The sequence below is a fragment of the Camelus bactrianus genome, chromosome 4 (genome assembly GCF_048773025.1).
Source record: "Camelus bactrianus isolate YW-2024 breed Bactrian camel chromosome 4, ASM4877302v1, whole genome shotgun sequence".
Lineage (NCBI taxonomy): Eukaryota > Metazoa > Chordata > Mammalia > Artiodactyla > Camelidae > Camelus > Camelus bactrianus.
Window position 1 is genome coordinate 77,069,250 of NC_133542.1, and position 69,462 is coordinate 77,138,711.

General features: G+C 63.4%; 1 long non-coding RNA gene across 3 annotated transcripts; it reads right to left on the minus strand.

The window, feature by feature from the left end:
* Positions 1-32,799: 32,799 nt before the first annotated feature.
* LOC123616682 (uncharacterized) lies at positions 32,800-44,665 on the minus strand. Of its 3 annotated transcripts, none has more exons than XR_012506650.1 (3): positions 44,488-44,665; positions 35,348-38,655; positions 32,800-35,024 (listed from the first exon to the last, which is right to left on the minus strand). It is a non-coding gene; the product is annotated as an uncharacterized LOC123616682 (long non-coding RNA). The 3 variants fall into 3 exon arrangements; XR_012506649.1 differs by having other exon boundaries at positions 35,348-41,370; positions 41,857-44,665; XR_012506648.1 differs by having other exon boundaries at positions 35,348-44,665.
* Between the last annotated feature and the right edge of the window lie 24,797 nt (positions 44,666-69,462).

Below are 69,462 nucleotides of genomic sequence, written 5' to 3' on the forward strand. Positions count from 1 at the left end.
CCCCGGCCCCTCCCCCTCTCCAAAGGGACAGCCCTCCGGGAACTGGTGAGTCTCACCCCACGCCTGGCTTCCTGTCTCCACCTCACACGTGTCCATTAGCACCACGCAGGGCGGCCTTGGTGGCCTTGAGGCTGGCACAGACGGCCACAGGGAGGGTCCCTCGGGGTGGCCTGTCCACGCGGATGCCTGCGTGCAGCCCCTGCCCCGCCACCTGCGACCCTCCACACACACAGCCCTCTGTGACTTCACCCTCCCTCTGGTCCTGCCCCGCTCCTCACAGTCACCAACCCATCCGACCGAGCAGCGGGGGAGCCTCCAGAAACACCCTGCATCACCAGGCCTTCGGCGGGAGCTCCTCCTGCTTTACCCACATTCGCACAATTCTGGGGGGGCCACAACTTCGTGCGTCTCCGTGAGCCACTCTCAAGCCTCAGCTCCTGCCCAAGCGCACCAGACCGGGCCCAGCACCCTGGGCAGGGCTCCAGCAGGGAGGAGGGTGGGGCCCAGGCTGTCACCACTTCAAGGCCAGGGAACCTCGGCAGGAGAGTGACCTTGGAAGAGACGCACAGACTCACCTGCCTCCCTCTGCATTGTCTGCAGGGGTCCTCGCCGCCGCACAATCCACCCCAAGGCCAGAGAGCATGGGGAGCCCCTAAGGAGTGTTTCCTAGGGACTGGCACCCCCATGACAGGTGGAAAGAGACGGGCAGGAGGGTGCGTGGACGTGGGCACCTATCCCTGGCCTGTCCTAGGCAGAGGGCGTAGGCTGCAGCTCTGGGTCAGAGGGCAGGGGTCACAGGCTGCCCACACTGCTTACCCACGAGCTGTGGCCTTAGCCGGCCTGAGCCTCAGTTTCCTCATCTCTGAATTAGGAAAAACAACAGAACCTCCTGCCCGGTGGTGGGGTGGGAGGAGGCAGGGGGTGATGGGTACGAAGCCCTCACACAGCCTGGCACGCTCAGAAAGTGGGTGGGGGTCCAGGCTGAGTCTCCCCCGTGGGGACAGCCCCGGTGGCATCTGCAGAGTCAGGTAAAGCAGACCTCACAGCGACAGGTGTTACTGGAGACGGGAGGGACCAAACATGCAAGAGGTGAACGTCGTCAAGAAGCTGCAACAATTCCCAGCTCGTACGAGGCTACAACCCACAGAGAGAGAACCGACGGCCCCCGGAGGATGGGACAGCCCGCCTGGGAGCAGAGGCCGCCGGCACCCCGCTCTGCTCACGCGTGGGTCAAGCACGTCGAAAACCGGCGGGAACACGGCGGGGCTGGCGGGCGGTTCAAGACGGCGCCCCGAAACTGCAGAGTGCACGTTTATTTCCAGCACAAAAGGAAGTGTTTTTAAAATTTTATGACATACTGGGACGAAAACAAGCCTCAACACACACAGAAGCTTTAGGAACACAGAGGACATCCTCTGAACACAAAGCAATTGGGTGAGAGAGTCCTCAGTGACAAACAGAAAATTAGGAACACTGCATGCGGGGAAACCCCGCAGACTGATTCCGGGTAACTCGCGGTGCAAGGAGGGCGCTGAAGGCAGCACAGACTCAGTCCCGAGAGCAGTAAAACACTGTATGCGGCGCTCGAGGGGCCACAAGGACACCACGGTGCTGAACGGTCATTTTGGAGAACAGGGAAAGCTGACACTACGTCAGCACGGCTTCCTCAGCAAAGCAGCGAAAGAGCGAGGCCAAAACAGGAGGCCACAGAAATTAAATAACGAATAAAGTAGAAAAACATACCAGAAAGTGCTGAAAAAATAAAACCAGCTCATAGAATCTAAAAAAAAAAAAAAGGCACAAATGAACTTGTTTACAAAACAGAAACACTCGCACAGAGAACGAACATGGTGACGGGGGGGGGGGAGCGGCGGGGGGAGGGCTAAGCCTGGCGTTTCGGGTCTGCGGACACTGACTACCAGATGCAAGACACACACGACAGCGAGCCTGCCCCCCCACCACCAGGGGCCGCACTCGCTGCCCTGCGACAGCCTGCACCGGAAGCAAACTCGCGTCCGTGTGACTGGGACCCTACGCTGCGCGCCGGAAACTGGCGCTCCACGGTAAACTGGCTGGACTTCAATAATACTCTTTGAAAAGATTTAACTTGCCGCCTTTTGGGTGCACTCTTCCTAATTCCTTGGACTTAAATCAAAGTGTCGTTTCTGCACCAGATTTGCAAAGAACAGTTTTAGGCTTTCAGAAAGTAAAAATCACATTGATAAATTTAAAAAGGGAGAGCTATTTTTATAAAGCAGATCAACTTTTCTAGCTTAAAAGTCACTGAAGAGGCAGAAGCAAGTAAGTTGTGTGACCCTTCATTGAATTCTGATTCAAAACAAAAAAAAGCCAGGAGAGACAGTCAGGGATACTCCGGGCATTTTCACACAGAAGACTTTTAGGTGACTAATTTTTCAGTGCAATGTTTTATTACCAAATAAATTACTGTGCAAGACAACGTCCCTGTTAGGAGGGGCACCCGTCAGACCTCATGACACTTGTAACAATTTCAAATGGTTCTGTGGACAGAGGGGGAGATGGAGACGAGAAAGAAGAAGAGGGAGGGGCACTGTTTGACAGACTCAGCATAAACCACACTTGGGGGCTGTGTGACGGGGACTCTAGTGCACAGGGCGGCTGGGCGGGGCTCCTGCCGGGGGTCGGGAGGCCACCACCTGCCGGGGAGGAGGCCACACTCACAGAAGGCGCTTGGACCCGGGGGACGGGCCCTTCGCCTGCACTGCGTGAGCCTTGTGCTTCCTGCAAGCGGGGGGGGGGGGGGGGGGGGCGCCGCCCTGCCCGGAGGGAGGCCGGAAGCACCGTGGGATGGTGGCTGCGGAGGGGCCCTGGGCTCCCGGCGGCAGACGTCCTGCCCAAGGTCAGGAGCCCTCCCTGACCTGCCAGAGCCTGACGGTCACTACTGTGGCCACTTTGGTTAACTTCTCGCCCCATGTGTGGGAGTCACGCCGTTGGCCGGGCCAGCTCCACTCTGTCCCACAGAACTTCCTCTCCCGTGTGGTCCGAGGCAGTGCGGCCGCATCGGGACCCTTTGTGCCCCACCTGGAAGGCTGCGCCCCACGCACCGTGCCCCCGTGTCCCCCACTCCTGCTCCCGGGCCAGGCGTGTGCCCCTCCCCGTGGAAGGCACCACCTCTCCTGCCGGACGGCCTGGGGACAGTGCGTGGGCTCCAGCCCGCCCACCACACGCCCGCCTCCCTGGCGGTGCGTGGCCCCGGCCACAGGGCGCCCGGACGAGGGGAGGAGAGAGGCATGTGCCTGGGGCACGATACCTAGGGAGGCACCAAAAAACGCAGCAATCAGGATCGGTAAGATATTAACGCAGCACATTTTAGTCAGAATTAATGCCAAAAACATCCACGCTGACCAGATAACAAAAATTTTAGATAAAGACCCGATCGGTTGGTGACGGTCAGAACTGTGTCTGTGTGGAGCCCTCTGCGACACTGGGGCAAAAGGAAACGTGAAAACCACAGTGATCCAGCCCCCAGGCGCTCCACGGTCCCCAGGGCACCAGGCCCCCTGCCCGCAGTGAGCCCGCCTCTCACTCCTGGGGCCTCCGTGGCGGGTGCAGGCAGCAAGGGCCCGGAACCGCGGCCTCTGCACCTGCCGTGATGGGGCCAGGCCTGGTCCAGGAGGCGGCAGGGAAGAGGAGGCCGAGCGGGGGGCTGGATTATGGGGGCTTTAATTTATTAATCAGCTGAAAGCCACTCGAGGGGCAGGTTTCGTAGGAGCCGCGTGCGTTGTGTGGTCTGCCGGCTGAGCTGCTAACATAAATTTGCTCAGCTGTGACAGACACAGGGCTGTTCTGGCTGAGAGGAAAAATAAACTCTGGACCGTCATCTTCTTGCCGACAGAGCTAAAAGCTCTCCGGGGCCCGCCGGAGGCAACAGGCCTCGGGCTTCCTCCTCCAGGAAGATCAGCAGTGCGGTCTGGCCGCCACGTGACCTTGGCTGTGGCGGTCCCTCCCAGGCTGGGGAGACACTCCCGCCCCACTCAGGGATGGGGGCTGGGGTCTAAAGAGGGACAGCTTGCGGGGGTCCGTGTGGCCGGGGCGTGTTGCTGAAGTGGAGCCTGGACCCCTGGCGAGAGGGCCTCATTGGAAGGAGGGGAGCCCTGGGAGCCCGGGGCGCAGGGAGCCAGGGCGGGGTTCGTGGGCGGCAGAGGCGGGCGTCCAGGTGCGGTGGGGAAGGCGGAGGCAGGAGTGGAGGGCTTCCCAGGGTCGGCGGCGGGAGCCACGGGCCAGCTGGAAAGGACGCGGGGCTTGGCTGGGGCAGAGCCTGGTGGCGGAACACCCCCTCTCTTGCCCACATGTGACTTTACAAGGCAGTTAGGTGTGTATCTGAGCCGGGACTTGCATCTAAATCACATAAAGCACTTGGACAGCTCGACAGTAGAAAGACAATTGACCCAATTTTTAAATGGGCAAAGGACACGAATAGACATCTCTACAAAGAAGACAGACGAACGGCCCACAGGCGCGTGAAAAGGTGCTCCGCGTCGTGAGTCGTCGGGGAAAAGCAGGTCAGGACCAAGCGAGAGGCCATCAGGGTGGCGCTAATCAGAGACAGGCAACAACGAGCGTTGGCGGGGACGGGCGCCTTGGAGCCTCCCAAGCGGCCGGCGGGGACGTAAGATGGTGCAGCCACTTGGGAGGACCCTCTGGTGGCTCTTCCGAAGGTTAAGCCCAGAGTCCCTGTGTGCTCCAGCAGCTCCACCCTAGGCGCCGCCCCAAAGAGGTGAGAACACACATCTGCACGAAGGCTTACGCGTGAGCGTTCGTTGCAGCGTCCCTGTCATAACCAGCAGGCCAGGGGATGAGCAGATGAACAAGCGGTCCTTCCACGCGGTGGAGTGTTAGCCGGCCTTAAAGAAGAATGAAGTGCTGGTGCACACGGCACGCACTGTGCCGGCGGAAGCAGACACGGAAGACCACACGCCGCACGACTCCCTTCATGTGAAAGGCCTAGATTGGCCCATCCACAGAGACAGAACGCAGCCTGCTGGTGGCCGAGGGCGGGGGTGGGGAAGCAGGGAGTGGCTGCCAGAGGGCAGGGGGTTTTCTCTGCGAGGTGATAAAAGTGTCCTAAAATCGACGGGGGTGAGGGTTGCACAGCGCTGTGAATGCACTAAAACCCGTCAGATGGTGCACTGCCAGTGGGTACAGGGTGAATGTGGATTGTATCTCAAAACAGCTGTTGCAAAAAAAAAAAGAAACCTTTACAGCTCTTCCTGGTTTTGTTAGTGTTATTTTGGCGTTAGAGAATTCCATCAACACACACACACCCCAAAAATGTATGAAGGTGCAAATGACTGTTTAAATCAATTCCTGACTCATCTTCCAAGGGTGACCAGGCCACCCCCGCCTCTTCCGGGGTCTGGGGGACGGGGGTCAGGACTCCCGCGTTGGATCCCAGCATGGACAGCGACTGCAGGGGTCCTCTCCCAGCCTCCTCAGCCTCGCCCGTGGGTCGGGGCTGCTCCCCCCTCCCCAGGCTGCTGGGGAAATGAAGGCCAGCGTGATATGACCCCCAAACCAAGATGCTCCCTGGAGGCCCCCCACCGCTGAGCCCCCTCAGGGCCGCACACGGGGGCAGCCTGGATTCCTGTAATAGGAGCAGGGAGGTGTGTGGGGCCGCGTCACCTGTCCCTGGGAATCACCGGGCCACGTGCAGGTGAAGTGGGGCCTGCCCTGCACAGGCTGCGCGGTCCGGGGCTCCCTGCCCGCCCCCGCGGTCTCCCCGGGGACTACAGCCCCGGGCCCTCCAGGCCAGTGGGCCGGCAGGTGATAGGCGGCAAAGGATGCTGGGAGCATCTCGGTGTTGGCTGCGTGCTGGTGGCTGAGCTGTCCCTCCGCCCTCTCTTAAGCCTTTGCTCAGACACTTAAGAAGGAGACAAGGAGCAGTCAGGCCAGGGACACCACGACACTGGGGGTAGCCTGCAGAAGAACAGTAACAAAGACACTGCCAATAATAATAATAACAGCCTGCCGAGGGCGCCAGCCTGAGCTGTGCACCTGGCCTCAGTCCCCTACCCCGCAGGACCTGGCCCTGGCTCACCCACCCCAGGCCCACCCCCGCCCCCGCTGGACTCCTCGCCTACAGTGCACTCTCCACCGCGCCCCCAGCTCCGAGAAGCCCCCCCTGATGGGCCCGCCCCAGCTGTCCTGCCCCACGTGGGCCAGGGCAGCGGGCAAGCACACTGCCAGCTCTGGGCTGCCGCTCTGCTCGGCCTCGTCTGAGTCAGACTCAGGGCAGCGGGCTGCCTTAGGGATCCCGCAGGCCAGGGAGGGGACAGGACAGCAGGCAACCCCGGAGCGGCTCAGAGCAGGGAGGCTCCCCGGCAGGGCAGACCCCTCTGGGCATGGAATCTGAGACCTGGAGGGCGGACAGGCCCTAGGCGGACAGCTGGCCAAGGGGAGGGGAGGGAGGTGTGTCCCAGGCAGACGGACAGTGCACGCTGAGCCTAGAGGGAGCAATCCAGGTGCTGCAGGAGAGAGGACGGGGCTGGGGGAGGGGCCGAGACCACCTGGACGTGCCCAGGGTTCAGACCCCGTCTCGGACGCAGTAGGCAGCCACAGCAACAGCCCTCCAGTGTAGGTCACAGCGTCCGTCTCCACCCGAAGCCGGGGTCACTCTGGAGCAGCTGTCCTGGAGGCAGTGAGGCCCAGGCCTTGGGCGCCGTCAGCAGGAGTGGCCGGGCCGCAGCAGCCCACACTCATCCCTGGGCTGGGGCCCAGACGCCATCAGCCACTTGGGTCAGAGCGGTGGTGGGCCCCGGGGACCGCCCCGCGGTCTCTGGCGTGCGCAGCCGGGCGCAGCTTATCCCTGTATGCCTCCGCTTCCTGGGGTCTCCACCAGCACTGGTGGTGGATGGGTAAGTGCTGATGGAGTTTTCAATCTGCCCCCCATGAAAAGCCTGCGTTTTGACTGCTTTACCACGTTGTTGTGGAGGGTGCGATGCTGGTGTGACAGTTACCGAGGGAAGAGCTCAGCCCCGCGCGGGTGGGGGACGCGCCCGGGACCCTCCCGCCAGGAGCCCGGCCGGGAAGGGGGGCCTTCTGGGGCCGCGTCAGGGAGCCGTGGCCCCCTCATCTGCCCGTTTCTGGCTTTCCAGCCTTGGAGTGAGAAGGGAGCTGGGCTGGAGAGGGCAGAAGCCGGGGACACGCTCCCGGAGTGAGTCCTCAGAGCCGCTCGCTGGGGCCTGGGGTCTCACCACCTGTGACGGAGGCCCCACTTCTCAACACAGAGACGCACAGCCAGCGACACCGCGTGCGCACACACACACTCGTACACAGATAACAACACACACGCACACACAGACTGCACACGCGCACAGACGCACGGAGGCCAGGTGGCCCTCCTCTGGCTGGGCCCTCGGATGCAGGCACACGGGGCCAGGGCCTGGCTGGGAGCCGAGGATCTGGGGCCACACCGAGGACACCCTCGGGCTCAGGGGCTGCTCCGGGACTGTTCCCAAGCTGCTGACCCTGAAGGGCTGGATGGGGAAAAGCCCGGCTTGGCAGGGAGGCCAGGTCGTGGGCAGGTACCCAGGGGGCAGGACCGGACGAGCCCCAGTGGCCAGCAGAGTCCTGAGAGGGCGGAGCTGGGGGTGGGCTGGGGGATGGGACCACGTCTGTGCCGCCTGCGTGTGGCCCGGGCAGCGTGACGGGACCCAGCGGGTCCCTCCAGCATCTCACTCATCTGCCCTGGACTCACGTCCCCACCCGGAAGCACGGGGCACCAGCCACACAGAGGAAAACGATGACTGTGAAGAGGTGGGCCCTCGGGGCTGACCCCCTGCCCAGCCCTGGCTGAGCACCTCACACACATGACACTTCTCAGCTTCACAAAAACCCTGAGAGGTCGGCAGGCATTATAACCACTGTCATTTTGCAGATAAGAAAGCTGAGGCCCGGAGAGGTCAGGAACCCAGCCACTCAGTGCTGGGCTCAGGCTCAAACCCAGGGGACTGGATCCAGTCATTTTACAGGCTGGATCCAGTGAATTTGCGCAGAATTCCAGAAGGGCTTTGCAAACGCTGCACTGCCACCCAGAGGTAAAGGCTCCCACCTCCCGAGCTCAGAGCCCTGGGAGTCCCCGAGGCTGAAGGCCTCCATGCCTCCCCGGGGGCACTCCCCCCCCCCCCGCCCCCTGACTGCCGTCAAACAGCCCAGATCACTCCCTGTTTGTTTTCATCCCTTGAAAGCCTCAGAGCACGGGGTGTGGGTCCAGCCCAGCCGGGAACCACCCCCACACCAGCACACGGCCAGCCCACGCCATCCGCACAAAAGGCCCCAGCCCCCCAGCTCCGGCCCCCCGGCCCCCAACCCCAGCCCCACAGCCCCACACGCCCCAGCCCTCCCCGCCACCCGCTCGCTCGCAGGCCTGCCGGGGGGTTTCCGGTGTCCTGATGGTGACAATGTATTATCCGCTCCTGAGCGAGGGGGAACATGAAAATGGCTGTGTGTAGGCACGGTGAGCACACAGGTCTTTAAACCTGTAACCTGCTCCTCTGAGAGAATCTGGAATAAACACCCACAGTGCAGGCGGAAGTCTGCGAGCAGACGACGCTTTAAATCGACGTCTCCACGAACAGCGGGCAGCTGGTGTGTGGCCCCGGCCACTATTATTTTCAGCAGATTGCTCATGCTTCTAATGCAAAGGAGGGAAAAGACTCGTTTCTAAAACTCAGGTGTGTGAGCCGGCGTCTGCACGGCCCAGGGGGCAGAGATTCCCTCGGGTGGCGGATTCTCTGACTGCAGCGCTGGGTGCGGGCGGCCCGCGGCCTCGCAGGCCCTTGCGCTGGCAGCGGCTCCTGGCTCCTGGCCCCAGACCCTCCTGCTGACACGTGGGGTCCCGCCAGGAACCCGACTCTCACACCAGAGAGTTCAACCCTCCCCACCCAGTTTCCCATGCCCCTGAGCCCTGCACCTGACCGCAGATTCCCTGCCGCGCCAGGCAAGGGAAGTGTGGGAAGGCCGGGCCCTCTGTCCCCAGACCCCCAGCAGGTACTCCCAGAGCCCACCTCTCAGGAGCGCACCCCTGGTCAAGCAGGGAAGCAGGGCCGGGACTCAACGCAGCGCATCCCCAGGAGGGATGGAGATGCACCTTTGTCTGGGTTGGTGTCCGGCTCAGCCCACGGCCGCCAGGAGGGCTCTGACCTGGCTCTTCTCCTGGGAAGGGAGCCTGGTGGGCACGACAGGTCCCAGGCCCCAAACTGCCCAAAGCACGTGACGTCCGCAAGCCAGGGATTCAGGAGGCCAAGTGTCCCAACGAGACATCACTCAGAGGAGCAAACAGGCCCCTCCCCGCGGTCAGAGTCCCAGCCCACGGGCCCGCCGGGGACCCGGGCACTGCCGGCCAGGACCTTGCTTGGCCGTCTCCATGTGGGAGGCAGAAGCGAGACCGGGCGAGTCCTGGTGAGTTCCGGGGAGGTTTGAGGAGCTCTGGTGGGTCCTGGTGGGTCCTGGGGAGGGAGTAGGAAGCCCACGGGAGCGCCGAGGACAGAACCACAGCCTGAAGCCCCCGCCCAGGGCTTCTGCCTCCAGGTGGGAGACCTGTTTCATTACCCCAAATATTCCCTAAAGCAGCAAAACTTGACAAGCCCCCAAGGATGGGGAGAGTCGGACTGGGGACAGAGTGACAGCAGATGGGAAAGCCTAGGGAACCACGGTGACCGGGCCCCCCTCGCCTGCCCAGGCCCCGGCTTCTTTTTGCCTCATGTGTGAGTCTGACTCAGGGAGGGGAGGGGGCTTGAGTTCATATCTCTGCCACTCGCGGTCAGACAGTGCCCTCGGGGCCAGGGGAACGTGGGGCTCCGGCCGCCAGCCAGGAGGTGGCAGAGCCAGGCCCCTGTCCTGGCCAGTGAGAATGAGGACATTCGCCAGCGATCGGGGGGACCTCTTCCTTCTGAGCCGCTGTGGCCAACTTGTTAAAAATTATCTCCGGGCGGGGTCGGCAAGCTTTCTCGGGACTCCAGAGCCAGGGCACTTCGGGAAAGCGGTGCTGAGATGATTCGTGGGGAATCCACCTTCTTCCATTGAGAGGGACGCACTCCCAGGAGAGGGGACAAGATCCCACCGGACGGGGTGCCCTCAGGGAAGCAGGGTGCTAGGAGCCTCCACACGGGAGGGAGGGGCTGGCTTCACCCTGCGCCTGCGTGAGTTCCCCACCGACGGCGGTTTGAACAGCAGAGCTGCTCTCTCCGGCGGCCGGAGCCCAGGGGCCAGGTGCGGCGGGGCTGGGTCCTGCTGAGGCCTCCCCCCTCGGCTGGTGGACGGCCGCCTTCCGCCTTCGTCCCCACGTGGTGTCTGTGTCCGAGTTTCCTCTTCAGACTGGACTAGGGCCCATGCTAACGACCTCATTTTAACTGATTGACCTCTGTAAACTCCCTGCCTCCAAATACAGTCACATTCCAAGGTCCTGGGGTTAGGACTCCAGCATATGAATTTTTGAGGGGATGTAATTCAGCCCATGAGAGCATTCAGTAAATGTCTGTTAAATAAAGGGCGACGGCGGTGCTGGCGAGCAGCCCCCTCAGTGGTGCAGGCCCGCACCCCAGGCTGAGCGCCTTGGACTCCTCATTCCTTGTCTCCTCTGGGCATGAAGAGCCGTCGCTAACCCTCCTTCCAGCCAAAGAATCCGAAGCTCAAAGGCGATCAAGAATTTACCGAAGGTCGCTGCCCGGAGCCTCCCGACCCCTGTCCCGGGCTCCTCTCCTCCGTCTGGAAGGCCTGGCACTCCGGGACACCCCCAGAAGTATCAGCCCCAGCTCCAGACCCCCCACCACGGCCTGGCACTGCTCCGAGCCACTCACCCCTTCACGCCACTCAGTGTCGTCTTCATAGCGATTGTGTGAGATGGGCGTCTTTATTCCCTTCTCACAAATGAGATAATTAAGGCCAGAGAGAGAAAATAATTTGACTAACTGCTTAAAAGATAGATGGTAGGATAGATGGATGGATGGTGGGTAGACGGATGGATGGATGGATGGATGGATGACAGGATGTGTGGGCAGATGGATGGAGGGGTGGATGGATGGATGGAGGGATGGATGGATGGAGGGATGGTGGGTAGATGGATGGATGGGGGGTAGATGGATGGATGGATGGATGGACAGGTGGTGGGTAGACGGATGGATGGTGGGTAGACGGATGGATGGTGGGTAGATGGATGGATGGATGAATGGACAGGTGGTGGGTAGACGGATGGATGGTGGGTAGACGGATGGATGGTGGGTAGATGGATGGGTGGATGAATGGACAGGTGGTGGGTAGATGGATGGATGGTGGGTAGACGGATGGATGGTGGGTAGACGGATGGACGGTGGGTAGCTGGAGGACGGGATGGATGGGCCGGTGGATGCCTGGGTAAGTGCCCTGCCTGGTGCACGTCCCAGACCACAGAGGACGGCAGAGCAGGTCTACTGGGACGAGGCTGCTGGCACCACTGACCAGCCTGCAAGGGCTCTTGGGTCAGAGCCCCTGGCTCAGCGGGTCCTCTCTGACAGAGCGTCACTAACACTGATGCATCGGTAACGCGGCCAAAGCTCAGTCTCAGTGAAATATGTGAGTAGCTGGACACGTGCCAGGCTACAGCCTAAGTTCCCTGGGAGGAAATAGCTCTTACACGGGCACCAGGGAGCCCAGCTCAGCAGGTGAACAAACGGCAGCGACAAGGCCCGAGCCGGGTCCGCCCAGCCGAGGGCCGGGCTCAGCTGCTCCCTGGGCGCGGCCGCAAGGCGGCTTCCACAGAAGCGGAAGACATCTCTGAGCCCGACTCGCTGGCCTGTTGAAGGAGGCCCTCCTGAACACGTCAGAAGCTGAAAGGAACCGGGCTAACATCAGTGACTGTGAGGCTGCAAGGTCGTTGGTGGGATGTGCCCTGTCCCCGTCACGTCCCAGCGTGGGGGCGGGCCGGCTCCGCAGAGCTCGCTTCTCTAGAAACGTGGGACTCTCCACTCGCTGGGCCGCCCCGCTCAGCACCCCCGCCTCACAGCCGAGCCTGGTCAGACCCGGCACTCGGCAGGTGCCGGGGGGGGGGGGGGCAAAACCGCGTCTGTGGCGTCCCCACGGACCTGCGTGAATCTTAATCGCGTGGTGTCTGTGAGATCGCCAGCCGGACGCCTGGCCCCTGCCGAGCCCGCCCGGGAGCCCGTGCCTGTGCTCCCCCCGACCTCCTCCTCCAGCAGCTGCTGGGGACCGGCCCTCAACAAACACAGGACGCTCCGCCAGACCAGGAAACGGGTGCTGCTGCGAGGCCCATCCCCGAGCGTGAGCCCTCAGGGCCAACCCTGGGCAGCTGCCGCCTGAAGTCCCTGCACTTCGATACAGGGCGTGGTGCCTGGCACTGCATTAGTGTTTAGATTCTGAATCTGATTGAAGTTTAACTGACCAGCCGTGTAAAGGACGGGAGGAAATCCTACTCCTAACTGAAAAAAAATAAGAAAAAAATTTTAAACAAAACCTCGAGAGCCCCTGGCTGAGCGGCTGAGAGGACATCTGGAGGGCAGGGTTTTCATAATTCATGTCGCAAAAAGGCAGACTCACCGCTCCCCCCATGGCCTCATGTTTAATTAAAAATGGTGAAGCGTTGGCATCTGCGGACGGAAGCGCTTCCCGCCGCCTGGGAAACGGGCGCACGGCGGGAAACGGCAGGGGGCCCACGAGGACCGCCCGCCCCGGAGGACCCTCAGGCTGGAGGGGAGATGCCTGCCCGGGCGGCACCGCGGGGGCCCATCCAGCCTCTGTGCCTGTGAGCCTTGGGGGGGGGTGCGTGGGTGTGCGCGTGCTTACCTGACACGGGCGTGTGTGCGTGCCCGCGGGAGGTGCTTGTGTGTGCGTGGGGGTGTGTACCTCTGTGCAGCTGTGTGTGTGTGCATGTGTGGGCATGGCTGCTGTGTGCACACATGTGTGTGCCCAATTCCAGACCCCGTGCGGAGCTGGGGTTTTGACCCACGTCGCACAGACAGTGCCGTGGTGCCTCCCTTCAGCCGGGGTAGGCTGGCCCAGGGGGGGTCCATCCAGCGAAGCAGGCAGAACTCAGGGTGGACAGACTTCTAAGGGGCAGCGTGGCTGAGAAAAGCAGAGACCAGGTTCACGAACCTGAGGCACTGGTGAGGGGGCAGGACAGCCCCCACCCCACTCCTGCCTGCCCCTCACCCCACAGCTGGGAGAGCAGGACCTGGCCTGTTACTGGGCGACCGGCTCTGGGCACAGTCTGTCCTACCCTCAGGAGGTGCAAGGCCACAGGCAGAGCCGAGTGTGAGAGCCGGGAACAGGCCGGGAGCAGTCGAGAGGCCGGCGCAGCCTGTTCCCGAGCTCCACCCGGCCAGTGGCACCCGCCCGACGGCCAGACCCTGTCTGAGGGTCAGGGCCAGGCTGCCGGACACACAGCCAGGGCCGACGGTTCCAGACTCCGTGACTCTGCAGCCAAGCAGCTCCCACTGGGGAGATCCCGTGTGGGGAACCGAGTCACCAGGGACAGAGGCCAGGGAAGGCCCTCACTCCTCACCCAGAACCTTCTGGGCCCGCAGGGCCAGTTAGTCCCAGACCCACTCGACACACCATGAAGGGACAAAGGAAAATGAAAACACAGACAGCCGCCCCAGCTTGGGGTGGAAGTGAGGTCGCCCGGGCTGACCGTCCCGGCTGCAGGGCGCAGGGAGCCTCGGGTCCCCCTGCCAGCCTTTCCCAGCTGGGCCACCACCACCGTGCACAGCTCCGGGCAACACCAGTGCCGCCGTGTCTCAGCCGACGGCGCCCCCGGAGGAGCGCAGCGCGTGGTCGCAGACACCCTGGGAGCGGCCCTGCCCAGCCCAGCCCCTGCCCCTCCTCAGACCTGAGCAGCTTCGGGACCGCCCCGACCTCCCGAGACACCGCGTGGGATCCGCAAGTTCACACGCATCAGGGACACAGCTTGTCCGACGCGGGGCTGCTCACAAAAGTCAGAACTGGGAACAACCTGACTGCCGACAACCCAGGACGGGTTACGTGAACAGCAGCGCAGATTCGCCGCAGGCGATATCGCAGGCGATCGTGGCGCCGTCCGCCAAGGCACGTCCCGGCCCGGGCACTGAGAGGCGCTCCGGAGCCCGGCGGGGGGGTGGGGCCTCACGGAAGTGGGAGTAAGGCCTGTAGAACCACACAAACTTCCGTCTGAGAGGTGCGGAGTCTCCACCAGACCGCTCGCCAGACTACGGCGGGCGGTGCGATGCCACACGGCCTCCCTCCTTTTCCTCTTCGCGCTTCTGCGTTTCCCTGTGTGTCGGCGACGGCGTGTGCTGCTTGAGCTGCTTCCTAAGACTCCAGGGGTAACCCTTCACTTCAAGAGGCTGCCCGGGGGCGTCTGAGGAGCAGGGGCCGGCGGGGGTGCTCGCCAGGCCTGGGGGAGCCTCTCCCACACGCCTTCTGCGCGGAGCCTCCCCCAGGCGGGGACGGTCACACCGGCAGAGAGGACAGGGCAGAAGTGCTGGGAGGACAAGCAAGGGGCAGGAGCCGCAGTGGCGGGTCTGTCTCCCAGCAGGGGCTGATGGCTGGTCCCCCAGAGGCTCTAGAAGTTGGGGATTAGCCCCAGGAGGAGAGGTGTCAAGACAGCGAGTGGGGCCCACCCCTGCCCACCAGACGCTCAGCGCGGCTTGGCCTAGGGCGCCACCTGCCCTGTGTGAGACCCCAGGGTCCCTGGCAGGTGTGCGCCCACCAGCAAGGCTGCGCACGTGCGGGAAGTGGGGCGCCGGCGGGGGGGGCGGGGGGGCAGGCCTTGAAGGGCTCCCATCCAGAAGAGCACCGGACAGCCCCCCTCACAGGCCCCCAGGGTCTTCCCAGGGAGACACCCGCGAGAGACAAGGGACGCGGAGGTGTCGGAGGGCAAGCCACCCCGGCCGCTCGGGGGAACGCCGCCGCCAGCGGGTCTCCACGGCGGAGCCCTGCGCGGGCTCTGAGTCGCTTCCTTCGTTGTCACCAGACTCCGCTCCTTCTTTGCCCACCTCCTCCCACGGCCCCTTCCCCATTTTCTGCTCTACCGGCCTTCTCCGTGGTTCCAGCGTGCTGGCTTCAAGCAAACCGGGGGCGGGGGGCTGAGTTTTAACGTGCTATTAAAATTGCAGTGGATGCCGTGTGAGTCTGGGAGTTTCATATCTGCAGAAACCTTGGCCTCCATTTGAGCCAAAAAAATAAAAAGTAAAAAACCCGCTCCCTGTGGCTCTGTGATCCAAACGCCGTAAATCCCAAAGATAAGAGCGCCCGCTGGCGAGGCCCCGTCCCTGGAGCGGCTGGCAATTGCAGACGGGCCTCTGATTGCATTTCCTGTTTGCAACTGGTGAATAAAATATTTAGACAGCATATACGGAACGCTCCAGGCCCGGCCGGCCCGCAGCTGCACTGCCCCCGAACGGGAAGGCAGGAAGACAAAAACTAAGATAAAATAACTGCCAGATAAATGTGGACGCGTCGTTTTAAAAATTCCTAGACGCTAAGCTCCCACGCAATTTATTTTGGTTTAATCAGTGAAAAGACACATCTAACTTCTTGAGGAGATGCCATTTAAGCATGAGTTTTTTGAGAAACCCTGTTTACTGGTTTCCCAGTGTGTGAGGTGTGTCCCAGCAGGTGCCTGGAGTGGGGCACCCCCACTGTCCCTTCTGAGCCTGACTGATCAATAGACACGGTGGCGGCAGCCAGCATGCCCCGTGTCAGCACTGGGACCCGGGAGTCCCGGCACCAGCCTGGACTCTGCCTTGTCCACTTGGGCTCCGGACGTCGGCTCTGCCGGGGACGCCCTGGGCTGCCCCCGAGCACCCTGGGCCTCAGTCTCTTCATCTGTGATGTGAAGGGTCAGCAGGAGGTAACTGCGGGTTGTGGGGGCCTTGCCCGCACCCACATAGGCCCCCGCACAGAACAGCGCTGGAGGACAAGTATCCTGACCACGTGACTGCCCCGGGGAGGGCATGTGTGCTTGCATGAGGTTCCATGGGCCCAAGTGGGTACAGGGTAACTACAATTCTGGAAATTCCTTCCTGTTTTGCAAAGAGTAGAGCCGAGTGTGGGCACCAGAGGGGACGAGGCTGGACCCCAGCACTGGCCAGTCGGAGACACTGGAAGATGGAGGCCCTACAGCGGGGCGGTGGGGCGGGGGCTCTGTGGACTGTGACCAGCCGGCTCGGTTTCCGTGGCTGTCGGAGCTGGAGCCAGTTCCCAGGAGACGCTGGCTCCCCTGGGAAACGCGCCGACTGCCCTCAGCAGGGAGAGGCTGTCACGCCGCAGCCCCCAACGGAGGTCTGTGCACAGGACGCCGTTGGCAGAGGGGGCTCTTATAGCACCTAATTTGGGCTGGAAGGGCCCAGTCACTGCGCAAGGCTCGGGAGGCAGCAGCTGGCAGGTGGGGCGGGTGGGGGTGAGGTTGAGGGAGGCGGGGGAGGCCTGGAACCTGGTCCTGACAGGAGCTGACAGGCCCAGGTGCAGACAGCCGGCCCAGGGCGCAGTGGGGAAGGGCACCAAGACGGATGGCAGGTTGGGGCTGGGGAGGGGAATGGTGGGCGTGCAGGGACCTGGCGGGGACACCCGGCTGTGGTCCATCATAAAGCCCCTCACTCTGTCCATGTGCATCCATCCACACCGTTCCTGTGACCAGGGTGCCGAGGGCTTCAGGGGAGGGGTGTGGTGGGCAGGACAGGACCCTGGCCGCCCACCTCCAGCTCCAAGCAGCAGTGGCCTCCGAGATGTGCCGGGGCCGTGCTCTGCCCCCAGGCCCCTCCGTTTATCTTCTGTAAGACAGGATCCTCACGGGTGCCCCCGGGGGCTGCCTCGTGGCTCCATGGACACTGGGCTGGCCGGGCTGCACAGGGATTGGTGGCTACCCCCCTCCTCCCCACGTTCGTGAGCACAGAGCCCAGGGTGTGATCAGCATTTCCCAGCATCCCTGAGGGAGCTTTGATTCCACAGAAGGGGTGGCTCCTGTGTTCGATGGAGCTGAGGACGCCGTGGGACTCGGGTGCCCATGCTCCCGGGTGGGGCATCCCCACCAGCCCTTACAGTGGCGTCATGCCGATGAGGCACCAGGGCTCCCAGCTGGCTCCCCAGCTCCCTGGCGCCACCCCATGGGGCCACACATTGACATTCGTGGGCCCTGGCATCATCCCCACTGTGCCTGATGGTCCTGTCCACCCTGCTTGTGCCCAGGGACAGCTGCCCAGCCCTGGCTCAGGGAGGTCAACCAGCTGGCTCAGAGCAGTGCCCAACAGCTTGGGCTCCTCTGCTCACTCACGGGTTGGCAGGCGGTCCAGCCGCCGGGTCTCAGGCAGATGGGGTGGTCAGGCTCATCTCGTGGCCAGACCTGTGCTGTCTGCACCTCCCCAGCCCTCCCTGGAGCACCCCAGGCCTGACCCCCCAGAGGGCACTCTCTCTGGCCCCTACCCCGGCCTGATGTCCCTCTGGGGTCACCTATCAGCCTGCCTGAGTTTGGCTCTGCATTTTCACTGAGAAGTGGCTCCACGGTGCCTGGAGAGCACAGGGCCGATGTGGGCGCAGGAGAACCTGGGCCCGGCAGTCACCCCCACCACAAGGGAGGCTCTGCCGAGGGGTTCCCACATTCGGGCCAGGACAAGCTGACTGCCAGACGAATGTCCAGTCTCTTAGTGACATGTTCTGCCCGCCGCAGGGGTCCCGCCCTGCCCGAGCCTGTGCCGCTGACAGCGTGGTGAGCAGGTGCAGCTGGTCCCCACCCGGCGGGCCCTGGAGGCCCCGTCCCCCCAGACTTCCTTCTGCCTCTAAACATTCTCAGCCGCCGGCGTGGAAAGGCCAGGCATCAGGGACGGCAGCCGGGTGGAAGCCAGCACCAGCCGGGGGCACACCCTCTCTGGGCCCAGGCTGCTGGCAGCTTTCCCAGCCGGGCTGATTCCTGGGGCTTTTTCCCTTCCTGTGCCACTGAGGGGGGACGCCGGGCACCCGGGCCCTGACGGCAACTTCTCTCCACACCTCCGTCTCCGTCTCTGTGGGCTGGGGGCCCAGGGGCATCCCCGGACAGCGGGATGCCACGGGCCTCTAGGTTGCCCAGGGCAGGTGCTGGTTCCTTCCCAAGGCTGCTCCCAGGGCCACCGAGATCGTCACCCTGTGTCAGTTTACAGTGTATGGGCCTGGGCACCCCTGGGCCTGGAGGCAGCTCTGGGGCCTCCTGTGTTACAGACGGGGAAGCCGAGGCTCAGAGGACGCAGGGCGAGGCCAAGGCAGGGCCCGGCCGTCTGAGGATCCAGCGCACACCGCAGGGCCTGGCCTGGCCCCGGCCCCACGCCCACCGCCACCCCCTCACACGGGCACGCGTGTGCACATGGACACACGCACGCACACGCGCACAGAAGGCACAGGCTGCGCGCACACAGGTGCACGGGTCCTAGCGCCCCTGGGAGAGGTTTCCTGGTCAGAACTGCATTTCTGCAGGTGTGAGGGGTTATAACCCAAAGGACGTGTTCCTGGAACCCGGCAACGAGGGGCTCCTCGCCCCCCAGAGGTGGGGGCTCTGCCCCAACGCTGAGCGAGGCTGTGCTGTCCCCCAAGCCTCCCTGGTACCTGGAGGGCCAGACTCGGGCGTGAGGCAGCGCCATCTAGTGGGCGAGGCGGACGCTGCACAGATGGGCGGGGGAGGCCCCCGAGGGTGAAGCCACGGCCCCCAGCGGCCCACCACCCACCGGGGGGCACGGGACATCCGGAGTCTTCCCCCAGGCCAGCACAGGCAGCACGCCTCTGCACAAACGCCCAGAGAGACGCCACGAGGGAGCAGCTGGCACGTGAGCCTCACGTGTGTCTCGCGTTCCGTGGAGCCACAGAAAGTGCTGCTCACGTGGCAGCAGCTGAGTGTTAGAAAGGATGCGTCTGGGTTTTTCTCTCTATTTTTAAAGCTATTTTTTAAATGCCTAGCGACACCCTGGGAGTCAGCACTGGACAAGTGACACGTTTTCAGGGGCATGTGTGTCCCGTCCCCGCCCGGGGTCCCGGCAGAGTCGTGGCGCCCCGGACACGTGGGGAGGGGTGAAGGAGGCCCAGCCCTCAGATGAGCACGGGGCAGGATGAAGTGGCATGTGCAGGGGCCCCAGCTGAGCTCTCGCACCCACAGCTATTCTGCAAAGAGGACCGCGTCCCTGAGCCCTGGCGTCCCTGTGGCTCAAGGCTAGGCGCCGGGGGCCTCTGGTCGGCCATCCAGGGAGAACGTTCGCCTTCCTCCCGAGACCCTGAGCCACCTGTCCAGGACCTTGCTCACCACAATGACAGCCACAGAGCGGGGATCGTGCATGTCCAGCACCGAGGGCACCCTCACCGGGGGCTGGGACCCCCACCACTCACTCGGACCCTCATTCCCTGTGTGAATGGAAGCCTGCCTTTCAGACACCACGGCTGGGGTCCCACATGCACACAGCTCAGCTCTCAGTGGGGACTCAGAGCTGGAGGGCGGGGGGAGCCGGCACCTTGTGGACACCAGTGGGCTCCAGTGGGCTCAGGAGGGAAGACGTGGAGGGGACAGGCTGTCACCTTTGCCCTCAGATGTTAAAACCCACAGGTCTTGCTGCTGGGGACAACAATGTGACACCGTCAGACCCCAGAGAATGTCACCTGTCAAGCACCTGCTCAGTCCCCAGACTCCCTCGGAGGGGCTGAGGGGGGGGTTGAGGTGGGGCTGAGGGGGCTGAGGGGGGGCTGAGGGGGGGCTGATGGGGGGCTAAGGGGGCTGAGAGGGCTGGAGGGGGGCTGAGGGGGTAGGACGGCCTTGCAGGAGAGAAAGTGGGAAGGCGCTCCTTTCTCTTGATGCCTCGTTCTGAGGGTCTGCACACGTATGTGTGTGCGCCTTGGTGTGCACGCATGCGTGTGCATTACTGAGTGCGCGCACGCATGTGCACGTGTGCTTTTGAGTGTGTTCGTGCGCACGTGCCGTGTGTTCCGTGTGTGCTGCATGCACGTGGGCAGGTATGCTGTGTCTGCATGTATATGTGCCCACGCCTGGGTGCGTGTGTGCATGCGTCCATGTGAACACGTGTGCGTTGTGTAAATACACGTGTGCATGGTGTACCTTGTGCACGCGGGAGCCTATGTGCGCGCACGTACATGTGAGTGTCTGGGCAGGTCCGGGTGGAGGCCCTGCGCCCTGCCTGGGGGGCTTGAGCCTGAGAGGCCCGGAGGGCTGCTCCCTCCAGCTCCTCACCCGCAGCCCCACCCCCACCTGACCCCAAGCAGGACGTGTGCTCCGCATGCACCTCCCACCGCAGACCTGGCTGCTGTGCCCTCACTGGCCTTCGCCCCTGCAGGGCACCCCCTCAACCCGTGGAACTCAGGGGCGGCCGTCAGAGGACCCCTAGCAGCGGAGATGGAATGAGGGTCTGTTGCCACCTTCTCCAGAGCCCCGCACCGTCCAGCACCCTGCCCACTACCCCCTACGCCGCCTCTCCCACCAGCCCTGCTCCTTCCAGCTCCCACAGGGCCAGCCACTCCGTCGGCTGCCGACTTGGACGTCTACTCTTCCCCAGCCCCGCCAGAGGCGGGCTTCGCTACCTGCTTCCCTGCGAGGGGCCTCGTCTGCCCTTCCCCCCAGCTTGGCTTCTCAGATGAATGACAGGTCTGAACAGGAATTAAGCTGGGATTCTGGAACACGCCCTTCGCTGATTGTGTAAATAAAACTGCAGGATGGGGGGAAACGAGAAGAATTGGCGGAACCCACTGTCTCGTTTCTCACCTCCCCTCTCTGCGGCCCACTCCAATCTGCCTCCCAGATTCCAAGGAGTTTCCAGCCCCAGTGGCTCCCCCCGCCCCCCACTCCCCAGCACCTCCTTGGCCAGGGACAGGCAGCACCGGGAGAGCTGCTGCTCACTCCTGCTGGAAGCACGGCCCGCCCTGGGCTTGGCTGACCTCCCGTCCCCAGTCCCGGTGTTGTTCCTTGTACCCCTCTGGCCCCTCCTCCTCTGCTGGCTTCACTGCCCCACCGGCCAGCCCATCACACCAGGCTTTGGTCCCCACCTGTGCAGAGGGCAGGCTCCAGCCGGCAGATCTGGCTTCTCCTCCTCCCGGAGGCCCAGCAGGTCCAGATGCCACCCGCCCCTGCCCTCCATCCCCCACCAAGGCTGCGGGCCTCCTCCCCTAGTCGCTGTACCAGTCCCAGCTGCCTCCTTCTGTCCCCCTTCCTGGGGGCCCACCCCACCCCACTGCCTTTCCTGCCACACACAGACTTTGTCACTGCACAGACCCTGCGTGCCACTTGCCTGCTGGAAACCCTCAGGGCCAGGCCTCTTCTTAGGACACAGCCTGTCCCCTGCCAGACCCCACCCCAGCCTCACCCTTGCTCTGGGCACCTCAGCCCCCCAGGGGTCCTTTAGTCCCCACAGTTGGCCACACTCACTCCCACCATCAGACTGTTCCCCCTGCTGGGAACCCTTCACCCTCCCCACACCTGGTAACACGTCTCATCCTTCAAAGCTGTGGTCACTCCCAGGAAGGCACTCTGACTCCAGAATCAGCGGGATGCTCCTGGGACACGGGGCTGTGCGTGGTGAGGGTCACATCCGTCACCCGAGGCCCCCAGGGCCCTTGGGCAGGGACCGAGTGCACACGGAGCGCTCAGTGCTATGTCCCAGCCCCGGCCCACAGCTGGCGCACCTGCACCCGGCAGGCGCCCTGCACCAAGAGAATGAATGAATGAACCCCCGGGGGCGAGGCCCACTGAGACACATGAGGCTCTCACCTTGCTTACTGGGAATGGCTGGGAGGGTATTTGGGGACAGGGGATTCAGGACATAGGACAGGACAGCTGAGCCCCCACACTGTGCCAGGAACGTGCTGGACCGTCCTGGTCCAGCTCTGAAGAACTCTGATCTGGAATCCACCCAACGCTTAGCAGCACCTCCCATGCACAGCTCCCGGGCATCTGGGCCCCCAGGAACCCCGATCCACCTGACCGAAAGGAGGCAATGGAGTGGGGTAGCCTCTGTCCTGCGTTGGCCTCTCTGCCTCCCCTCTGCCTGGACGCCTGCCGCTGACCCCTGTGTGAGCCCTCGGGTCTCCACTCCAACATCACTGCGGGTGAAGGCAGCGGGGACCCCATGCCGGGAGTTAGGGCCCAGCCCCCGGCAACCTTGCCCAGACTTATTTTCTTGTCCATCGCAGCCTCAAATTACCTTCGCCTTTTCTTTACCTAATTTCTCCTTATCGCCCCTCCGCCCACACTAGAGCTGTCTGCTCCAGGCCGGCAGGTATTTTGGGTCCTGCATCCCTTGGGCACTCAAGAAATGTTTCTTGAATGACCAGGGCTGAGCCTGGGGCCGGGACCGGGGCTGAGTCTGGGGCCGGGACCGGGGCTGGGCCTGGGGCCGGGACCGGGGCTGGGCCTGGGGCCGGGACCGGGGCTGGGCCTGGGGCTGAGGCCAGGGCTCAGCAAGGGCCCCCCGGCTGAGAGGAGGAATCTTCCTGGAGCAGCCAGGCGCTGCCACTCACGTGGTCCTCTGCTGTGCCGGGAGCAGCGAGGTATTTTGAACAGCTGCCCGACACGATCCCCCATAAAGCCATAAAGCAGAAACTGACTTTGAAATGGCCCTTTCTCCGCCTGTATCCTGGGACATAAATTTAAATAAAACGGCAATTTAAATGCCTGCGACACCGAGGCGGCGGCATGGTGCTGTCTCTCCGGGCTGCGTGGGGAGACAGACTGCTGCCCTAAGCCCATCGCCCTGCGCCACATGGGCGAAGGTCGGCGCTGGGGCAGCGGGGAGGGCGGGCAGCCTCGGCAGACGGGACGGACACCTGGGACCTGCACCTCCCCCTCCGCCGGTCCCATTCCCGGGAGGACAGGACAGCCGCTGGGTCACGGGAGGGAGGGGCTGCTGCTCCGTCGCCCTGTGTCCACCTGGGAAGACGGGGGAACGCACGTCTGTCTCGTACACTGTGAGACTGCAGGCGTGGCGGACCCCCCATCCGCAGCGAGTGCTCGTGAATCCCCGCGTGCGTCTGCGCTGTGGGAGCCCGCCGGGCGCCCTAACTGGGCCCTCACCGACCTGACTCGCGCGTGTGCCGTGGCGTGCCCCGGGCTCTGCCTCGGCGGGGCTGGGAGGGCCTGACATGGTGGGTTTCTAACCCATTTCCAGCCAGTGCTGCTGGCGCGGGGACCACCCTCCGAGACCCGCTGCGCTAGGGAAAGCTCGCCCGGGCTGTGTGGGGTCACGCGCAGGGCTGGGACTGAGGAAGGAGGGCAAAGTGGAGGGTCTGTCTGGGATCCAGGCCGGAGAAGATCGGGGAGCCTGCTGGGGTGGGAGCAGGCAGGAGGGAGGGGCCACCTGCCTTGGAGCAGCCCCCGCCCCAGCCCGGCCCACGCAGAGCCCCTTCGGTCCACGCTGAGCAGGGCACCCAAACCAACGGCGGCCTGGCCTCGGGCTCCTGCCATGCGCTCCGCCCTCACAACACAGCCTAGGTGCACAGCTCCACTTGCACGTGGACAGACCAACGCTCAGAAGGGCGGGGGCCCACGGAAGGCGGGGAGACCCTCCCGGCCAGCGCACGGCCGCAGCTCACCAAGTCCAAATCCCAAGCTTCCTTCCCAAACCTCCCTGCCCAGCGCTTCTCCCTGCAAGCTGGGCGGCTGCACTTCTGGCCAGGTCCCAAGTCCTGGTCCCAGCACTTGGGACTATAGGCCAAGCCCACGGTGCCCTTGATCCGGTGCCAACAAGCCTGGGCCAGTGCCCCTCCCCTCCCCTCGGTCCTCCGGATAGCCAGGCCTCCCTGTTCCTGCCTCCGTGGTGCAGCCCCAGAGGACGACGGCCGTCAGGACACCCCTCTGTCAGAAGCATCTCGGCTTTTATGGGCGGCCTTTGCCAAGGTCTGCAGCCTGGTGCTGACAAGCGGTGCAAGTCACCAACAGCGAGGAAGGAACCTGGTTCCAGGGATGAGCTCCCAGGGCCTGTAGCAGGAGGGCATGGGGGCAGCCCGGGGACATGGGTGGGAGGTGAGGGCAGGAGCCAGTGGCCAGGAGGGGCTACGGGCTAGAAAAGGACAGGGGTGACTAGGGGAACATCAGCCAGCGAGGAGTAAGGCAGCACGGAGCTCCCCGAGGAGCAGCGGCGGGCGTGCGCTCAGTGGTGTGTGTTCTCAGGCACATGCCCTCAAGGGGCTTGCAGAGGGCTTTGCAAACAGGAAGGACTTACTGGTCATTAAGAAAGCCATCAGCAGAGTCGAGAACAGTCTGCAGAACTGAGGGTCCTGGGCCCGCCAAGGGCGGCGCTGCATCTGGACGGGGAGGCAGTGACGAGCCGGGGGTCCTGCTGGTCTGGGACAGAGCCAAGATCCTTCCCTAGCCTGGGTGCAGAGCTCTCAGGAGCCGGAGTCCGAGGTTGAAGTCAGTTCCCGGCGGAGCCAGTGCTGTGGGCTGCCGGCCGCGGAGGAGCCGGGAGGACTCAGCAGGGAATGAGTGCCCTGCAGAGCGCAGATGCGGCCGACCGGAGCAGGGGCCGCAGAGCAGGTGTTCACAGGTGGGGGGGGGCGCTCCTTGTCCTCAGCCGGGTCCCTTGTCTACAGGCTGGACAAGGTCACTCGGACCCCTCCCAGCCCGAGGTCAGTCCAGAGCCCTGTCTCAGGGGCTCGGCAGTGGGCCCGGCTTCTCTGACTCCAATTCCTGCCTCTACCATCCCCCCCGGCTCCACCTGCCCCTACAAGACCTCACCAGCCTCTGCCACCCTCCGCCACCCTCCGCCACCCTCCATCGGCCCCACCGGCTCCGCCAGCCAGAAACGAGCCCCCCTCTGGATCCCTTCCACGCCACCAGCTGCCCTGACCCACGTCCTTCCCCCTGCCCACCTACCAGCCCGAATGAGGGGCCCACCCCCAACCCCGCAGCACACCACCCAGGGGCAGGGACAAGCGTGTTACCCCTTTACTTGTAACAAAGTCAAGGTCCCTGAGTCCACACCGGCATAAACGAATAACAGAATAAATAATCAAATGGAAGGGAAGGGACAAACCCTCCCTGCAGAAGAATCTAATGAACACATGTAGGAGAGAGCGGAACAGACCATCGCGGAGAACGCAGCAGGGTCACCACTGCACCAGTGACCCTGGGACCGGCAACGGGTGATGGGAGCTCGAGGCGGTGAGGGGGCCTTTGGGGGAGCTCTGTGGGGCCTTTCAGGGGGGTGTGAGTGGCAGAGGCTCCAAGCACCGCCCTCAAGATAGTTCTTAGTGACAAAGAGAAAAATAGTAACTTTCCAGAAACTTTTTAAAAAAACTAGTAACTTTCTCTTGTCCATTTCTTCTAGGTTGTAACCGACTATACTGCAATAAAAAATAAATGAAATTTAAATTAAAAAAAAAAAAAAAAAACTAGGAACTTTGCAATAAAGAAACCCAGCAGACACCAGTCCAGCCCAGGGACAAAGGGCAGCCCACCTAAGGCCTCACCATCAGGCAGCCCCCTCTCCTCTTCTCTCCCGTTCCCGCCCTAAGTGCACAGCTCCATCTAATGCGAAAAGAAATATTTGACAAACTCAAATGGGGGAACACGCTGTGAAGTGACGGACCAGGCCTGTCCTCGCGGCACAGAGGAGGACGGAACAGGGGACAGCGCGGACAGGAGGCCCGGGATAGCGGACAGCAGAGTGCAGGGTGGAGTCTGGGTGAGCTCCGGACAGGGTCCCGGAACAGGGAAGACCTCTGAGCCCCAGCGAGGTCTGTCTCACACCCAGGGTGATAGCTCACTCTTGCCGACTGCATCACCGTCGCGTGGGCCGGGGGTGTGCGGGGAGGTGGGGAGGGCAGAACACTGAACGTCTCTGTCCTAGTGCGCAACTTCCCTTTTATCTTGAGATCATTTCAAGTGAAGGAAGCGTCTCCTTGGCCACACCTGCATCCTTGGGCTCCGGCCCAGCGCCGAGGGCTCCGCCCTTCCTCGGCCTCTGCTCTCCCTTCCCAGCCCCTGCTGCCCAGCCACCCCTGAGCCGGGCTCTCCGACCTTCCCTCTGCAAGCGGCTCGTTCAGATTGTTCCCAAGTGGAGACAGTTTCCTCCCCAAGAAGAGCTCTGGCTCCGGGGGCAAGAAAACACTCTCACCCTGCAAATGGCCCTGCAGCCCTCGGGAGGAGCCCCACACCCACGGCCCCCTGGGGAACTGATCCTGGGCTGGGCCGGCGGGACCCTGCGGTGGGCAGGCCAGCCTGGCAGGCCGCGCTGCAGCCCTGGGCCGACCTCTAGCCATTGGCAAGTCCCTGGGCTCACGCTCCATCCCTGGCCGGGATGGCAGGTCAGTGATACAGAACCTAGCAGCCCACGCGTCAGAATCCTTCTGGGAAAAAATGGCCCACCTGAACAATTCTGCCTCCCGTCTCTCCTTCCACCTAAACCCATTTCAAATTTCCCATTTAGAAATGTCTTCTAAAGAATTTCCCAACGGTCCCCCAACCCCCTGGGGAACCAGTCAGAGGACAGATCAACGGTCAGGGGCAGAGAAGAGAGACCCCAGCCGCCGTCCACACTGCACCCAGCAGGGCCGCTCAGCCTCCGGGAACAGAGGAGCACCCCGAGGCGAGAGCCCTGGGCCGCTGCCCCGATCCCCCCCCCATGCCCGCCCCACACCCGCCCCCTGAGGACTGAGCCCCCTCCCCGGCAGCTGCAGGGCCCGAGCCATTTCCAGCCCATCAGGGCGGCAGCAGGAGGCACAGTGAAATTCGCTGCGTGACTCCACGGTGGACGCAGATTAATCAGCCATTGTGGTAAGCAAGCTGATTATCAGCGCGAGAATGAGGCACCGCGCTAAGCGAAGCCATCCAGCAAGACGTCAGCGCCTTCCGGGTGTGAAACATTCATCCCTCCCCAGCCCCATGGGGAGCGGAGGCTTGCTCAGGCCTGACGGCACGCGGCCGGACGTCAGAGGGGCTCCTCCCCCCACGGCAGCGTCAGGGCCGCAGCTCACGAGGATGGTGGCCTTCTCCAGAGCGGGATGGGGTTTGGTGACAGCCGCGGCCCTGTGCTCGGTCCACTTCAAGAGAAGAGGCAAGCTCTCCCGTGTCAGGAGCTGTGGAATCTCAGCGGGGGCGGTCCTGCATCCCTGGGAGGTGGGGTCAGGCACACCCCGGCTGTCCATTTCAGCTTGCTGTCTGAGGACCTTCGTGGCCCGGAGGTGAGTTCTGTGCTCCACAGCCCAGAGTCGCGCCATTCCTGACCCTGGAAGTAGACCTCAGCCTCCTGACCCCTCCCTCCCTGTTGCTCAGCCAGCGGCCAGACCACTGTCCTCCAGCCAGAGGGCCTCAGCCAGCTCCAGGCCCCGGTGGACGTGCAGGGTGGGATGGCAATACACGGATGGGCCGGCCCCGTGTGACAGCTCATCTCCAGAAAGCTGAGGCTTGTCGGAGGCCAGAAGCCTGTCTTCCTCAGAGCAAGGATGACCCAGGTGGGATGATTCCAGGTAAAATGACTGCAGGTGGGAATGCTCCAGGTGGGACGGCTCTGGGTGGGACGGCTCCGGGTGGGACAGCTCTGGCTGGGACGGCTCTGGGTGGGACGGCTGGGACGGCTCCAGGTGGGACGACTCTAGGTGACTCCCGGACTGATCAGAGATCTGGAGCAGGAACACACTTCGCCATGTCCTTCCTCAGGGCCATGCTTCCTGCCTGTGGACAGGTGGCCTTACTTTCCCAGGAGGCTGCGGGATGCACGTAGATGCGGACCCGGGCCGACAGGCAGAGCTGTGGTGTTCATTACTACATATTTCTCCAGCAGAGCCCGCAGGGAGTGCCACAGCCAAGAGCTGCAGAGCGCAGGTGGCCAGTCGGCAGGACCGGTCACGGCAGCCCAGACCTCCCATTGCCAGACGGTGGCCATGGGCGGTGCCGGGCCCGAGGGGCGCTGGCTGCGGGTGGGGCCTCGTGCATCCGTCTGGGCAGGGTCACTGTGCGCCTCGAGGAGGCAGTCCCAGCTCCGCTGACCCGCTGGGCAAGGAACGCCCCACGGGAGGGGGGCAGCTTCTCAGTCCCCCACAAGGTGGGAAATATTAACAGCTTCTTCACCGATTGTCAGAGCAGCCATGCTTTTAAAAAAGTACCTACCCTTCTACTGTGCATCAGGTGCTGTGAGAGGGACGTCAGTTTTTCCAACACCAACCAAAAAAAGAAAAAACGCTGCTCTGTACCACGGCATTTTTAAATTAAGGTGAACTAAAACTCTTCTGGTTTGAAGATATTTCCAAGAGTGCTGTGCCAGCCCAGAGACCATGGCTGCCCTCCCCGGGCCCCCTCCGAGCCCGGCTGTGACAGCGTCTGCAGCCTGCAGCCCCGCCGAGCCCCCGGTGTAGACGCCTCCAACCGGGCATGCGGACGAGGACAGAGCCCCGGCCCCTGCTCTGAGAGGTGGACACTCTCGTCTCCTGCTGGGGGTCGGGACGGGCGCAGCCTTTGAGGAGTGCCAGGCCCAGGGCTTGTTGAAAGCCTGAGAACAGGCGTGCGTCTCTCGGGGGTCTTACCGGAGGAGGCCAAGGGATGGAGTTCTGGTCCACCTTACAGCAGGGCTGCCCTCCAAACCAGCGTGCTCGGTGGGGAGAGCCAGGCGCTCCCCCACAAGCAGTGCGACTCCATGTTACGCGAGTGTCCCGGCGAGAGAGAGAGCACACTGGCGGCTGCCAGGGGCCAGGGGCCGGGGAGGGGACGGGAACTGCGGGCTGACGGAGGTTCCTTCTGGGGCAGTGACATGCTCTCTCTCTTTCCTCTTTTTGGCAGGGGGGGGTAATTAGGCTTATCTATTTAATGGAGGTCCCGGGGATTTAACCCAGAACCTCGTGCGTGCTGAGCACGCCCTCTCCCACTCGAGCTACACCCTCCCCCCGACAGTGACATGTTCTCAGATGAGCTGCCGTGGTTTCACAGCTCTGTCGATACACTAAAACCCGCTGGCTTGTACAGTATGTGACTTGTATCTCAATAAAACTGCTTTTTAAGTCACCACACAATAATAATATTTATTCTGAAATATATTTCAGAAATATCTATATGCTGAAGATATATATGCATCCACTCCAGGCCCTCTGACCGAGCAAGCCCACCCTAAGGAGACAAGTGAGGATGTGCAGGCGGAGGGTCCAGCTCAGCGGCAGAGTGTGTGCTCAGCGCGCACGGGGTCCTGGGCTCCATCCCCAGCCCCTCTAGTACAATACATAAATAAATCTAATTACCCCCCAAAAAAAAGAAAAAGCTTGGGGGAAAGTTTTAAGTTAAAAAAAAAGATATGCACATAGATGACTTAACACTTAAAAAGAAACATTCAAGTGCCCGACAGGGGGCTGTGAATAAATTCCGGGGCCCGCGTTCACTGGAACGTGCACAGGCCGCAGCGTGCAGCCCTGGGGTAGAAGCACGTTCACCGACCTCGATGTGTGTTCCTGACAAATCGCTGAGCGAGATTAACAGGTTGCGAACAGCGGGTACGGACCCTGCAGACCGACGGGCCTCACGCCCGCGGGAGAGCGGTCGCGGGAGCAGGCGCAGGGCTCCCTCCAGTTAAGGGGTGGGGAGGGTTTTCCCTCCCTCTCAGTTCTCAGGGTCGTCTACTTTTTCTGTTTTGACCAGTGCTACTGGCGCAATAAAACCGATACCAGCTTTTTTCCGGGGGGAGGGGGGGGCGATGGAGGGCGGACCAGTCAAGTGCCCTGGTGCAGACGAGGATGGTCTGGTGCGAGCGAGCCGGGAGCCGCCTCGGGGGAGCAGAGCAGGGCGGCCTGCCCCGCAGAGCCCCTGAGGGCACCTGCCTCTCTGGGCCTCCGTCCTGAGTAAACTGTAAGTGAGAAACCCCGCCAGGACCCAGGCTGCCACACTGAGCCCCGGGGGCAGCTGTGGATACAGGAAGCGGCTCCGCATCCTCGCATCCCAGGCCCTCGGCCTGGACCCGAGCTCAGGCCCCGGGCCAGCAGGCTGGCGCTGGGCCTGCTCCCCTGGCTGCCACCGCTAATCAGCGTCACTCGCCCCGAGGGATGCCAGCCGGCCCCGCCACCAGCTGCTCAGAGGAGCCGCTCCCCCTGCCGGCACGCTCCACTGGGTTTGCGAAGACTGGACCTGAGTGGAGCTGACAGCGCCGCCCGCTCCCTCCCAGGCGTGAGGAGCACGGGGAGCGGGCACAGGCCCTGCGTGGGGAGCCCTCCCAGCGCAGCCCGGGCCCACCGCCCCTCCGCGGCCGGTCAAGGTGCAGGAGGCTGCAAGGCAGGACCACCCCGGACAGCAGCCCGCGGTGGGGGCCGGATGCTCCATTGGGCGGGCGGCTGGGCTGTCTGGGGGACAGCACAGACGGGCCCACAGTGAAAAGTGAGCCCTTGCCAATTGCTCTGGCGGGTGGGCTGTTTTCCTTACCCCTCTCCCCGGCCGGGCTCCCCCTTGGACACACGGAGCCCGAGGCTCAGGAAGGTCGTTGCCTGACTAGTGATCGGCAGATCTGGCGCTCAGACTCAGGTCCTCCCGAGTCAGGAACCTGCGCCCCAGGCTCACTGCAGACGGTCTGGGATGCCAGGGTCAGCCGCCCACCAAGCGCCCACGGGCCTGCAGACGGGGACGGGGGCGGCTCAGCTCCGCCCCACAGGGAAGACGGGGAGAGGCTCCATCCGGAAGACGGACAGAGCAGCCAGGCGGGGCCCAGGTGGTCGTGGCCTGGGGCAGCCTGGGGGTCTCTGGAAGCAGCTGGCCAGGGGCAGGGGCTGAGAGGAGGACACAGAAAGTGCAGCCTGCCCACCGGCAGAGGGCCTGTCCCAGCCCTGGTTCCCTGGAAACAGGCCCCTGGGAGAGCCGGCCCAGGAGGCCCACCTGAAGGGAGCTGAGGCGGCAGGGTGGGCACAGGGCACCGCAGACCTGCAGTGAGGGTGCAGCAGCGGGGGGTCCGCAGCTCACAGGGGTTGGGCCCGGGGTGTGGCGGAGCCAGTCTGGCCCCTCAGAGTTCCCTCAGATGGAGGCAAGAGGGACAGGCCTCTGCACCCCTGCACCCCCTCATCATTGGCACAGACCCCCAAGGAGGGCAGCAACCGTGGACCTGGAGGGTCTGGGTGGTGAAGCGGGGAAGGCGGCCACTGTGAGCAGGTGTTGCCAGCAGCTGCGAGCAGAAGAGGGAATCTGGGTGGGGCCCCGTGGCATCCACTGCAGGTCCTGTAACACTGCAGAACCCAGTCCGGGAGGGGACGGCCCCCATCCTGCCCAGAGAGGGCTGGGGTCAAGGTGAGGAACCCCCAACTGGGGCTCTCACCTGCCATGGGGCCAGAGACGGGCCCTCCTGGCTCCCTGAGCCTGGGGCCCCCACGCTGGGCGTCCTGCTGGCTTGTGGCTGCCTCGCCCGCGGGCCCTGGTGGGCTGGTCCTTTCCAGAGGGAGGTGATGCAGCAGCAGTGGGAGGGGCCTGGGTGCCCTTCCTGCCAGGCCGCCAGTGCCCTTTGACCTCTCCCCGCTCAGAGCCAGCGGGCAGCCTGGCCAAAGGGGGCACGGCCCCTCACGGGGCAGGAACACTGCTTTCAGAGGAGCCACGCGCCTTCTCTCTGCGAAGCATTAGAGCTCATCGAGGGGCGCCCAAACCACCCGGCTGAGCAGAAGGCAGGCCTCCCAACCCCCACCCAGCGCGAGCCTCCTGAGGCTCCGCCGCCCCGTCCCGGACCCGCCCGCGGGCTGGCAGGTGCAGAGAGCCGCCCAGGCGCGGTCAGCAGCTGGGCTCCCGCTGCTGGTTTCATCGATGAGACGGTATCCAGGACGTCCGGGCGCAGACACGCCTTCATCGCAGGGGTCCAGCCTCAGGGGCCGCCCGCATCCGGGGCCTTGGTGCCAGGCGGCCCTCCTCTCCCCTCGACGGCGCAGGAGGGCCCAGAGAGGTGGGCACCGGGACAGCTGACAGGAGCCCGAGTGAGCGCAGGGCGCACCAGGCTGGGAAGCAGGGTGGGCGCCGTGTCTGTGGGCCGACCGTCCGGCTGCGACCACGCCTGGTAAGTGGGGAAGCTCTCGGGAATGTGGGGCGGCAGGAGGGGAGCTGGAGCCAGGGAACCAGAGGTGGCCCGGCTGCAGGAACTACTTGCTCAATCAATAGCTATTTCCCTGCTCCGAATTGCTTTCTTCTCCCCCTGAAACCATCAGAGGTACCTGCTGCCAATCGGCTATGACACTTTAAAGAAATGCTATTGGAATTTCTGGCCCGAGAGGGTTCTCCGGGCGTGGTGTTTGCTCAGCCGTCTCTGGCAGTGCAACAGAGCGGGCGAAGGCGGAGAAGAGAGCTAATGGACCGTGCTGAGCAGCTCGGCCCAGCCTGGGGGCGGCCCAGGCACACGTGAGCCTCAGGGGCCCCGGAGCAGCCTCCTGTGATGATGGGGTAGAGACCAGATGTTGGCACCGACTTTGTCCCTCCCTTCATGGACCCAACTCAACTGCTCTGACTGAGTGCCAGGCCAAGCACGGGGTGTGAGGCTGCAGAGGTGACAGGGACAAGGGTCCTGCCCTCCGAGGGCCGGAGGGGAGGACAGGAGGCCACGCGGAAACAACTCCTGGAGGAGCTAAAATAAGCAAGTCATTGCACAGCGAGAGGGGGGCCATCCTCCCAGGGGGGCTCGAGGGCCCTGGGCCCCGAGCAGGGACAAGAGGGCCCCGGACAGGGCCTTCCTGTGGTGGGAACGTGTCTCTGCTGGGCCCCACTGTGGTGGGTTGGCTGGAGGTCCTCGAAGGATCTGTGTGTGTCCTCACCCTTGGAACCTGTGAACGTGACTTTGGGGAGAAGGTCTTTGCAGGTGCGATTGAGTTAAAGACCCTGAGACTGAGATTCACCATGTGGGTCCTAAATCTGACGGCAAGTGACTTTATAAGAGACACAGAGACAGGGGAGACGCCACACGACGTGGGAGCAGAGGCTGCGGCGACACGGCCACCACGAGCGGGGAGAGGGAGGAAGGCCCCTCCCCCGAGGCGCCGGGAGAGGGGCGGCCCTGGTGACACTCCTGACTCCAAACTGGGAGGAAGCAGACCCCTGTGGTTCACGAAGTCCCTCCCGCCCAGCTCGGGGTCCTGTTTCCGCCGCCCCAGGGCCCAGACCAAGCGTGGAAGGCAGCAGACCGAGCAGCAAAGGGCGCAGGTCCGCAGTGTCCTTGGGCAAGTTACTTAACCTCCTTGAGCCTCGGGTTCTACATCTTGAAATGGGACTAGCGCTAGAACCTTCCAGAAGGTTAGGAGTGACTGCACGGGAGGACAGCTGGCACCTTGTGAAGGGTTCGCCCTCCCTGGCCCCCCGAGGTTCACCCACAGCGACCCCGTCACCTCTGCCCAGCCCCACCACAGCCCCAGGGACCCCGTGTGGACGAGTTTGGTGTCTCAGGAGCACGCGGGCTTCCTCCTTCCCACGGCAGAGGGACGCCTGAGCCCCTCCACTCAGGCCGGCCCCGCCCTCGCGCTCAGCTCCGGGCATCCCCCTCAGCCTCGCAACAGCAAAGGCAGCGATGACGGCAGACCACCCACAGACGGTCTTCTGAGAGCATCGCGCTCACGGGGGGACCAGCACCTCAGAGCGGGCATAAGGTCGGCACCGCGGTTATCTCTGTGGTTATTTACAGGTGAGGACACGGAGGCACGGAAAAGCCTGTGCCTGACGCAGAGTCCCAGGAACCAGGACACCCACCAGGTCGTCTGAGCCTTTACCCTGCTGAGTAATAGTATTTACATGATGGCCCAAGAGACGCCTCTAGTCCTCTGGATTCTAAGCAGGGCCCTGTCTGGTTGTGCTGGCCGCCCTGCCTCTTAGCATATAATCACTGCTTGATTAGTGCTTGAGGAACAAAGTAGATGGATGGATGGATGATGACGGATGATGACGGATGAATAATGGACGGGTGGATGAGGGTTAGATGGATGGATGATGGATAGACAATGGATGGATGGATGATGATGGATGATGGATGGATGGATGAGGGAGAGATGGATGATGGAGGGATGGATGGTAGATGGATGGTTGGATGGATGAATGGATAACAGATGGATGGATGGCGAATAGGTGGATGGATGATGGAGGGCAGGATGAAGGCCTTCCAGTTCCGGTGCTGACTTCTCAGGGCACACTAGCACCAGAGGAGTGGAGAGAGTCAAATTTGGAATTTGAGAGCCCGGAGGCAGTCCAGCATGGCCATCCTGTTGGAGTGAATTGCTGGGACCCTGTGCCGTCTCCTGAGATCCCCCTGGGCTCTGAGATCGAGCTTGTGAGTCAGAGCTGTGAGTCCTGGATTCTTTCCTTATGCACACCAGCGTCCGCAGAGCACAGTTTAGGTGCGCTCTCTCACTAACGCCCCAGGGTCGGAGGCTGGCCGTATCCTGTAGGCAGTCATCAGCCCCGGCTCTCAGGAGAGGGCCCTTCCTGGCCCGAGGTCTCAAAGCCAGTAAACGGTGGTCTGGGAATTAAACAGGACTCTTCCTCTGATTGCACGGTGCATCAGAGGAAGGACGCAGGCTTAGAGGCCACACCAGCGTGGACTTGACTCTGGTCCTCGTCAGCTGGGCGATCTTGGTCGAGCCACTCTGCACAGCATCAACAAAAATGCCAGCTTCCCAGGCCACTGAGAAGACAAGTGTCAGCGCCCAGGAAGCGCCCGGCCAGGGCTGGGCTCTGAACAGGGATCCTGCCAGCCGGGCGCATGCATCACGGGGTCCACAGAAACCCATGGCCTGTCCCAGAAAGCATCTCCCCATGGTGGCTTCCTGCAACTCAGGGCTCAGATCCCAGGCTGCAGAACCTGGAAGGACAGGTGAGTGACCAAGAGGTGTCCCGCCAGGGCAGCCGCAGGCGCAGCCACGGGGCTCGTGCCTCGAGCAGCCCGACGTGCCTGCGCGCCCCTCGTGCGCACGGCTCTCCACGTGGGTCAGCTGTGCCATAAGGCGGCAAAGACGGCTGGGCCTCCCTCTCTCTCTGCCGTGCGGACGCTCTTCTCTGGGAGCCGAGAGCCACTCCCTGGCTCTTCCGAGGCTGCGGGCATCATCCAAGTGTGATTAGCCGAGGGGCTCGTGTGGGCAGCGCCTGCTCATTCCTGCTAAGCGGAGAGAGCAGTGGTCAGACACACGGACTCAGACCGCTTCCCTCCGGCTCCCCTGGCAGCCCCATCCCTTGCCACCTGCCGCCTCCAGCAGGACTTTGAAGGGAATGAGACAGTTTCCCCCAGATCCTCCCTAAGTGGGCAAAACGGGGTGTTTGGGGGGTTCTGGGGTGAACGGGGTGCCCCGGTTGTCCCAGTTCAGACTCAGACAAAGCACCAGATGTTTTCAGAGGCAGCGCGGCGTGGAAAGAGCCCTGAGCACCGAGCCCTTGGCCCCAGCCTCGACGTTCTCCTCTGTGAGACGGGGCAAGTGTTACCTGCCCTCGTGGGGATGGTGAGAGTGAGGCTGTGCGTCGCCAAGGGTGCCCGGTGTGATGCCAGAGAAACGTGGTCTCGTCCTGCTCCAGTCACTTAGGACAGCGGCGGAGGCGGGCTGGGGGAGGACGTGGGTGCGGGTCCCAGGCCGTCCCCTGCCCGTGAATTTCTAGGACAGGTGAGCCCGGCCGAGCTAGGAACCACACTGGCTGGACCAGTTGACTGTGGCTTATACTAGACTGTTTTCAACCTTGAAAAACACACGTCAAGTGAAATAAATGAAAATGGGACAACCAAAAAGATGTACAATGAAATAAATACAAAGACGTAGGAAGTAAGTCTGGAGGCATCTCCTAGAGCCTTGGCCAGGAGGGCCGCCCCCGGGCAGGTGCCTGCAGCTGAGGGCGGGGCCTGGGCGGCCGAGGGAAACGGCCCTGAGGGCGTGCCCTCTTGCTTCCAGCTCCCAGAACCCAAACATCGGGTAGTCTTGGCTCCTGGGTTCCGGGTCCTCGGGCCTGGGCCTCCACCCCAGAGTGAAGCAGGTTTCGGATGCCCTCCGAGCGTGCCCGGCTCTGACGGGCTGGAAGCCCTCAGCGTCCCCCCATGGCCCCCAGCTCCTCGGCTCGGCCCTCCCAGCCTCCTTTCCTCCCACCCTCTGCCTTGTCCTCACCCCCGGCCAGCCGCCTCCCGACGGCACCCAATTCAGAACAAGCCCCGCTTCCTTGAATCCCCCCGAAAACCACCTCTCTCAGGCCAGTCCTTTCTAACACCTGCGTGGGGGCGCCGTGGGCCCCAGGGCTGCAGGTGGGGAGAGCCCCACTCGTTCAAGCAGCGGGGGTCCCTGGCGGCCCTGCTGGAGGCGCCACAGCACCGCGCACATCACAGCAGCCCGCCGGCCGGCCCTGCTTGGGGAATGCCCTGAAACCACCCTTTGGCGCCTGATTCATAGGAATCTCTGCTTGGATGGCCCCTCCTCCAGGAAGCCTTCCCACCCTCCCGACTGGCTCTGCCGTCCACGTCTGTGCCCCAGCCCCCGCGAGGCCCTCTCGTGGGCCTGGCAGGCCAGGCCACGGCTCCTCCTTCCTCATCAAACCCTGAAGGCGGGGCTGGGCCCTGACCACCTCGGTCTCCACAGGACCCAGGGCCCGGCCCCGCCCCCAGGTGATGCACTGCACAGGAAGGTTCGGGAGCAGCCTGAGCCCTGACCCACCTCGACCCTGCCAGCCAGCGTTATCAGCATCCGGGTCTGTGCAGGACCCTGGGCCACCTGCCCCGACGGTGACAGGACCAGGGGAGAGTCACCTGAAAGCACGTACCTCCGGCGTGTCCTCCACCCAGACCCTCCATGGGGGTGAGATGCGGGGGGGTGGGGGGCGCTGGCCGTGGGGGCCGACTTCCCTCACCAGCCCTCTGGGAGACGGGGCCCCGGGAGGGGCAGAGGCCAGGCCCCCCCACACCAGCGGTGCCCAGGGCAGGACGGCCTGGCCTGTTCTGCAGACCCGCTGGCACCGGGCCGGGCCGGGCACAAACAGCCCCTGTACCGGCAGCACAAGTGAGTACAAACGCCCCTCCCCTCAGGGGCCGCCGGGTTAGAAAGAGGAGACCCGGACATCACACGCCAGAACTGATGTCAACACAGGCCTCACACCTTTCATAAAAGTCAGCTCCAGGTGGATCGTGGACGTGGGCGCAGACCTCCCGGGAGGCAACACCGGGGACAGTCCAGAGGGCCCTGCGCACGGCAGCCCCTGGACGCACACCAAAGGCGCCGCCTGTGGGCGGCCGCCGGGGGCCACGGGGTGGGGGGGCGGGTGGACGCGGGGCCGGGGCGCTGGGGGCGGCGCCCCGCGGGACAACGGGGCGCGTCGCTGTCCACCGGCTCCAGTGGAGCGTACCGCGCAGACGAGTTCCTCCTCCGTGGGACGCCACTTAATTCTTCTCTAAACCCCAAACTGCTTAACAGAACGTCTACGCACGTAAACTTAAAGAGGAGCCCAAAAGAAAGAAGCCAGAGGGGGACACTTCAGCCAGCAGGAGGGCCCGCCTCGGGGTCCTCGCGGCGGGCACGTGTGCCCGGCCCTCTGCTCCAGGCCACGGCCACTCAGCTGGGGCCTGGAATGATCCTGGCCAAGTGGCCTCCAGCCAGGGCTGCAGGAGGGCTGGGGGCCCTGGAGGTGAGGGGGCCCTGAGGGCCACCACGCAGGCCTCTGCGCCCCTCCTCAAGTCACACCGCGCGTCCACTCTTTCGCTCACCCACTCCTTCAGGATGTCGGCAGCTGCCTGCCGAGTGCCCGGCACACCCAGCCTCTGGCTCCTCTTTCACAGAGCCTGCACCTAGCCATTCTTGTGTGAAAGGAAAGCGGACACCAGCCCCCGCCCGCCCCGGCAGAACGGCGAGGAGCTCTAACCAGGGCTATCGCGGTTAGCGAGCTTTCTCAGATTCTCACCACGGGGGACACCACTGCCGAAGCGCTGTCCAGGGGACAGTGGGCCGGAGCACCTCGCACCGGAAAGGCGCTCCTTTCCGAGACGAGCAGCCAGCAGGTCAGTTAAGCAAGGGGCCTCAGAAGGGGGGCTCCCAGACTCCCCACCACCACCAGCTGCGGACACTCACCACCGGAATGGGGTCTGCCAGCCAGAGGCCTCAAGGGGCTCGGCCCGGGCCCGCCCAGCCCGCATCCAGGCCTTTAGTGCAGTTTGCTGGTGGCCACTGCTACGAAGGCCGCATCCACATCACGGAGCTCATGTGTGCGTGTTAATTACCTGATTCCCACTCGTGCACGTGTTCGTTCAGGCATGCGTTCATTCAGACACGCATGCATTTTCAACATGTGATGACCATCCAGCGTGTGCCAAGCACCTTCTTCCTGAGCCCACAGTTTACCTGTGAATCAGCACAACACAGACTCAGGCAGGCACGTGTGAGCTCAACCCCGTGGGCTGCGTGGGGTTTGCAGGGACAGACTGCCAGGCAGGTGCGGGGCCGCCGAGGGAGCAGGAGATGCTCCCGAGGACGGGTGCCCGAGCTCCGCGTGGGGCAGGCGTGGAGTCGCTCTGAGTCTCGTGGTTGTCAGCTACTACGGCAGGTGCAGCCCAGGCACCACGACGGGGGCCCTCCTGAGGTCGGCCGGCTCACAGCGGGCCTCTTGGTTTTTGGAGTCTGAGCGGTGCAGGCTGTGGGCCCCACGGCCCCACAGGCATCAGGACCGGCCTGGCCTGACCTCACGGTGTCCAGCCAGGGGCACGCCAGGGCCAGGGCAGAAAGAGTCTGATTTACAACGAACCATTCATCACGCTCCAGAGCCTGGCCCTGAAATAGGAGGAGGAGAAGGGAAAAAGTCATCAGGCGTTCAATAGCTGTGTTGGCGAAGCTCTGCTTGGAAGTGAATTCCATCTGACGGCCTCCCAGCCACGAGCGTCAGGGCCCGGCCAGCCGTCCTGCAGGGGCAGGTGACAGCTCGTTTGTGTGACATCCAGGAGGCGGCTCGCCAGTGGGAGACGCCCCTGGGCCAGGCACAGACCCGGCTTGAGGTTCCAGCCAACGGTCCTCCACTTATGGGGAATCCACGAAATCTTAACAACTTCCTGAGGTTTGCCAAAAAGCATCCTTTAAAGCAGAGCACGAGAAATGCCCCCGCGTGGAGCCAGGGCCGCAGGGGCTGAGGCCACCTCGATCCTCCCCCGACCAGCTCCCCACCTCCCCGGTCACCGCGCTCCGAGGCGGGCACACCCACCAGGGTCGCCCAGACTCCAGCTTCCCGGCAGCCCCCGCTCAGCCCGCCTCCAGGGCAGAGGCGCCCCTCGTCCCGAGGACTGGTGTCCCCTGGAAGGGCCGCCTCGTGCCCACGTGCCCCCTGAGTTGCTTTGCGGAAGTGATTTCCGTGTGATGAGAACACAGGGAAACCTCATTATTCAGACACCACTAATTAGGGGTTTGTGATCCGCCCGTCTGGGGCCAGCGGAAAGTGACATTTGCTTTCTCCACAGACAGTGCAAATTAGCAACCAGACAAGATCGCAGTGACCTTGAAAAAGGCAGAGGCAGCTCCCGGCCCGCGGCTGTCAGCCACCAGGAGCAGGAGGTGCTCATTATGAGTCAGGAAGGAAGGCCCCACAGGGCGGCCAGGACACTGCTGCCCCGACTCCGTGGGCCCGTGGGCCCATGTGCGGGAGGCCCCGCAGCGGCCCTGGGAGGCGGCACCAGTGTCACCCCCTCTTCATGGGGGAGGAGACCGAGGCTCTCGGAGGGGACGCTCCCCTGGGTCTCACAGGGAGGGCGCCGCAGGGGCAGCCGGGGGCCCCTGCCTCAGGGCCCAGCTCGCCACCCGCCCCAGGCCATCGGGAGAGAGGGCGGGTGCAGTCTCTCCGCTCCTTTCTCGGACTTTGCTGAGCTCCACCCCATCGGAGAGGCTGAGAGGACCAAGGCAAAGGGACCCTTCTCCTCTGTAAATGTTGGGACCCTGGAGGTCAACAGACCGGGACAGCAGGATGGGAAGCATCGTGTGGCCCTGGAAACCCGTGTTGCTGGAAGGAAGCGTCCCTGAGGGGCACAGAGTGAGGCCCGGGCAGTGGGAGCCGTGGAAGGTGACAGCAGGAGCTGGGGTGCGCACCCAGGAGCCTGGCCACTCCACGCCTTGACTGCGCAGCCCCCATGCCAGACGGGGTGGGGAGGAGAACCCCTGCCCTGGGAGAGAAGGGAAGGGGGACCGGACAGAGGAAGGAGTGCGAATCGGGGCACATTTCCTGAAAACTCCAGCTCCCCCAGGTCTCCTCCCCTTGCAGTGGAAAACGGGGACCCCCACCCCGCATTCACCCTACTGGCGTCTCACCTATCCTTCCGCTCCTGGCGGTTGGGAGATGTGGCCCCACTTAATCCCACACCTGCTCCTGGGGCAGGGGCGCCCATGGATGTGTGCGATCCGTCCTGTTCCCCCGGGGTCCACAGCTAAGGGACCATGCTTAGGGTGGGGGCTGGGGGACAGGGGACCCAGGGAAAGTCACACCTGCCCCAGAGGGACTGCGTTGAGCCGGCTGCAGTGGTCCTGTTGCCGAATCCTCCATCCCACCCCACTGCCCCCTGCAGGAGCAGAGGCGGCCCCAGGGAGACCCAGCGGGGTCAGCAAGCCGGCAGCCACGGCAAGGCACAGCATCCACTGCACGGACAATCCCGTGCCCCGGAAGCAAGATCTCCCTCCACCGTCTACCCACACCGGCTCGAGTCCCCAGCGGCACGGGGGTCTCCATCCTGTGTCCTGGGGGCCCTGAGCCCCCTCCTGCTGAGGGGCCCAAGGAGGCATCTGACCCCTAGACTGGTCAGTAGCTGGGCATCGGCCTGGCGGGAGGCCCTTGGCCACCTTGCCCGGAGGCCTTCAGCTCATTCTGGGCTGGGGGGCGGGAGGGGCAGGAGGGAGTGTGGGGCTGTGGGGCGAGCTGGTCCCCACAGGACAGAGGGCTTCCAGGCTCATTGGCTTACTTGTCACCAGATACTCACTGGACACCTGGTGCCGCCCAGGCCCTGTCCAGCCCTGGGGCCACCTGAGTCTCAGGCCGTGAACTGAAGGCAGCCAGCACCGCAGCGAGGTTTTCTCTGGACACGGCCTGCGGGGGGGGGGGGTGCGGAGCGGCGGGACCCGGTGGAGCCGGGGGCTTAGCCAGGGTTGGGCTTTGTGCGGAAAGGGCCCTGGCGGGAGGGAGGGGCAGGAGGGAGGGGTGGAGGCCACATGGTGAGGGTGGCCTGGACTCCCGGCCAGGACAGAGGGCAGCGGCTGGGCTGGGGAGGTCGGGGGTCTGGGGGGTGGGCACTGGGGACACTGAGCAGGAAGCTGGGGTGGGCAAGCGGGTCCGGGAGGGCCCAGGTGCGGGCCCAGAGCAAAGTGTTCTGTTCTGTTCTGTTCTGTTCTGTTCTGTTCTGTTCCGCAGGAGCCTGTTCCGAAGAGCAGGCGAGGCGGGTCGTTAAAAGGCGCTCAGGTCCGGAGCCACGCCCTTTCTGCCACGTGATGGCTTTTTTGCTGCTATTAAGTGTCATTCTAAGTAAAGAAAACTTTTAAATGTAAATTCTTGGCATGAACTTTGCCATTCATCCCTGTTTCTCCTCTGATTATTACGTCACAGCATCTAACTCGCGTGCAGAATCGCTGAAATCACTCAATTCGTATTCTACGCTCGTCCCCAAGGAAAGTCTGGATGTGGCCCAAGAGACCAGCCACGCCAGACGCAGGGAGCTCGGAAGGAAGAGGAGGCCCCCAGGCCGCAGCTGCCCCAAGGAGCGCCCCTCGGACCCTGGGGCTGAGCGCAGACCAGCCACCTTCAGGGGCGTCTGAAGACATCATGTCTCTCTCTCTCCAGCCCCCGCCCATGTCCTTCTCTAAAACGGGAAATCAAATTTCCATCTGGGGCCCCAGCCCGCCGCAGTTCCCGGGATGGGGGAGCTGGGGTGCCGCCCTCCTGTGAAAGGTGACCGTGGTCATTTATTTGACTCTCTGGCAGGAGTTTAATCAAGTTTGGACGGGCACCTCTTCCTGGACTCGTCCTTGTTGCCAGGAAGCCCTCAGCCTGTCGAGTAGCGGGCTCAGTGGACAGACCCTCCTGTGCCTCTCGTGGCCGAGGCCAGGGCTGGGATGGCTGGGACAGCTGGGGACCACGGTGGCCTGTTCACCTGCCGACTCCCTGGGGAAAGGGCCTGGTTGATGGAGATCCCACGGGTGCGAGGGCCCCGCTCGCTCCTGGGCCCTCCCCGAGCCCGGCAGACCCAGGGCCCTGTGCGTCCACCCCTCCGCCCTCTCCCCGAGATTCACCCGGCTTTGTCTACCCCTCCAAACCGTGCAGCGCATCTTCTGTGTCTCTGCCTGTAAACGCCAGAGAGCAGGGCAGGGCTAGCTCAGCCTGCTTTCCCCAGCACCCCGCTGAAACTGGGTGATTCCGACACTCACATGCTAGTAGGGGGAGGACAGGGAGGGACGGAAGGAGCAGGGGAGAGGGATGCTGGTGGGAGAGAGCAGGGCAGTGGCAGCATCAGGACCAGACGGGCCGGCGGCCGACCTCACCAGGTCATTCAGGTGTGGCTGCCTGGCCTGGCAGGGCTGGGCGGAGCCCCGGCCCTCCGGGCCCTCAGCCAAGGACCGAAAAACCCCTTTCCTGGGAAACAGTCGCCCCTCTGCCGTTCCCATTTTTCTCATTTCAATAATTCTTGCAGCCCATGTTGTGTAAATAAAATTATTCTTCCCCAAAAAATCATTAGCAGGGCCCGACATTAATTCGCCTGCAATCTGTGTAATTAACTGCATGTAACACAGGGCATTAAAGGATCCGCTTGCTAATCACCCCTCCTCTGCTCCAGGCACCTAATTAGCTCCCTTCCTGTTTATCCGTTTACAGGATCCTGGGCAACCGTGCCGGCCGCTGGGAGGGCAGCTGTAATAAATCATCTCTTTGTGACTTTCAGAGGGTGCTGTTCTGCCGTCTGTGTTTGCATCTCATTCTGAACGCTGAGCCCCCACCCCGGTGATCCCCTCCCTCCCAGACCCATGACTCTCCACCCAGGCCCCTGGGGAGGGGTCAAGTGAAGGGGGTGTGCAGACCCGGGCAGGTGGGTGCCGGAAAGGGCACCCTCGGGGTCCAGGTGAGCGTCTCGCCCACGGCACACCTGCCCTCGGGTCACACCTTCACCACTGAGGCCCCTTCACGGAGACCTTTGTGCCCCCCAACCTGCCTCTGTTAGATGGGGCCCGGGGACCACCTTTCCATCCTCACACCTCCCGTTTGTCCAGTCTCCTTAACAGTGGTGCTGGGACAACAGCAGGGTCTTTGTCCCTCCACTGACGGGCCCAGCCAGCCGGCTGCTCAGAGGGGGAGCCCCAGGAACATAGTGAGGGGTCCGAGAGGGGAGCTTTCCATCCTGACAGCTCCCAGTCCTTGTGGCCTCGGGGAGGCGCAAGACATCCCGAGCTCCCGGGTCCTGGGTTATCAAAGGGGGTGAGTCTGTGCCCAGGACGGCGGTGGGCTGAGGAAGCGGCCGGTGGAGGCGGCAGGGCTCCCAGGCCCGCCCCCGGGCGATGGGCAGGAGACTTCGCTGCCTGCCAGCCCCGCACGGAGCCCCCAGGGACGACCTGCCGCCCAGTCCTGCGGACGGGCACGCTCAGAGTACAGGTCAGGCTGCTGGCTCGGCACCCGGCAGCTACCGTGGAGGCTTGTACAAGGCCGGGTCTGAGGGAGACGGGCGGGGCTGGGTGCGGGTGTGGAGTGGCGGCCGGTGGAGACCAGGTGTCTTGGGGAGAGAACTGCACAATCTCTGAATCTACTGGAAGCACTGAACTGCACCCTGTAAACAGGCGACATTCACAGGATGTGAATTACATCACAGTCAACCATCATCAAAGCGGCTCAGGCCCATGACAAAGCCCCACCCACGGTCACTGTCACCCCTGCCCTCGTAACCCTGTGGGGGGGGGGTCCAGCCTGAGCCAGGCAGGTGTTCCACGCAGAGCGTCCGAGAGCCACACAGAGTGAGGACTCAGATCACATTTGGAGGAGATGGGGACAGGAGCTGTGTGGGCCCCAGAACGCTCAGGTCCAGCCGGGGCCCGCTGCCCCCACCCCCGGGCAGCGCGGACCCCTTGCTGGCCTGCGGGTCCCCGACACGCCCTCCGGGAAGCTTCGGGGGCCTGCACATCCCCAGGCGAGAGCCCTCTGCCCCCCCTCCATGCGTGGGCTGCACACCAGCCGTGTCCACGTGGAGAGTGGCAGGTCCCACCGTCGCAGACCACCTGATAGCTAGTGACTAACAGCCCCAAGGACACCAGGTCCTAACCCCCGGGGCCCCTGAACGTGACCTTATATAAACAAAAAAAACATATAAAACTTTGCGGGTGCAGTTGAGTTAAGGATTACCCAGGTGGCCCTACCCGCCACCCCAAGTGCCCTAGTAAGAGGGAGGCAGAGGGAGACTCGACACCAAAGAGGAGAAGCCACGTGAGGAGAGAGGCAGAGGCTGGCGATGCGGCCACAAGCCAAGGGGCCTCTGGGGCCGCCGGCCGCCGGCAGGGCCCCCCTCTGGAGCCGCCAGGAGGAGCACGCCGGCCGCACCGGGGTTTTGGACTCCGCCTTCAGAACTGTGGTCCGCAGCCCCTGGGCTTGCGAGGACTCACCGCAGCAGGCGCAGGGAACTCACACAGACGCTGAGTCAGAGGCTGAACTATACACGATCCCTGGGCAGCTCGGCCCACGTCACGGTTTTGAGAAGTTGTGTCCGGGAGGCCTGGAGCCCGAGCCATCTCCAGGCCAAGCCAGACTTCCGTCTCATCTCAGCGCGAACAGTACCGCCGCTCGGAGCAGGAAGCCCAGGCAGGCAGGACGCGGAGAAGCCGCGCCCAGAGCACAGGATGCGGGCCAAGTCCTCCCCTCCTGCAGGTCCCTGTGCACACAGCTGTCCCCCGCTCCCTCCAGCCCCCCCGAGGCACTGCCTGGGTGCTGGCCCCTTTTTCCTTTCTCTTCGGAGGTACTTAGGCTTATTTCTTTATTCATTTATTTATTTTAGTAGAGGCACCGGGGATTGAACCCAGGATCTCATGCGTGCTAAGCGTGCGCTCTGCCACTGAGCTATACCCTCCCTGCTAAGAAGCCAAGACTTTCCACGCCCCACATCGACCACTCTGGGGTGCTAGTCACCCTCAGAAGAAGGCATCGGGGTGGAAGCTGTAGCTCAGTGGTTGGCGCACATGCTTGGCGTGCACGAAGTCCTGAGTTCAATGCCCAGTGCCTCCCTTAAGGGAAAGAAAAAAAGAAGGAAACAGATTTTCTTAGATTAATAAATGGAAAAGGCTTCACAAGCAAGAAAATAAATATTTTTAAAAAGAAGAAGGCGTGGACCGGGGCCAGGCAAGGGCGAGTCGGCGGCGGGCTCTCTGAGACCCGTGCCTGACCCCCAGCACCGGCAGCGGCAGGGGACGCGTGGTCCAGCCCTGGACAGAGGACCTGGGCGGCTCCCACCACGCACAGCCAGGGTAGGGGCCCAGCATCCGCACCACCCACCCCTCCCTCCCACCTGCGGCTGAGACCCCTCCCCCTGCCCTGCCCAACTCCGCCCCCCGCAGCTGCCTGCTACCCACCAGTCCCGAGGCCCCCTTTCCTGGCGGGTCCAGGGCAGAGCTCGGCGTCAGAGCTGTTACCTGCCTCGGGTGGGGGCCGGGGGCATTAATCACCCTCCGCATGGTTATTTAAACCGGGCGGCCCGCCAAGTCTGTCTCCAGCAATTTCCTCCTGTTAATGATGCTTCCATCAGCCCCATGCAGCAAATCTGTCACAGCAAGCCCCCTTCAGGCCCATATTTCTAACTTTTAATTATGATCAGATGTGGAATATTGAGTAGTTTGATGCATTTTAGACGTCTGCAGAGATTTCTTTTTAATAATGCGATTGTAAGGCCCTAATCGCTCGTAACTCGGGTCATTCCTGGGATATGTGTTCAGTGGTGTCTCCAAAGTTGGACCTTAAGAGGGGAGACTGGGGGCAGAGGGGGCGGGTCGGAGGGTTGAAGATGACCCTGGGAGTGATCACAGGGCAGAGACCCTCTCGGGTCCCCGCAGTGAGCCTCTGCTCCCGGCCACGCCTCAGGTGAGCCAACCCCGCATCCCAGAAGCGCCCTCGCCAGGACGGAGAGGAGGCCACCCCTCCCCGAGCAGGGTGGCGAAGGGTGAGGGCGGCTCTGGGTCAGGCGGGCCGAGCGGGAACCCCAGCTCCTCCCAAAAACGTGGCAGCAGGCAGGTCAGCGAGGGGGTGACGCTGGGCCTGGTTGATGGCGGGTCACCCCACCAGGTGCAGGTGGCCGCGCTATTGTTCCTGGGTGGGAGGGGCTTGTCCAAAAACAGGAGCCGGTCTTTCCAGCTCCGGAGGGAGCGATTACCTGAGGCACAGAAGGCAGAAGCCCCCAGGGGCTTGGAGGGCAGCGGGGGAGGGGAAGGTCGGGCTCAGGGACAAGGACACCTGCATGGCGCCCTCCACATGCCCTCCTCTGGGCCTCAGTCCCTACACGGTGGGCGTTGGGAGTCAGCAGCCCTGAAGCGGGGACCCCCAGAGCGGGGCGGCTGCTGCCCGCAAGGAGAGGAGGTGTCATTTATTCCAGCGACGACGGGGAGCTCACCACCTCCCCACCCCCAACCCGTCCACTGCACAGGCCCCCCCCATGTGCAGCTGGCTCAGCGTCCCCAGGGCTATCGGTCCTTCCAAGGGTCCCCATGCCCACCCCTGCCCAGGTTCATCCACTTAACAGACATTCGTCCAGTATCTGCTCAGTGCCAGGTGCTGGCCGGCCAGGGGGGACGTGGGGTGGGGGAAGGGCAGACAGCGAGCCAGTGAACCCCCAGAACACCTGTGATCGTGCAGCCTCGCCCTGCTTGGGGTACGCATGAACCCCCACGTGCAGCACCCATCACCCTCCGGCAGCGCCCCCCACCCACCCAAGGCAGCTCCACCCAATGCCATAACTGGTCCCTCAACCTCGACCCTGAAAACCCCTGATCAAAATCCAGCTGAACTGTTCCCACGGTGGCATCCCAGGAGGGTCCCCGGACAGGACAAGGGCCTTGGATGAACGCCCCCTCCCTGAGCTCAGGCTGGGAGGGCCCTGGGGCCTGGGCCCCGCTGGTCAGCTCTGTCCATCAGACTAGCCCTCCAGGGCTGGGCAGGGGCCCGGGGAGGGGGGCGGGTAGCTGGCCTCCTGTTTCCTGGTGGCAGAGCAGTGAGTGCTGTGCTCAGGAGTGTGGCTCTGGGGGAAGACAGACCCGGAGGGGGCCTCGCACCCACCCCTACCCCCAGGTTACTCTCTCTGTGACCCTAAACCACCCCCAAGCCCACAATTTAAAATATTTTTAATAAGCCCCATTACACACGTATTTTTTCTTTTTCTTTCTTTATTGTTGAAGTTTAGTCCATTTACAGCGTTGTGTCAATCTCTGGTGTGCTTCAGTCACGTGTACACATACATGCATTTGTTTTCAGGGTCTTTTTCATCATAGGTTACTGTAAGATATTGAATATAGTTCCCTATGCTTTACAGTAATAATTTGTTGTTTATCTATTTTATATACAGTAATTAGTATCCGCAAATTTCAAACTCCCAATTAATCCCTTCCCGCCCCCTTTCCCCCAGTAACCATAAGTTTGTTTTCTATGTCTGTGAGTCTGTTTCTGTTTTGTTAATAAGGTCATTTGTGTCATTTTTTTAGGTTCCACACATGATTTCATATGGTATTTTTCTTTCTCTTTCTGGCTGGCTTACCATGATCATCTCCAGGTCCACCAGTGTTGCAGCAAATGGCACTATTCCATTCTTTTTCATGGCTGAGTGGTATTCCGCTGTATAAATATACCACGACGTCTTTATCCAGTCATCTGACGTGGACGTTTAGGTGGTTTCTGTGTCTTGGCTGTTGTAAATAGTGCTGCTGGATCTAAGAACACTGGGGTGCAGGTGTCTTTTCAAATTAGAGTCCTCTCTGGATATGTGTCCAGGAGTGGGATTGCTGGATCCTATGGTGAGTCTGTTTTAGTTTTTTTAAGGAACCTCATACTGTCCTCCACAGTGGCTGCCACATGTGTTTACTTTTATCAAAACTGGAAGAACAGACACCCAGTGAGAGCATGCCCATCTCTGGCCGAGGCACTGACCACCACTCCAGCTCCAACTCAACCGACTGTTCCTAAGTTTTCTGCATAAACATACATTATTTTTGTCGAAACCAACAAAGTCATGGGGGCCCATTCGCTCAGTAGAACAGACAGTGGGACTTACAGATGGAAGTTGGGAGCTGACCTCACCTAGGCCCACAGGTCGAGGACGAGTCTGCCCCCAAGTGACCCAGAGTGTGGCCCAACCCTTGGACAAGGAGAAAAGGTCACCTCTGGTGTCAGGGAGCATGCCGATGGGCAAAGAGCAGGGTGTGCAGTCTTCCCCCAGCCCACCACTCGCCCCGTTCCCCACCCTGAGCCAAAGCCAAAATGTGCTGGGGCCGAGCCCCCGCTCATGGAGCCCACCGGAGGGAACGGCACCAGCCAATCACTGCTGGCTGTGGAGTAGGTGGGTTCTCAGGCCATCAATAAAGGATGAGCGGTTGCCACGGCAACAGCCCCGCCGTATTTCATCTCCCGGAGATTCAGGGAAACTCCAGCAATGCTGCAAAGAGCCAGGCTGAAAGGGAAGGGGCTTCAGCCTCCCGCCTTCGCGTTGGCCGGACCCCGGGGCTCTGAGCACAGGGTGCAGGCTGCCTGGACGAGACGGGGTTTGGAGGGAACAGGAAGGGTGGGTTTGAGGTGAGAAGCGAGGTGAGGGGCACAGCCCTCGGAGTGACAGGGACCCAGATTCAACTCCGGGCTGACCCTTGCTCTTTGCGGTGTCGTCCAGGTCACGCGACCTCGCCGAGCCTCAGTTTCCTCACCTGTAAAATGGAGATAGGGATGGCACCGCGTGAAACCGGAATGCGAGACAGCACGTGCAGGGCTGGGTGCGCGTCAGCGTCTGGTACACGTCGCCGAGCATCGTGACTGCGCCCTCACCCGCGTAGCTGGGCTGTCTCCCGCGCGCTGTGAGTCCGCAGCTCTGCCTGGCACCACTCGTCCCCTTCCTGAAAGGCAGCCCTCGACAGGCCTCGGCGTGCGGGTTGTCGGCGATTGAGTCTTTCAACTCAGCATTTCTGAAGTCTTTGTTTCACCTTCATTTCTGAAAATCTGTTTTCCAGTGCTTTCAGGGCCCGTCCCCTGCCCTGTTCCCTCGTCACTGCTCCTCTGCCTTCGGCTGCTTCGTCCCGGGCGTGGAGCCACCTGATCACAGCGCGTCTCACCGTCATTCTCTTCATGCAGTCTGTGCTCGGGGCTCGCTGAGCAGCCCGAATCAGTGGCTTTGTGGGGTTTTTTTAATCAAGTCTGGACATTCAGGAGCCCTCCTGCCACCAGGGCTGGTCTGCTCCCCTCCGCCCCTCCCCCCCCAGTCGGGGTGGCGGCCGCGCGCGGGCTGGCCGTGCAGTGGCTCCCGGATGCGTCGCGCAGCCCTGCGGGGCTCTTCCCCCGCATCATCTCGGACCTCCTCCGACGCCCTGTCGCCCGGTTCGCAGCCCCGCTTCCGGCCGTGTGTGATCCCGTCCCGTGTGTCCTTCATCTCAGGCTCTGCCGTTTGTCGTTCCCACCTCGGAAGCTTGCTTGGGGCTCCTCTCCGCCACCGGGCCTCTGCCTCACATGCCGGCCTTCCCCCGGCACCGGGACCGCGCGGAAGGCCGCCCAGCGGCTGCCGCCTCCCCGTCCTCTGGCTCCGACAGCTGCGGGAGCTCTGGGCCCGTCTCCTCCCGGGGGTCCTGCCCGCCTGTGTTTTGTGGGCCAGGTAACTTTTTCGCTGAACACCCAACGTTGTGAAATCAGTTAGACGCTGAATCTGTTTCACTCACAGAAGTGGTCTTGATATCTGTTTGGGGAAACAGTCAACCTTCCAGGCCCTGCTTTTGAGCCTTGTCACTCAGGACGAGACGGTGGTCAATCTGGGTTTAGCTAACCCTCAGGACCCGCCGAGGCAAGACCCTGCTGAGTGCCCCCCCGGCCCCCCCACCGGGATGTGAGTCGCGGGGTTTCCCATCTGGCTGGTGGGCAGGAACCCCACACCCAGCTCTGTCAGCCCCAGGGCTGTTCCCTCGGACTCCGTCGGGTGGCTGGTCCTCCGTTTGGCCTCAGGGGGTGAGGGGTGCCACCCTCACGCACGTGCGGCTGCCAGCACTCACGTGGGCGCGGGGTGAGGGAGGCCCCGGATCCCCGTCTGCAGCTCTCTGCCCCAGGCTCCGCCCTGAAACGCCTGATGCCCTGGCCTCCCCGGGCCCGAGGGCCCCTCTCCCCAACTCAGGGATCCTACCAGGACCCTCCTGGGGGTCCCCGCCCTGGAAAGCCCTGCTGGCTGGGAGCTGGGGCCACTCTCAGCAATCACTGCCTTTCGATGCCCGGGGTCCAGGGTCCTGGACGCTGAGGTTCCATAGATCATGCCTGGATTTGGGGCACGGCAGGGGGAAGCATGGAGGCTTTGGGCAGACTCCTGCTGGGACCCCACACTGGCCCCGCATCTGGAGCAGGGCATCGAGCCAGGCAGAGCCCACCCAGACCCGCATCTCGGCTGCAACACCAGCAGCATCACTGTCCTTGCCATTTATATTTTAAGGGGAGACAAGGAAAGGGGAGGGTCTCACGCCACGGGGCCTGGTGTCTCAGCCTCGGTCTCTGCTGGTCGGGAGGAAAGGACTGTCTTTACCACTCGGTGCAAAAGCTGAGGCCTCCTCTGAGAGCGCCGAGGAGAAAACCCAGCAGGCGCAGGGCACAGGGTGCGTGGGCCCACCGGGGGACAGGGCCCCTCAGGGGAGCGGGGCGCCCAGCCCGGGGCCAGACTGCAGGCCGGGAGGAGGGTCTAGAAGCCCGGCAAGGAGCGGGCTCCGCCAGGCTCTCACGAGTGTTGCTTTCACCATCCGCGTCATCCTCGCCCGCGTTCCCAGCTGCTGTCGCTGAAGTCCCCAGCCTGTCCTCCGCTGCAGCTCCTCGACAGCCTCCACCTCTGCCAGGCCCGCTCCGTTGGGGACCCACGGCGGCTCTGTCTGGACACATCCCCCTGGCTCTCCTTGGCTTCCCTGAGCCCCAGGAAAGACAAACCCAGCCAAGCCACCACCTCCAGCCAACAGGCCTCTCTCGTAAACATTTACCACCAGACCATGAGATGTTTAAACAACGTATTTCACTCCTAAGAAGCCAGCACCTCTGAGCCAGGATTTTCCTGGGCACAGGCATTTTATAGATCAAAGTGGTAGAATCAAATAAACACGACCAGCGGGCTGTGAGGACAAGGCAGTTCTGCCCAGAGCAGAGCCTGGGGGTCAGCCCCTCCCAGTGTGGACCCTCCCAGTGTGGATTTTCCCAGTGTGGACTCTCCCAGTGTAGGCCCTCCCAGTGTGGATTTTCCCAGTGTGGACTCTCCCAGTGTGGACCCTCCCAGTGTGGACCCTCCCAGTGTAGGCCCTCCCAGTGTGGATTTTCCCAGTGTGGACCCTCCCAGTGTGGACTCTCCCAGGGTGGACCCTCCCAGTGTGGACCCTCCCAGTGTGGACTCTCCCAGGGTGGACCCTCCCAGTGTGGACCCTCCCAGTGTGGACTCTCCCAGTGTGGACCCTCCCAGTGTGGACTCGGGTCCTGGGCAGCCTCCCTGCCAGTGTCTCCTCGCTGACAGCCAGTCTTAACGGCGTCCTGGCTGAGAGTGGCTCAGGCAGACAGGACAGCTCACACCCCCAGTTTCCAGATGAAGAGCCTGAGGTCCTAGGCGCGCCCACGACTTGCTCAAGGCCCCCCAGCTCTCAGTGGTGGAGACGGGCTTGAGCCTGGGTGAGCCCAAACCCTGCTCCCCTCCCTAGCCTGGGCCCCCTGTTTCAACACACCCCTTATGGGTGGGGTCTGCAAACATCGACCCACCCACCCTTCTACCAGCCGGCGGGTCCAACCAAGAGCTCACTGTAAAGGCCGTTTGTCCAAATTCTTTGCACTTGGGTTTCAAGAAAAGGGGGCCCATGATGACCACAAGACCAGGGAGGCGCTGCCCTCCTTCTGGAAGGTGCCCTGGAGGAACACCAGAGACAGCTGAGCTCGAAGCCTGGGACCCAGCAGCCCCCGGGCCGCCGCACTTGGGTTCCTACGCTGTTCTCACACAGAGGCCCCAGCCTTCGTCCTGCACCGGGCCCTGCACGCTGCGCAGTCTGTCCTGGAAGCAGGACTTCTTCCGGAGCCCCCGCCCCGCCCACACCCAGACAAGGAAGGCATTTGCATCCTTTTCTCAAGGGAGGGTGGGAAATGGGGGTCGGGGTAGAGAGACGGCGGCCCCTGGAGGGACCGAGACTGACGGGGGAGAAACGGGGCAGGGCGGGAGGGCTGCCCTCTCTGCTCCAGGGCGAGGAGAGGGAATCACCAGCTTCTGGGAGGTGGGATTTTTGGAAGCCAGGCCCAGGATCCTGCAGTGGGTTCTCCCCACCCCCAACCTAGGGGACCCCCAAGGTCCTCCCCAACCCTCAACCTCAGAGTGGGACCAGAGACTGGCCCCCCAGCCCAGACGGCCCAGGCCTGCCCGGAGGCCACCCGCCTGCCCCGGCAAGGTTAACATCCAGAGGCCCCCAGCCAGGGCGTCACGGAGCGGGAGGGCATGAACGGCCAGTGTGCCCGCACCGAGTGTGCACATGACACGGGCGGGGTGCAGGGGTTGCAGGGAGGTGGGGGGAGTCGCCAGGCAGGTGGACGCTACCTTGCCCTGAAGGACAGACGGGTGAGGGCACCGGGGGGACCATGTGATCTGAGGCGGGTGGCGCCGTGTCCACGGTGGACAGTCTCCAACCTGCACTGGAACAGGTGCGCTCGGGAGGGGTGGGGGCCGGGGAGGTGGGGCCGATGACGGGGATCTGCCACAGCACGTGAGCCGTGGGGAGCCGTCCTGGGCTCTGGGGCCACCAGCAAAAGCTTTAGCCGCAGAGCTCCCGGCGGGCGGTGGGGAGGAGGGCAGATACGCAGGGGGCGAGCGGCGGCTGTGTAGGGGCTGCAGGTGGAGGGACAGGACCAAAGCAGGCGGGGCTTAGATGTGCCTTTAGACAGGTGGCCCCTCTGAGCCTGGAGGACTTGGGGGCGGGGTTAGCGCCTCACCCGGGAATTAGGCACACAGAGGCCTCATCCCAGAGCAGGGGGGCGGGACGTGGGTGCCCCCAGCCCCTCAAAGGGCCGCACCCCATGGGCCCACACTCTCCTCCGGCTTCAGCCCCAGGCTGCCCAAGCCCCTCCTGCACGGGCTGCACTGGTGCTGTCTCGGCACCGGCCCCCCGACGTCCAGCAGACACCCACTCCCACCCACAGAGCCCTCCCCTCCCCTCCAAAGATTCAGATTTCTGCGCCAGCCTCTCCCCGTGCCAAGCAGCTTTTTAGAGCCACTTCCAGAAGCAGGCAGTCCCTCCCTGAGAGGCGCCACTGCCGCCCGAGACAGCCGTGTTTGCCATGTGCTGTGTGACACACCCGGGAGCACGCGAGGGCCCAGAGAGCCGTCCTGGCCACGGTCGAGCTCAAAGGCTCACAGTCCAACAGCAGAAGTCAGTCAGTAAGAGAGGCCTGGCCTTAGTCTCCGCTGCTGAGGGAAGAGCGAGGTGCGCGGCTCAGCGCAGACCCCTCAAGGGCCTCGCTTACTTCGTTTTCTCCCACAACCGCAGACGCTCCGCAGCTCTGCACTGCTCCTGGGCCCCTGAATGCCCGTCCCCGCGTCCAGAGCCCCCTCACCACCCTCTTCTCCCAGCCCCTTAAACACGTTGCCTCGTTGTCCAGTCCCACTGCCCCCGAGATGCTTGAAGACACAGGGTGTCCGGGAGGTGCCCCCCAGCCAGCACCCTGCCCTCCCCCCTCCTCACCCCCAACCCCCAGCCCAGCATCCAGGCCACCAAGGCCCAAATGGCCCTCCTGGGAGGGAGCACTGGATGCAGAGCTAGGAGATTTCTGTCCCCGTCGCAGCAGAGGACACCGATGTCCCATTTGCCCCCAAGTCCCCTGGCCCCACCCTGTCCCCACCAAGTCAGCTCTGAGAGCTGGGACGATTCCAAACAGGAACATCAGGACCACCAGGAACAAGAGGGGCCTGGCCCAGGGGCCGGGGGCTTCCAGGACCTACAGCCCCACCTCCATCCAGCTCCTCCTCCGACAGTGGGAGCCTCCCCTCCACACTGTCCACCAGGAAGTGGGGCGCCGCCCCCCTCTGCCCCTCCGTGCCCCCCAAGAGAGGAGGCAGCCATCAAGGTGCCCGTGAGGCCTGGTTGACTGCTGCCCTCCCACTGGGCAGCATCCAGCACAAGGGCCAGTTCCTCACCCAGGTCTGCCCATCCCGGCCGGGCAGCGAGGCCGGCAACTAATTCCACTCCCCAGGGGAGCCCGCTCCGCTCTGTGCTCTCTTAATGAAGCTTGGGTCCGAGCCACTGACCAGCACCACCGTCACCCGTGGGCGGGTCAAGCTGCCCACCTTCGCTGCCCCGCCGCCCGGGCCTCACCCTGCAAGAGGCAGGGCAGGCTCAGCAGAGAGCAGGCCAAAGACGGCGCAGCTGAGGGAGGGGAAGGCGCACCGGGGTGACCCTCCTTCCACACGCAGGCTGCCCGCGCCTGAACCCCGCCCCTCCTGCCTTCTCCTGGACTCCCCGCTCAGCGAGCCTCCTCTCCCCCTAGATCCAGGCCTCCTTGCCGGCCCAGCCCACCCTCAGCCTGACAACCGGCCACACTCCAAAGGGGCCTCCTCTCAGCCCTCCTGCCACCCCTCTGAGACCCGACCCAACCACTTTCTCCTCGGTCTCCCCAAAGACGGTGGGGGCTGGGCTGCACCCCCCGTACCCCTGTACGCAGAACAGTGATCCGTCCCCCAGGGGACATTTGTCCTCGTCTCGAGACACTATGGTTGTCACAACTGGGGGGGGGGTGCTCCTGGCTTCTGGGGGGCGGGGGTGCTGTTCCGCACCCTGCGATGCCCGGGACGCCCCACGACACAAAGGGGTCCAGCTCCAGACGGCAGCAGTGCCCCGGGGAGGGGTCCGAGAGACACTCGCCGCCTGGCACCCAGCGGGCGCCGAGCAGGGGCGCACCCACGGACGACCAGAACACAGATTTGCTGGTAACAAATGAACCAACTGAAAGCGGCTGCTTGGCGAGCTGCAGGGAGCGGCTGGTGTGCACTGAGGGCGTGTTCACGCACGTAAGAAGGCTCTCTGCGAGGGCAGAGTTCACCAGAGGGCGGGGCGCACGGTCCTGCCAGGACCACTGCCCCCCACGTGCCCCCTGCGCCCCAGCCCTTCTCCCAAGTCCCGCCCACGAGCCAAAGCCACACCCACCACAGCCAGCCCTCCCCTCCTCCCACCCCACCCTACCCCCGGGACTGCACAGACCGCACCCCAGGGAGCAGAAGGCCCAGCCCTGCCCCGGGAGCTCTGTGCCGGGTGACAGACCACTGACTCCCTTGTCTCCCTCATCCTCAGTGTCCACTCCCATGAGGCGGCAATGACCACTGCCTGGCCCCCTCCCAGCACTGTCATGACAAAGGGCCCAAACACCGGGCTCAGAAGCACCTTGTAAACTGTAAGGTGCTGCGCCCCAGGGAGCCGCATCCCTTCGGCCCTGCCGGGCTCTCTGGGCCCAGCCCCTCCCCACCAAGGCCCGACACCCCGGGCGTCTCGTGAGGCTGGAGCCCAGGGCCCACGTGGACAGCTGGCAGCTGTGCCGGAGCCAGGCAGCCCACGGGCTCCAGCACACGCGCTCGGGGAAGGAAGGAACCAGGCAGATGGCTCGTGGGCCGGCCGGCGGCACCACCCCGCGTGGGCAGTCGACGCAGACTTCTTTGTGCTGCCTCCTCCGCACCGTATCAGGAGACGCCATGGGGAGAACTGGTTTGGCCCTGGAGACAGGCCTCCAGAATCTCAGCTAAGCTGCCTGTCCTCCAGGAAGCCTTCCTTGATCGCCACCCTGGGGCCAGCAGGCCTGGCTCTCCTTCCTGCCTCCAGACCTGCACTGTCCACACCCTGCCCATCCGGCAACCACAGATGCAGCTGGTTTGTTCCTCTGTCAGCCCCCAGACTTTGGCTCCGTGAGAGCAGGCGCTCTCCGGTTTTTCCCCTTCGGATCTCTCCCAACCCCTCCCAGCCCTAGGCTGCGTGTGTGACTTGCTCAAGAAAAATATTTATAGCATGAGTGGATGGATGGTGGATGGAGGGATGGTGGATGGAGGGATGGGCGAATGCATGGATGAGCTGACAGACAAATGAACAGAAGGATGGACGGATGGGAGAATGGATGGATAAGTGGAGGATGATGGATGACTGGTTAGATGGACGGATGGATGGATGGAAACGTGGACGTTTGGTTGGGCGAGTGGACGGATGCGTGGACAAACGGAAATACTCGGCAGTTAAGTGGAAGTGTTACTTGTGGTGCAGAGAAGCAGGAGGCGGACAGAGGCAGGGCCCAGGCGTGGAGCCGAGGCCGGAGGCCCAGGGCAGCGCACCCAGGGCAGCGGGACCCTTGCTGGGCGGGTGCCTCCTGGTTCCGCCCATCCCTTGCTCACCCCTGGAGCCCCAGCAGCACTGTCCTCATCAAGGTGCAAGTTAGGGGAGGCTCATGGAGAGTGGAAGACGAGATCTGAGCTGCTCCCAGCCTTGGCACCACCACCCCAGCCAGTGTCTCGCAGTCTCCTGGGCCCCAGGCCGCACTGAGCGAGAGCCTCCAGCTGTGAAGAAATCCCGAGCCCAGAGCCGGAGCAGGTCCCTCCCAGGACGATTCAAATGATCCCCTGAGGTCCCCTCCCTCCGCCGAGGAAAAGTCAAAGATCCAAATACCACGGACTGTAAAACTCGCCCAGCTCAGGCTGCCCATAAGCACCCCGGGGACTCGGCCCGTCACCCACGCCCCCCACCCCGCCCCGTCTTCCCTACCCAGCGTCTGAACCCGGTGCCCCTCAGTATCCCGCGCATCTGGGCGCCCACAAGGCTGCTTGTTCAGTTTCCACCTCTCAGTTTCCAGATGGGAAGCTGAGGCTCCCTGATGGGGAGGGGGGTAACATGCCTTGACCAGGAGTACAGAGGCCAGAGGGCCAAGCGGACCCCCTCCCTGGGTGTGGGGTGGGCCACAAGGCAATGTCCCCTCCTCGCACCGCAAGCCATCATGGGGGTTTGCCCCTCACCTGCTGATGGACCTGGCGTCCAGGGGCAGGAGGGAGGTGCAGGGACCTGCCAGAGCCAAAGCCCCGCCCCAGAAGCCAGCGGGCACCCGGGACTCACGGCCACCCTAACACTCACACACCTGTGACATTCACAGGGGAGGGAGCCGAGCCCAGAGAGGTCCCAGTGCCTGGCGCAGGGGGAGGCACTGGCCAGTGGCCGCAGGACTGGGGCGGGGGTGCGGGTCACGGGTCCTTATGCCCACAGCATGAGGAGGCAGGGCTTCAGCACCGGCTCGGCTGGAGTGCGCCGCGTGGCCCCGGGCCGGCCCCTTCCCCTCTGCACCCCACCTCCCCCTCCCCTGAGGTGCAGGAGTGGAGACCGCCCCTCTCTGAGGCTGGAGAGTTCTGCTCCGGGGCCGCCCTGCAGCTCCCCAGGGCCCAGCCGTCTCTGGACCTCTCTGAGCACCAGACCGGACGTCCAGGGGTCAGCCCCATGGGGACCCTCAGGGTGATCAGAAGACAAGGGCCACTGTGTGGGAAAGGACCGTGGCTCTGCGGCAGCTTGGCTGGCGACCCAGTTTCTCAAGGCGGGGGTAGGGGGATTCACGTCAGATGGGACAAATTAAAACACATCGCCTTCCATCCAGAGGGCGTCCAGCCGGCGGGGAGCCTGGTGCTGTCTCAGCCACGCCACCCGGTGCCGAGTCCATCACGGGGACAGCACACTCCTGGCCGGGGGGCCAGGGCGCCGCTGCGGCGGACCCCAGGCCCATCCCTCAGCCTCAGCACCTCACGGGAGCCCCGTCCGCATTCCGTCCTTGGCTGTGGTGACCTGCGCTTTGCGATGACCCTCCCCGCTTCCTGGAGGTGCCGCCTGCTGAGGAGGTGACAGGCTGGTGAATGCAGGTCTGCTCTCTCGTAACGTGGCCAGTGGTCTGCGACGGGGCTCGCGGTGGGAGTGATGGTGAGGACAGAGCCTCAGGGCTCGTTTCTTCCCTGGATTGAGCTGTTCCACCCTCAGCGGACAGCGCTCCCACAGCACCTCTGGAGGGGGCCCCGCAGCTCCGCGGGGCGCACCTCGCCTAGTGCGCGATTACACGGCTCTGTGGTTACCTCCCGGCCACTGGGAGGGACACAGGTACTGGCAGCAGGTGGGCCGGGAAACTGCCCTCAGGACATGACTTCTGAGACCAGCCCCAAAGGCTGGAGAGGCCGGTGGGTCGGGGCGGGGCAGGGGACGCTGAGACCGCGGCAGGTGGACCTGGGCGGAGGCAGGACTGATGGTCAGGGCGGGTCTCAGAGGTGAAGGTCGAGTGCTCCCAGCTGCTATGCAGGGAGCCCGTAGCGGGGGGGAGCTCGGGGCCCTCAGAGGGACGCCCTGGGCCGGCTGGCGTGGCAGTGTGACCAGAGAGGAGGACAGGTGTGCTGGGGGCGCACCCTGGGGATGGGGTGGCTGTGAAGGGTGAGGACCAACCCCTGTGCCCCTCCCTTGGGGAAGACGGCAGCCCCTTCTGAGCCACTGGGCTTGACGTGGGCTGAGCAGCCCTCACACCGCGCCGGAGGTGGGCACCGTCACTGGCATCCTCTGCATGAGAGGGCTGACCCCAGGCCGGTCCTGTGGGTGTGCCCTCATCTGTGCCAGCTCCCAGCGTGTCTCCACCCCGCCTGCACCACCTGCTTCCCAGGAGGACCCCACTGCCTGTCTCACCCCAGCCTGGCCGCACCCCTCGCCCCTTACGGCCCAGCCTCTCCAGCCCGGCCCAGCCCCTTCTCTCTCCCCTCCTGCTCCAGGTTTTCTTTGCCTCCTAGGGAGCTTCAGCCTCGGCTTCGGAAAGACGCCCAGGTCACCTCCACACCTCCTCCGCCCGCCACCACCCACCTCCTCCCAGTCCCTCTCCCTGGGCTGGACCAGCTCCAGGGGTGCTCCCCGGGCTCTCGCCCTCCAGGTACAGAGGCCCCCCCTGCCCACCCCTCCCAGGCCTTCCGATTGCCGTAGATAAGCCCACGTCTGCACACACCTGCTCGTGCCACGTGTACGGGCACGCTCACCAGACTGGGGAACAGGGCTCCCCACCCCACCTCCTAGCAGGCCTGCTCCCCGCCACCTCCCCCTCACCTCCCAACCACCTTCAGGCTCCCAGCGCCCCCTTGTGGACAGCCGCAGGCTGGCATCACCCCCCTGCTCTGGGCAGCAGCAGGGCAGGGACCTCTCCCAACCCCACACAGGGGCTCGGGGCGCGGGAAGCAGGCTCTGACGGCAAGAGGGCAGATGGAGGGGGGAAGAGGATGCTGTGCCCACTCACAGGTGGCGAGATGTGGGGGGCTCACATTGAGGACATGACCTCAAAGGTCCCCGTCTGAGGGCAGCCATGAATCTGACCCTTAGGGTCGTCGTTCACACGTTATACAGCCTGCATTCTACCAAGTGCCCGCCGCGTGCCAAGACCCCGCCAGGAAGCGGGCTAGCAGCCCGGCCCACAGAGCGCCCGGTCTGGGGAGAGGGATGTGTGACAGCCGTGCGGTCACCCAGCAGAGGGATGTGCGTGGCGTCTCATGGGGCCCCAAGGAGGGGTGCACCCAACCCAAGCCAGGGTTGTGACGGGGGCGCGCCAGGCTAGGTGGGCTGCAGAGGTGGGGGGAGGGACAGCAGAAGTGGCCAAGGGTCACAAGATCCCATGGGGGGGGTGGTCAGCGGGGACCATTCTGGGAGACCTGAGTGCAGGAGCTGCAGGAGTCTGAGCAGAGGACAGACGTGGTGGGTTGGGGAGAGGACTCTGGTGGCCTGGGGACGGTGCTGCCTGGGGAGGGGCCTCTTGGGGTCCAGGGCAGGAGTAGGGGTGATGGGTGGGGAAGAGGAGGCAGCCCTGTGGAAGCCAAGCTTCAGGAAGGGGGCGGCCTGGGGAAGGGGGCGGCCTGGGGAAGGGGGCGGCCTGCGGAAGGGGGCAGCTGGGAATCAGTCCCGCCCTCCCCCACCCGCATGCAGGCCCCATCCTGGCCTCTACCAGACCAGCCCCGGAGGGCCCAGGACCAGGGTTGGGGCATTTCACCCCCAATCTGTGCTCACTCCTTCAGGCCAGGTACCAGGTGCTTTTGGCCATGCTGCCTTGTTTGATTACCCCAGGCCCCTCGGGTTTTAGGGGGAGCACCCTGGCATCCAGGTGCGCTCAGCTCCAGGCCTGGAGGGCTCGGGCCCAATGCCGGACAGCCTCACCTTTCAGTCACTCTCCACCGGCCAGCATGGCAGGCACCCTGAGTGCTCCTGATTGGACCCGAGGAACCGAGCCCAGAAGCAAGGCAGCTTCACAGAGAGCCGGGCCGGCCAGACCCAGGCCCCCAGGGACACGGCCTGCACCCAAGCCCTCCCAGGGGTGCCAGCAGACCCCTGACGCCCGGCCCCACCCTGGGGGAAAAGGCCCTGACCGCGTCTGGGAGGAGTGACCCCAGCGGTACTCCGGCCCCTCCTAAGCCTCTGCCCCAGAGGCTGCAGGGCCAAGTGCCCCCCCAAGGGCAGCTGAGCAGGTTCCAGAGGCACAGCCTTTGCCGGGACCACGCAGGTGACAAGACTGCCCCGAGCCCAGGACTGGCCAACACCCCAGCTCCAGCTCTTGCCCCCAGAGCAGCCTCGTCTGCTGTCAGCGCCCACACTGCGCGCTGCTGCTCAGCCGACACACCCTCTTGCTGAGTAGTAAGGGGACAGAGAGGTCCGGGCCTGGGCCGGCCAACAGCCAGCCCACGGAGCTTGCCGACGGGCAGCCCCACCAGCAGCCCTCAGCCCAGCAGCTCCCAGGCTCACAGCCACGTCCCCCACGCTGGGAAGCAGGCAATGCAAAGAGGGCCCGCAGGCCCCGGCACCCCTGCCCCACCCTGGGCCCCGGCCTCCAGTCAAGGCGGGCGGTCACCGGGCAGCCCCCTGGGGGGAGCAGGGGCGAGAACTTGGAGCTGGACGGCGCCCATCCCCTTCCGCAGGGCACTCACCGTGCCACCTTGGACAGACTGTCTGGGCCTGGCCCCAGCCTGGGCCTGCGTGTCTCCCTCTGAAAATCAGTCAGCGGTGTCACCATCACAGGGGTGGAGACCAGAGCGCTGACTCGTGGTGAAGGAGCTCGAGGCCTGGAAGAAGAAGGGGTGCATGGGGGTGGCGAGCGAGCCGGGGCCCCGCGGGAACACTCGCTGTCACCAAGGGGGCGCCGCCCACCCTGGCCCCTCACGAGCCAGCAGCTCTGCCCCTGCCCCGCTCTGGGCAGGGCCAGCTGGTCAGCCAGGCGGGGGCGGGGCCCGTCACCGCCGTCACACGGGTGCCACGGGCACCACCCTCCAGAGACCAGGGTGGGCCGGGGCCACCGCGGGCGGCGTTTCCAGGCTGGCTTCTTCAGGTGCCTTTCACAGAACATCCCTCGGGTCAAAAAACTTGAGAAATTCCGCGCTCCGCCCCACCGTAAGGCGCGAGTGCGGGATGTATGGAAGCAGCGCTCCCCAGGCTTAGCGAGCTCTTTTTCTTCTAGCCAGGCTGGTTAACATCCCCTGAGACAGGTGTTCTGAGGAACCCATGGGGAGATGCTTCCGACACGTGCCTCAGAGCACTGAAGGGCGTGCCCTGCCCAGCTCCGGGCCACCTCGTCCCCGCCCCACCCCGCCGCCTCCCACACCTGTCCTCCGGCTCTCTCTCCCCTGCTCAGGGGCAGGAAGTCATTCAACTAATAAAGAGCTTATACCCATGTGCACGAGTGGGTCAGAACCAGACGCTCACAAAGCGGATTTTCCAGAAAAACAGAAGCTGGCAGCCTTCCATAAGCTGGTACCGGGCGGGAAAGGGCGCGAACAATTTCAGTAATGACGGAAGGGGAAACGCGCCAGAGTCCCAGATCGCCCCTCTTCGGCCGCGGGGAGGCCTGAGAAACCCTTCGACAGCAGTTTGTCCTCTTCACCCAGCGCCTCTGCGCCCGGAATCGTCTTCATGTTGTGAACGGGGCTCGGGAGAGGCCTCAGGGACAGGCAGACCTCCGACCGCGGGGCTTGGCCAGGCCTCGCTCTGCGCCAGGTCCACCGCCGTGGACACCGAGCTGGCCTCCGGGGAAGCCGGGAGGGCAACGCGTGACAAGAGACCACGCAATGGGGCAGCCGGCGCCTGCTCCCGTATTTCATCATCCTGAATTGAACCCTGAGCAGGTGCCAGGTTTGTGGGCTGAGGGTGGCACTCCTGTCCCCTGGCCGTCTGGGCCCAGGGGCTCCTGGGCCCGTGACACCCCACCACTACCCGCCCGTGGCCTCCTTCCCTGCACTTGTGGGTTTGTTCGAGTGTTTACTTGGGTGATTGTTAATCACGACAGGAACACCTTTCACCCCAAACCTTGCGGGCCCTCTCGATCCCCCTCCCCGCCTTCCTCCCCACCAGACACAGATGCCAGCCTTCGCCATGCGCTCATCTGCTCCCTTTGGTTTCTGCGAAGAGTTTATCAGTCCAAAGGCGCGCTGAGGCCAGCGGCCATGCTGTCTGTCGCCCACGGCAAGCTCTGGCTGTGCTCGTCTCCTGCTGGGTGACGTCGCTGTTGCAGCCCTGGGGCCCTGTGGTGCCTCCTGCTTTTTGCACAAATCACGTACCCATTCCAGAGCCTCACAGGCGTCAGGGGTGTGGATGTTCACCTTTACAACGTGAGCTCGACGTGCCCCGTCTGCGGCAGGAAGGGACCAGCCTGGGGGATGCCGTCCACACCTCCCGCAGGCGGAGGGGGTCAGGGTGGGGTTGGTACCACCAGACTGGCCGCTGAGAGGCAGGAACGGCCAGAATCCCGCAGGCAGGGCTGGCCCCTGGCACCGGGCCTGCAGCCCAAGGGCTGCGTCAGTCACACCGACCCGGGGCCGCGCAGCGCTGCCCCCGCTGGCCTCCTGTCCCTCCCAGACTGACTAAGGGCCACACTGCAAGGCGCTGTCCCAAGGCCCGGACAGCTGCATCTGAAACGGCGAAAAGAACAGGGGAAGTGACTTCTGATCGTGTTTTGCTTAGCCCGGCACCGCCGCGCTGCTGTCAATTCCAGCGTGTCAGTGACGCAGAAGTGACTGACGAGCAATTTGCACGTTCTTCCTGCCCGATCGCCGTCAGCATCGGGGTGTGCGGGACACTGCAGCGCCTCTCACCCGGACGGCCGCCCGGGCGGGGGCTGCGGCCTCAGGCAGGCAGAGCACCCGAGGGGGAACAGCTGCCCCTCGGCCGCTGGGGGCGATGGCTAAGAACAAGAGAAACGGCAAACTCACTTTTTAAAAACAGAAGCCGATGGGCAGTGCGGGGAGTGACCAGGAAAGGGGTGTTTCATGCCCAGCTTTCGTGCCAGGCCTCCCCAGGGCGGGCAGAGGGGGCAGGACTGGTTTTTCAAGCGTTTGAGTGACGGAGATGCTACATGCTGATCAGAGGAAGGGCGTGGCTGCCCCCTGCTGGACACTCCGCTCCCGCGCCCACCTCCTGGGCAGTGGAGTCCTGGCACCCAGCGGGCACGGCGGGCGTTTCTGCAGGAGGGGCGCTTCCACACCCAGCGGAGCTCGGAAGGACAGGAGCCAGCAGTGAAGGGGGCAGACGTGGGTCCATCCCGGGGGCGTAATGTCCAGCACAGAGACCATCCTTAGTAACGCTGTGGTGTACGTTCAAAAGTTGCCAAGAGCATAGGTCTTAAAAATTCTCATCACGAGAAAATAAAAATGTTGTAACTACGTACAGAGACAGACTCGCCGTGGTGACGTTCTTCAGTAGGTACGGATAGAGAGTAACCACACCGCACACCTGAAACTAACATGAAGGTCCGGGTCAGTTACACGTCCATTGTCAACCAAGAGCTCGAGCTGCTTGGACCCAGGTTACCAGCAGCATCAGAAGCGGAGCTGGGTACGGGCTGAGGCCAGCCAGGCCGGGATAACTTAAGGGGACGCAACACACTCAGGGATCCAGAGGGCTTTTTTAATATTCCACGTAGTTTTAGAAATCAAATGAATGCAGAAATACCCAGGACGAGTGAAATAGGAAACAAATGTAGGCTCCGACCCTCGGCTCCCCCGCGCCCAGCCCTGGAGGTGGTGGGGCCCCTCCTGGCTCCGAGGAGACCAGCCCGAGCGGCCAGGGCTCTCCGGCTGCCAGAGGTTCTTCCTGGAAGAAGGCAGTGCACTCACCTGCTCAGGCGGCCAGACCCAAGGCCGGAGGCGGCTGGCTCCAGCCACGGCAGTTCAGTTTCGCGGTTTCTGAGGCCAGAGGCCCGGCCGCAGGGGTGGCCAGCGTGGTTTCGGTGACGTCTCTTCTTGGAATGCAGATGCTCACCCTCCCTGTGCCCTTTCCTCGGTCTGGAGAGAGAGCTCTCTCCTGGGTCTCTTCTTCCTCTTAATTTTTTTAATCGTTTTACTTCTGCGGGGTGGGATTAGGTTTAGTTACTTACGTATCTTAGAGGAGGTGCTGGGCCTCGAACCCAGGGCCTCGGGCACGCTGAGCACGCGCTCCGCCGCTGAGCTGTATGCTTCCCCACCTCCGCCCCGGTCGCATCAGGGCCCCCTCATGACCTCACTTAACCTCAGTTACCTGCTGCCAGGCCCCCGTCTCCACCACGGTCACGCAGAGGGTAGGGCTTCAGTGCATGAGTGTTGCGGGACGCAGTTCTGTCCGCAGTAGTGGGGTACAGACACACAGCAAGCGAAGGCTCCTGCTACCTTCCCGCTCCTCCCGGCTCTCTGGCTGCCTGGGGGAGACTTTATAGACCGGCAGCTCGACCCCAGAACCTGCCTGGCACCCTCCAACGTTTGGCAAGGACGTGGATAAGCGTGGGTCCGGTAACACGCCAGCTCCACCTGTCTGCACCATCCTTGGCGTCCCCACAGCTCAGACCAGGGTCCCCGGGCCCTCCTCAGCAGCCAGGCCAGGGGGCCACCGGCTCGGCCACCTCCCAGCCCACAGGGTCTCCTGGCTTCAGAGTTGACGGCAGGGGGTGGGGGGCAAGAGGCCCCTCCCCCAAGGGCTCTTTCTGCTCCCACGAGGGTCCCAATGGCTGGCGCAGCCAATCTCCCTGATGCCCCATAGAAGGGCCCACAGTCACCCAGTAGGAAACCCTGGACAGCCCGGGCCACGCAGACCGGCAGCCGCCGTCCGTGGCCGTCCAGGCCCCGCCCAGCAGGCCAGCCCGCCACGGGGACGGAACAGGGACCTTGCTTTCTCTGGGCACCTCCAGCTCCAGCCAAACAGAAGTGATTTCTTGGGAGATTTCACAAGAGGGTCTAGCCTCCTTTTCCCACACTAGTGGCCTGGGGGCGCCGGGGGGAGGACGGCCCGGCTTGCCCTTTCTCTCCGAGGGGCACGGTCAGCACTGGCTCGGGGGGGCTGCCCCAAAACAGCCCCCCTCACTCCATTCCCTGCGCTGACCGTCGGCTTCTCTCCCTCTCTTTTGAGCGCTTTCCCAAAAGAACTGAAAAGGCATTCAAACCGAACCGTCTGCGCAGGTGCTCACAGCAGCCGAAGTGCAGGACAGCCCACACGCCCCCCGCTGACGAGCGGTGAGCCAGATGCGGGCCGTCCGCACCGGGGGCTCCCGCTCGGCCCTAAAAGGAACGCCCTTCCCCAGGTCACAAGGATGAGCCTCAAAAACACGGTGACACTAGAGGTCCCACAGCGCCCGGCTCCGGTTACGTGAAGTACTCAGCAGGAGTAAATCCAGAGACGGAGGAAGCGGCGGTCTGGGGCCGGGGGCGGGCGTGACTGTTTCACGGGCGCAGGACGTCCTCTTGCGGTGACGAAGTGGTTCGGAACGAGCGACAGAAGGAGGCGCACGACACAGCGAGTGCACTAACTGCCGCCGGGTTACGTGCTTTGCAAGGCGGAGTCTGTGTTGTGACTTCCACTCAGTTTTCCCTAAGTGCCCGCGTCCCCGCAGACGCGCTGGCCCGGCTGCGGCGCCTTGGGGAGGCTTGGGCCCTGAGGAGCTGCAGGCTTTCCCGGGGGCTTGGGTCTCACCATGCACCCCTCGTGCCCCAGAAACAAGGGACAGAAGCTTGTTCCTTCCTCAGATATGTGGGCACGAAGCTGCGCCCCAGCCCTGGAGAGGTCTCAGGGACTCGGGGCAGCAGCTGTAACACGCGGCCCAAAGCCACCGAGCTTCTCCCCCCGAGAGGCGGGGTCTCCGTCACCTCCGTGAAGGTGGGCCGGCTGTGGTGGCTCGTCCAGCAGAAGCCGGGGAGGGGGCGGCGGGGAGACACTTATCGGAGGCCATCGGCACGCTGGAGTGGAATGTGGCCACCGCGCCTGGAGAAGCCCAGCCACGCGGAGAGACCCGCTCTGGTCGGCAGCGCCCGGAGCCCCGCCCTTAGCCCCCATGACAGTCCAGCCTCAGGCCGCCTCCCTCACGGGCACATCCCTGCAGGGCCCAGACAACACGGAACAGAGGCGAAGCCACCCTGCTGCCTGAGCGCTGGGACCTCCGTGAGCATGAGATGACCACGACGGTTTCCCCTCACTCAGTTAGGGCAGAGGGGCGCGTTTCTGAGAGACAGACAACCAGACCGTCAGTAAGGCTCTTCACCGAGTGACGGCGTCCGATGTCCTCCAATCTGAACAACGTCCAGTTGATATCATTTCTGTGTAAAACCTCATGTTTTGCAAACATCTGAGCTCGCCCGTGTGAAGGCCAGGATTCTCAGGAAGCACAGAACTGGCTGGAAATCTCTACTGGACAGAAGTTTCCACTGTGAGGGGCAGAAACAGGACCCAGAGCAGTTTCTCCCAGAGAGGCAGGTGCCAGCAGGGCCGGGGCAGCTTCAGGCTGGTCCCAGAGACCACGGAGAGGTGGTCGGGGGTCTCCGTCTCTCTGTCTCTCTCTGGCGGCCTCTCCCCTCCTTCTGCAGGAGAACCTTCTCCACGCGCGGCCAGGGGAAGGAGGGGGTGTGGGCTGACACCGACCTGTGACATCAGCAACCCAGATGGAAGCTCCCCCTTCAGTGTGGACTCGCACCCACACGCACACTCATGCACATGCACACGTAGGCACACACAGGCGCACTCACGCACACGACACACGCACACGACACACGCACACGCCGGGTTTTGCAGCCTCCCACGCACGTCTTGGCTGCTGCCCGCATCCCGCCCTCCGCCGCGGTCCTGGCTCCCGCCGGCTGCAGGGGGGTTTACAAGCCTGGGCGGACGGCAGAATTATCACTTCCTAACAAGCTGCTCTCTGAGGCAGGCAGACAGACCTTCTTAAAAGGCATCTAGCAGAGGGAAATATTTGCACTGAAGTATAAAAGTTGCTGCTCCAAAGAGCACCGTTAACCCTCTCTTTGAAGCTGGAAAGTGCCTTGGGAGGGCGTGGGGGCTGCGGGCTTGCTTCTCATGCCCGGCTGCGTCATCCTCCTCCAGGAGGAGCCCGACGGGGCAGCACCCTGTCCTGGACCTGAAGGCTGACCACCCCCCGGCCTCCTCAAGGCGTCCTGGCCGAGGACCACCCACACCCACCAACCGCAAAGCCGCCCTCCAGCTCTGCGGACAGGGACGCGGCTCCCTGGCCGTGAGGTCGGCCCTAGGCCGCCCCCTCTGCCTCTCGCCCCAGCCAGCCGCCTGCCGCTTTACCTATTCTACAGACGTTTACTGAGCATCTTCTGTGCACCAGACGTGTGCATCCACCAACAGAAACGTGCCTTCAGGTTCGAACATTGAAACCAGTTAATTCTCCCGTGGCCTTAAATCAAGCAGCAGGCGCTGCAGGGACGGTAGTCCGGGGAGGGGGCTCTGCCCTCATAAGACAGATTTTTACACAAAGCTGGGAAACCTCCTGTGCTATCTTCTGCCAAAACCAGATTCCCACTTCTTTTCCCCGAGCGCTTCGTCTAAGCGGGGTCCCCTGCCGTCGGCGCTGGACCACTCCCGTCCGGGCACCCGCTGTGGGTGAGGGGCAGCGCCTCCCACCCTGTGACAACCGGTGGTGTCTCTAGGCTCCGCCCCGTGTCCCCTGGGAGGCCGTGCCCCGCCCGTCCAGCACCGCTGACCTCGAGCAAACGCCTCTCCCAGACTCGGTGCTTCTACGCCTCCCTCGGCTGCCCTTGCACGTGGGGGGCCTCTGTCGATCGTCCGGCCGAGGACACCAGGCCCAGCGAGCAGGACGTCTTTACGGGGACGTCCTCCCACCGTCCTGACGGGACCCTGTCATGCCTGACACATTTCCACAGCCTCTTCCCCCAGACTCGGTTTGAATGAATATCCTGGGAGGGCAGGTCTAGCCCGGAGCCTTTCATCTGGAGTCTAAACCACCAAGGGGCGTCCCCACCAGAGAGACGGTCGCTGACTCACCAGGAGCCTGACTGCTTCAAGGGAGGCAGAGGGGCGGGGCGGCGCAGGCTCACTTGTCACGCGCCAGGTCCCCGAGTCCTTCTGAGGCTGAGCTGCTCCTCGCGAGCTCTCGTCCCCAGGAGATGGCACGCTGGGTCCAGCTTCCCTTCCCCATCTTGGGGGAATTCCCTCACATCCAACTACACGAGGTTCTGGAAGCATCCAGAACCTTCCAGAACCTTCCAGAACCCGGCCCAGATTCTTCCAACAGGGAGAGCTGACCTTCGCACTTTTCCTCTGTGAAGTGTCAGAGGGGAAAAATTACCTCCCCTCAAGGGCTTTATACAAATCAGCAATTATTTAATTCTCAGCAACAGGAAAGGAGAAAGGGAGGCGCCCAGTGACTTTTCTTTTTAAAATGAAGTCAGGTGGGGGAGGGCGCAGCTCAGTGGTGAGCGCGTGCTTAGCGTGCACGAGGTCCTGGGTTCTGTCCCCAGTGCCTCCATGGAAAAAAAAAAGTATTCAGGAACTAGGAAGGAATGCTGAGCATTGATAGCTGAGCATCCATTTAAAAACTAGACGAAGAACAGTAAGGAAACCCAAGCAAAACGGAGGGAATAATACAGATAATAGTGGAGACTGGTGAGACTTACAGGCCTTCCTAGAAGCTTCCAACAAAGGCAAAGTCTTTGCAAAACTAACACAATTCACAAATCCTCGGCGAAGAGGCTGATACAGAAAAAAAACAGAGAGAGAGAGAGAGGAGCTACAAATAACCGGCGCCAAAGCTGAAAGGGGGCCTTGCGGCCGACCCCTCACGACTGCGCACAGAAGACCCCGACGTGACGCCCGCACCACCCCATGTCCGCGAGGGAAACTGAAGCCAGCGGCAAATTCTAAGAAAACCCGACTTACCAGAACCGACGCAAACACAGGTTCTAAGCGTCCCTAACATTGGCAAGTAACCAGCCGCACGCGGTGGACGAGGCCAGCGTCGGGCCTGTGTTCCAGGGGCTCCGGGTTCTCGGCACCAGGAAGGCTATCGTCCTTCAACCGCAGCGACAAAATCAACGCGGAACGGCGCTGGACCATCTTAATAGCGAAGAAAAAGCATCCAGTACATTC